Raw genomic sequence first — 72,089 nt, forward strand, 5'->3', positions numbered from 1 at the left:
AGATATATGACGATTTCAAGCTTTGGAACTCTAAGTTTCCTAGGAGTTGAATGAGCATATCTTCAAGAGAGAATACACTAGCTGCTTCCAAATGAAATATGTATGATGGTGAGTGGTTCCATATCATATATCCCAAAGGTAGCCATGTGCTCCTTTAGGAGCTTTAGATATAGGCCTTATAAAAACTTTAACTGTTCCCGCATTCAGAAACAAAGTTTTTCAGAGTGCGCATTTTTTGAAAGTCAACACTCAAATTTCATCCAAAAGCAAAAGGTTTGATGGTGGGCCAATACTCTATCAGGAGTATGCCCATTTGCCAGAAACCGCATTCAGAGCTTGTGAAATAGATATATGACGATTTCAAGCTTTGGAACTCTATGTTTCTTAGGAGTTGAATATGAGCATATCTTCAACAGAGAATACACTAGCTGCTTCCAAATGAAATATGTATGATGGTGAGTGGTTCCATATCATATATCCCAAAGGTAGCCATGTGCTCCTTTAGGAGCTTTAGATATAGGCCTTATAAAAACTTTAACTTTTCCCGCATTCAGAAACAACGTTTTTCAGAGTGCGCATTTTTTGAAAGTCAACACTCAAATTTCATCCAAAAGGAAAAGGTTTGATGGTGGGCCAATACTCTATCAGGAGTATGCCCATTTGCCAGAAACCGCATTCAGAGCTTGTGAAGTAAAAATATGACGATTTCAAGCTTTGGAACTCTAAGTTTCTTAGGAGTTGAATATGAGCATATCTTCAAGAGAGAATACACTAGCTGCTTCCAAATGAAATATGTATGATGGTGAGTGGTTCCATATCACATATCCCAAAGGTAGCCATGTGCTCCTTTAGGAGCTTTAGATATAGGCTTTATGAAACCTTTACCTATTCCCGCATTCAGAAACAAAGTTTTTCAGAGTGCGCATTTTTTGAAAGTCAACACTCAAATTTCATCCAAAAGGAAAAGGTTTGATGGTGGGCCAATACTCTATCAGGAGTATGCCCATTTGCCAGAAACCGCATTCAGAGCTTGTGAAGTAAATATATGACGATTTCAAGCTTTGGAACTCTAGTTTCTTAGGAGTTGAATATGAGCATATCTTCAAGACAGAATACACTAGCTGCTTCCAAATGAAATATGTATGATGGTGAGTGGTTCCATATCATATATCCCAAAGGTAGCCATCTGCTCCTTTAGGAGCTTTAGATATAGGCTTTATGAAACCTTTATCTTTTCCCGCATTCAGAAACAAAGTTTTTCAAACTGTGCGTTTCTTGAAAGTCAACACTCAAATTTCATCCAAAAGGAAAAGGTTTGATGGTGGGTCAATACTCTATCAGGAGTATGCCCATTTGCCAGAAACCGCATTCAGAGCTTGTGAAGTAAAAATATGACGATTTCAAGCTTTGGAACTCTAAGTTTCTTAGGAGTTGAATATGAGCATATCTTCAAGAGAGAATACACTAGCTGCTTCCAAATGAAATATGTATGATGGTGAGTGGTTCCATATCACATATCCCAAAGGTAGCCATGTGCTCCTTTAGGAGCTTTAGATATAGGCTTTATGAAACCTTTACCTATTCCCGCATTCAGAAACAAAGTTTTTCAGAGTGCGCATTTTTTGAAAGTCAACACTCAAATTTCATCCAAAAGGAAAAGGTTTGATGGTGGGCCAATACTCTATCAGGAGTATGCCCATTTGCCAGAAACCGCATTCAGAGCTTGTGAAGTAAATATATGACAATTTCAAGCTTTGGAACTCTAGTTTCTTAGGAGTTGAATATGAGCATATCTTCAAGACAGAATACACTAGCTGCTTCCAAATGAAATATGTATGATGGTGAGTGGTTCCATATCATATATCCCAAAGGTAGCCATCTGCTCCTTTAGGAGCTTTAGATATAGGCTTTATGAAACCTTTACCTTTTCCCCCATTCAGAAACAAAGTTTTTCAGAGTGCGCATTTTTTGAAAGTCAACACTCAAATTTCATCCAAAAGCAAAAGGTTTGATGGTGGGCCGATACTCTATCAGGGGTATGCCCATATACCAGAAACCGCATTCAGAGCTTGTGAAATAGATATATGACGATTTCAAGCTTTGGAACTCTAAGTTTCTTAGGAGTTGAATATGAGCATATCTTCAAGAGAGAATACACTAGCTGCTTCCAAATGAAATATGTATGATGGTGAGTGGTTCCATATCATATATCCCAAAGGTAGCCATCTGCTCCTTTAGGAGCTTTAGATATAGGCTTTATGAAACCTTTATCTTTTCCCGCATTCAGAAACAAAGTTTTTCAAACTGTGCGTTTCTTGAAAGTCAACACTCAAATTTCATCCAAAAGGAAAAGGTTTGATGGTGGGTCAATACTCTATCAGGAGTATGCCCATTTGCCAGAAACCGCATTCAGAGCTTGTGAAATAGATATATGACGATTTCAAGCTTTGGAACTCTAAGTTTCTTAGGAGTTGAATATGAGCATATCTTCAAGAGAGAATACACTAGCTGCTTCCAAATGAAATATGTATGATGGTGAGTGGTTCCATATCATATATCCCAAAGGTAGCCATGTGCTCCTTTAGGAGCTTTAGATATAGGCCTTATAAAAACTTTAACTTTTCCCGCATTCAGAAACAAAGTTTTTCAGAGTGCGCATTTTTTGAAAGTCAACACTCAAATTTCATCCAAAAGCAAAAGGTTTGATGGTGGGCCAATACTCTATCAGGAGTATGCCCATTTGCCAGAAACCGCATTCAGAGCTTGTGAAATAGATATATGACGATTTCAAGCTTTGGAACTCTATGTTTCTTAGGAGTTGAATATGAGCATATCTTCAACAGAGAATACACTAGCTGCTTCCAAATGAAATATGTATGATGGTGAGTGGTTCCATATCATATATCCCAAAGGTAGCCATGTGCTCTTTTAGGAGCTTTAGATATAGGCCTTATAAAAACTTTAACTTTTCCCGCATTCAGAAACAACGTTTTTCAGAGTGCGCATTTTTTGAAAGTCAACACTCAAATTTCATCCAAAAGGAAAAGGTTTGATGGTGGGCCAATACTCTATCAGGAGTATGCCCATTTGCCAGAAACCGCATTCAGAGCTTGTGAAGTAAATATATGACGATTTCAAGCTTTGGAACTCTAAGTTTCTTAGGAGTTGAATATGAGCATATCTTCAAGAGAGAATACACTAGCTGCTTCCAAATGAAATATGTATGATGGTGAGTGGTTCCATATCATATATCCCAAAGGTAGCCATCTGCTCCTTTAGGAGCTCTAGATATAGGCTTTATGAAACCTTTATCTTTTCCCGCATTCAGAAACAAAGTTTTTCAAACTGTGCGTTTCTTGAAAATCAACACTCAAATTTCATCCAAAAGGAAAAGGTTTGATGGTGGGCCGATACTCTATCAGGGGTATGCCCATATACCAGAAACCGCATTCAGAGCTTGTGAAATAGATATATGACGATTTCAAGTTTTGGAACTCTAAGTTTCTTTGGAGTTGAATATGAGCATATCTTCAAGACAGAATACACTAGCTGCTTCCAAATGAAATATGTATGATGGTGAGTGGTTCCATATCATATATCCCAAAGGTAGCCATCTGCTCCTTTAGGAGCTTTAGATATAGGCTTTATGAAACCTTTATCTTTTCCCGCATTCAGAAACAAAGTTTTTCAAACTGTGCGTTTCTTGAAAGTCAACACTCAAATTTCATCCAAAAGGAAAAGGTTTGATGGTGGGCCGATACTCTATCAGGGGTATGCCCATATACCAGAAACCGCATTCAGAGCTTGTGAAATAGATATATGACGATTTCAAGCTTTGGAACTCTAAGTTTCTTAGGAGTTGAATATGAGCATATCTTCAAGAGAGAATACACTAGCTGCTTCCAAATGAAATATGTATGATGGTGAGTGGTTCCATATCATATATCCCAAAGGTAGCCATCTGCTCCTTTAGGAGCTTTAGATATAGGCTTTATGAAACCTTTATCTTTTCCCGCATTCAGAAACAAAGTTTTTCAAACTGTGCGTTTCTTGAAAATCAACACTCAAATTTCATCCAAAAGGAATAGGTTTGATGGTGGGCCGATACTTTATCAGGGGTATGCCCATATACCAGAAACCGCATTCAGAGCTTGTGAAATAGATCTATGACGATTTCAAGCTTTGGAACTCTAAGTTTCTTTGGAGTTGAATATGAGCATATCTTCAAGACAGAATACACTAGCTGTTTCCAAATGAAATATGTATGATGGTGAGTGGTTCCATATCATATATCCCAAAGGTAGCCATCTGCTCCTTTAGGAGCTTTAGATATAGGCTTTATGAAACCTTTATCTTTTCCCGCATTCAGAAACAAAGTTTTTCAAACTGTGCGTTTCTTGAAAGTCAACACTCAAATTTCATCCAAAAGGAAAAGGTTTGATGGTGGGCCGATACTCTATCAGGGGTATGCCCATATACCAGAAACCGCATTCAGAGCTTGTGAAATAGATATATGACGATTTCAAGTTTTGGAACTCTAAGTTTCTTAGGAGTTGAATATGAGCATATCTTCAAGAGAGAATACACTAGCTGCTCCCAAATGAAATATGTATGATGGTGAGTGGTTCCATATCATATATCCCAAAGGTAGCCATGTGCTCCTTTAGGAGCTTTAGATATAGGCCTTATAAAAACTTTAACTTTTCCCGCATTCAGAAACAAAGTTTTTCAGAGTGCGCATTTTTTGAAAGTCAACACTCAAATTTCATCCAAAAGCAAAAGGTTTGATGGTGGGCCAATACTCTATCAGGAGTATGCCCATTTGCCAGAAACCGCATTCAGAGCTTGTGAAATAGATATATGACGATTTCAAGCTTTGGAACTCTAAGTTTCTTAGGAGTTGAATATGAGCATATCTTCAAGGGAGAATACACTAGCTGCTTCCAAATGAAATATGTATGATGGTGAGTGGTTCCATATCATATATCCCAAAGGTAGCCATGTGCTCCTTTAGGAGCTTTAGATATAGGCCTTATAAAAACTTTAACTTTTCCCGCATTCAGAAACAAAGTTTTTCAGAGTGCGCATTTTTTGAAAGTCAACACTCAAATTTCATCCAAAAGGAAAAGGTTTGATGGTGGGCCAATACTCTATCAGGAGTATGCCCATTTGCCAGAAACCGCATTCAGAGCTTGTGAAATAGATATATGACGATTTCAAGCTTTGGAACTCTAAGTTTCTTAGGAGTTGAATATGAGCATATCTTCAAGAGAGAATACACTAGCTGCTTCCAAATGAAATATGTATGATGGTGAGTGGTTCCATATCATATATCCCAAAGGTAGCCATCTGCTCCTTTAGGAGCTTTAGATATAGGCTTTATGAAACCTTTATCTTTTCCCGCATTCAGAAACAAAGTTTTTCAAACTGTGCGTTTCTTGAAAGTCAACACTCAAATTTCATCCAAAAGGAAAAGGTTTGATGGTGGGCCGATACTCTATCAGGGGTATGCCCATATACCAGAAACCGCATTCAGAGCTTGTGAAATAGATATATGACGATTTCAAGCTTTGGAACTCTAAGTTTCTTAGGAGTTGAATATGAGCATATCTTCAAGAGAGAATACACTAGCTGCTCCCAAATGAAATATGTATGATGGTGAGTGGTTCCATATCATATATCCCAAAGGTAGCCATGTGCTCCTTTAGGAGCTTTAGATATAGGCCTTATAAAAACTTTAACTTTTCCCGCATTCAGAAACAAAGTTTTTCAGAGTGCGCATTTTTTGAAAGTCAACACTCAAATTTCATCCAAAAGCAAAAGGTTTGATGGTGGGCCAATACTCTATCAGGAGTATGCCCATTTGCCAGAAACCGCATTCAGAGCTTGTGAAATAGATATATGACGATTTCAAGCTTTGGAACTCTAAGTTTCTTAGGAGTTGAATATGAGCATATCTTCAACAGAGAATACACTAGCTGCTTCCAAATGAAATATGTATGATGGTGAGTGGTTCCATATCATATATCCCAAAGGTAGCCATGTGCTCCTTTAGGAGCTTTAGATATAGGCCTTATAAAAACTTTAACTTTTCCCGCATTCAGAAACAACGTTTTTCAGAGTGCGCATTTTTTGAAAGTCAACACTCAAATTTCATCCAAAAGCAAAAGGTTTGATGGTGGGCCAATACTCTATCAGGAGTATGCCCATTTGCCAGAAACCGCATTCAGAGCTTGTGAAATAGATATATGACGATTTCAAGCTTTGGAACTCTAAGTTTCTTAGGAGTTGAATATGAGCATATCTTCAACAGAGAATACACTAGCTGCTTCCAAATGAAATATGTATGATGGTGAGTGGTTCCATATCATATATCCCAAAGGTAGCCATGTGCTCCTTTAGGAGCTTTAGATATAGGCCTTATAAAAACTTTAACTTTTCCCGCATTCAGAAACAACGTTTTTCAGAGTGCGCATTTTTTGAAAGTCAACACTCAAATTTCATCCAAAAGGAAAAGGTTTGATGGTGGGCCAATACTCTATCAGGAGTATGCCCATTTGCCAGAAACCGCATTCAGAGCTTGTGAAGTAAATATATGACGATTTCAAGCTTTGGAACTCTAAGTTTCTTAGGAGTTGAATATGAGCATATCTTCAAGAGAGAATACACTAGCTGCTTCCAAATGAAATATGTATGATGGTGAGTGGTTCCATATCATATATCCCAAAGGTAGCCATCTGCTCCTTTAGGAGCTCTAGATATAGGCTTTATGAAACCTTTATCTTTTCCCGCATTCAGAAACAAAGTTTTTCAAACTGTGCGTTTCTTGAAAATCAACACTCAAATTTCATCCAAAAGGAAAAGGTTTGATGGTGGGCCGATACTCTATCAGGAGTATGCCCATATACCAGAAACCGCATTCAGAGCTTGTGAAATAGATATATGACGATTTCAAGTTTTGGAACTCTAAGTTTCTTTGGAGTTGAATATGAGCATATCTTCAAGACAGAATACACTAGCTGCTTCCAAATGAAATATGTATGATGGTGAGTGGTTCCATATCATATATCCCAAAGGTAGCCATCTGCTCCTTTAGGAGCTTTAGATATAGGCTTTATGAAACCTTTATCTTTTCCCGCATTCAGAAACAAAGTTTTTCAAACTGTGCGTTTCTTGAAAGTCAACACTCAAATTTCATCCAAAAGGAAAAGGTTTGATGGTGGGCCGATACTCTATCAGGGGTATGCCCATATACCAGAAACCGCATTCAGAGCTTGTGAAATAGATATATGACGATTTCAAGCTTTGGAACTCTAAGTTTCTTAGGAGTTGAATATGAGCATATCTTCAAGAGAGAATACACTAGCTGCTTCCAAATGAAATATGTATGATGGTGAGTGGTTCCATATCATATATCCCAAAGGTAGCCATCTGCTCCTTTAGGAGCTTTAGATATAGGCTTTATGAAACCTTTATCTTTTCCCGCATTCAGAAACAAAGTTTTTCAAACTGTGCGTTTCTTGAAAATCAACACTCAAATTTCATCCAAAAGGAATAGGTTTGATGGTGGGCCGATTCTTTATCAGGGGTATGCCCATATACCAGAAACCGCATTCAGAGCTTGTGAAATAGATATATGACGATTTCAAGCTTTGGAACTCTAAGTTTCTTTGGAGTTGAATATGAGCATATCTTCAAGACAGAATACACTAGCTGTTTCCAAATGAAATATGTATGATGGTGAGTGGTTCCATATCATATATCCCAAAGGTAGCCATGTGCTCCTTTAGGAGCTTTAGATATAGGCTTTATGAAACCTTTATCTTTTCCCGCATTCAGAAACAAAGTTTTTCAAACTGTGCGTTTCTTGAAAGTCAACACTCAAATTTCATCCAAAAGGAAAAGGTTTGATGGTGGGCCGATACTCTATCAGGGGTATGCCCATATACCAGAAACCGCATTCAGAGCTTGTGAAATAGATATATGACGATTTCAAGCTTTGGAACTCTAAGTTTCTTAGGAGTTGAATATGAGCATATCTTCAAGAGAGAATACACTAGCTGCTCCCAAATGAAATATGTATGATGGTGAGTGGTTCCATATCATATATCCCAAAGGTAGCCATGTGCTCCTTTAGGAGCTTTAGATATAGGCCTTATAAAAACTTTAACTTTTCCCGCATTCAGAAACAAAGTTTTTCAGAGTGCGCATTTTTTGAAAGTCAACACTCAAATTTCATCCAAAAGCAAAAGGTTTGATGGTGGGCCAATACTCTATCAGGAGTATGCCCATTTGCCAGAAACCGCATTCAGAGCTTGTGAAATAGATATATGACGATTTCAAGCTTTGGAACTCTAAGTTTCTTAGGAGTTGAATATGAGCATATCTTCAACAGAGAATACACTAGCTGCTTCCAAATGAAATATGTATGATGGTGAGTGGTTCCATATCATATATCCCAAAGGTAGCCATGTGCTCCTTTAGGAGCTTTAGATATAGGCCTTATAAAAACTTTAACTTTTCCCGCATTCAGAAACAACGTTTTTGAGAGTGCGCATTTTTTGAAAGTCAACACTCAAATTTCATCCAAAAGGAAAAGGTTTGATGGTGGGCCAATACTCTATCAGGAGTATGCCCATTTGCCAGAAACCGCATTCAGAGCTTGTGAAGTAAATATATGACGATTTCAAGCTTTGGAACTCTAAGTTTCTTAGGAGTTGAATATGAGCATATCTTCAAGACAGAATACACTAGCTGCTTCCAAATGAAATATGTATGATGGTGAGTGGTTCCATATCATATATCCCAAAGGTAGCCATCTGCTCCTTTAGGAGCTTTAGATATAGGCCTTATAAAAACTTTAACTTTTCCCGCATTCAGAAACAAAGTTTTTCAGAGTGCGCATTTTTTGAAAGTCAACACTCAAATTTCATCCAAAAGCAAAAGGTTTGATGGTGGGCCAATACTCTATCAGGAGTATGCCCATTTGCCAGAAACCGCATTCAGAGCTTGTGAAGTAAATATATGACGATTTCAAGCTTTGGAACTCTAAGTTTCTTAGGAGTTGAATATGAGCATATCTTCAAGAGAGAATACACTAGCTGCTCCAGAATGAAATATGTATGATGGTGAGTGGTTCCATATCATATATCCCAAAGGTAGCCATGTGCTCCTTTAGGAGCTTTAGATATAGGCCTTATAAAAACTTTAACTTTTCCCGCATTCAGAAACAAAGTTTTTCAGAGTGCGCATTTTTTGAAAGTCAACACTCAAATTTCATCCAAAAGCAAATGGTTTGATGGTGGGCCAATACTCTATCAGGAGTATGCCCATTTGCCAGAAACCGCATTCAGAGCTTGTGAAATAGATATATGACGATTTCAAGCTTTGGAACTCTAAGTTTCCTAGGAGTTGAATATGAGCATATCTTCAAGAGAGAATACACTAGCTGCTTCCAAATGAAATATGTATGATGGTGAGTGGTTCCATATCATATATCCCAAAGGTAGCCATGTGCTCCTTTAGGAGCTTTAGATATAGGCCTTATAAAAACTTTAACTTTTCCCGCATTCAGAAACAAAGTTTTTCAGAGTGCGCATTTTTTGAAAGTCAACACTCAAATTTCATCCAAAAGAAAAGGTTTGATGGTGGGCCAATACTCTATCAGGAGTATGCCCATTTGCCAGAAACCGCATTCAGAGCTTGTGAAGTAAAAATATGACGATTTCAAGCTTTGGAACTCTAAGTTTCTTAGGAGTTGAATATGAGCATATCTTCAAGACAGAATACACTAGCTGCTTCCAAATGAAATATGTATGATGGTGAGTGGTTCCATATCATATATCCCAAAGGTAGCCATCTGCTCCTTTAGGAGCTTTAGATATAGGCTTTATGAAACCTTTACCTTTTCCCCCATTCAGAAACAAAGTTTTTCAGAGTGCGCATTTTTTGAAAGTCAACACTCAAATTTCATCCAAAAGCAAAAGGTTTGATGGTGGGCCGATACTCTATCAGGGGTATGCCCATATACCAGAAACCGCATTCAGAGCTTGTGAAATAGATATATGACGATTTCAAGCTTTGGAACTCTAAGTTTCCTAGGAGTTGAATATGAGCATATCTTCAAGAGAGAATACACTAGCTGCTTCCAAATGAAATATGTATGATGGTGAGTGGTTCCATATCATATATCCCAAAGGTAGCCATGTGCTCCTTTAGGAGCTTTAGATATAGGCCTTATAAAAACTTTAACTTTTCCCGCATTCAGAAACAAAGTTTTTCAGAGTGCGCATTTTTTGAAAGTCAACACTCAAATTTCATCCAAAAGAAAAGGTTTGATGGTGGGCCAATACTCTATCAGGAGTATGCCCATTTGCCAGAAACCGCATTCAGAGCTTGTGAAGTAAAAATATGACGATTTCAAGCTTTGGAACTCTAAGTTTCTTAGGAGTTGAATATGAGCATATCTTCAAGAGAGAATACACTAGCTGCTTCCAAATGAAATATGTATGATGGTGAGTGGTTCCATATCACATATCCCAAAGGTAGCCATGTGCTCCTTTAGGAGCTTTAGATATAGGCTTTATGAAACCTTTACCTATTCCCGCATTCAGAAACAAAGTTTTTCAGAGTGCGCATTTTTTGAAAGTCAACACTCAAATTTCATCCAAAAGGAAAAGGTTTGATGGTGGGCCAATACTCTATCAGGAGTATGCCCATTTGCCAGAAACCGCATTCAGAGCTTGTGAAGTAAATATATGACGATTTCAAGCTTTGGAACTCTAGTTTCTTAGGAGTTGAATATGAGCATATCTTCAAGACAGAATACACTAGCTGCTTCCAAATGAAATATGTATGATGGTGAGTGGTTCCATATCATATATCCCAAAGGTAGCCATCTGCTCCTTTAGGAGCTTTAGATATAGGCTTTATGAAACCTTTACCTTTTCCCCCATTCAGAAACAAAGTTTTTCAGAGTGCGCATTTTTTGAAAGTCAACACTCAAATTTCATCCAAAAGCAAAAGGTTTGATGGTGGGCCGATACTCTATCAGGGGTATGCCCATATACCAGAAACCGCATTCAGAGCTTGTGAAATAGATATATGACGATTTCAAGCTTTGGAACTCTAAGTTTCTTAGGAGTTGAATATGAGCATATCTTCAAGAGAGAATACACTAGCTGCTTCCAAATGAAATATGTATGATGGTGAGTGGTTCCATATCATATATCCCAAAGGTAGCCATCTGCTCCTTTAGGAGCTTTAGATATAGGCTTTATGAAACCTTTATCTTTTCCCGCATTCAGAAACAAAGTTTTTCAAACTGTGCGTTTCTTGAAAGTCAACACTCAAATTTCATCCAAAAGGAAAAGGTTTGATGGTGGGTCAATACTCTATCAGGAGTATGCCCATTTGCCAGAAACCGCATTCAGAGCTTGTGAAATAGATATATGACGATTTCAAGCTTTGGAACTCTAAGTTTCTTAGGAGTTGAATATGAGCATATCTTCAAGAGAGAATACACTAGCTGCTTCCAAATGAAATATGTATGATGGTGAGTGGTTCCATATCATATATCCCAAAGGTAGCCATGTGCTCCTTTAGGAGCTTTAGATATAGGCCTTATAAAAACTTTAACTTTTCCCGCATTCAGAAACAAAGTTTTTCAGAGTGCGCATTTTTTGAAAGTCAACACTCAAATTTCATCCAAAAGCAAAAGGTTTGATGGTGGGCCAATACTCTATCAGGAGTATGCCCATTTGCCAGAAACCGCATTCAGAGCTTGTGAAATAGATATATGACGATTTCAAGCTTTGGAACTCTATGTTTCTTAGGAGTTGAATATGAGCATATCTTCAACAGAGAATACACTAGCTGCTTCCAAATGAAATATGTATGATGGTGAGTGGTTCCATATCATATATCCCAAAGGTAGCCATGTGCTCCTTTAGGAGCTTTAGATATAGGCCTTATAAAAACTTTAACTTTTCCCGCATTCAGAAACAACGTTTTTCAGAGTGCGCATTTTTTGAAAGTCAACACTCAAATTTCATCCAAAAGGAAAAGGTTTGATGGTGGGCCAATACTCTATCAGGAGTATGCCCATTTGCCAGAAACCGCATTCAGAGCTTGTGAAGTAAATATATGACGATTTCAAGCTTTGGAACTCTAAGTTTCTTAGGAGTTGAATATGAGCATATCTTCAAGAGAGAATACACTAGCTGCTTCCAAATGAAATATGTATGATGGTGAGTGGTTCCATATCATATATCCCAAAGGTAGCCATCTGCTCCTTTAGGAGCTCTAGATATAGGCTTTATGAAACCTTTATCTTTTCCCGCATTCAGAAACAAAGTTTTTCAAACTGTGCGTTTCTTGAAAATCAACACTCAAATTTCATCCAAAAGGAAAAGGTTTGATGGTGGGCCGATACTCTATCAGGGGTATGCCCATATACCAGAAACCGCATTCAGAGCTTGTGAAAGATATATGACGATTTCAAGTTTTGGAACTCTAAGTTTCTTTGGAGTTGAATATGAGCATATCTTCAAGACAGAATACACTAGCTGCTTCCAAATGAAATATGTATGATGGTGAGTGGTTCCATATCATATATCCCAAAGGTAGCCATCTGCTCCTTTAGGAGCTTTAGATATAGGCTTTATGAAACCTTTATCTTTTCCCGCATTCAGAAACAAAGTTTTTCAAACTGTGCGTTTCTTGAAAGTCAACACTCAAATTTCATCCAAAAGGAAAAGGTTTGATGGTGGGCCGATACTCTATCAGGGGTATGCCCATATACCAGAAACCGCATTCAGAGCTTGTGAAATAGATATATGACGATTTCAAGCTTTGGAACTCTAAGTTTCTTAGGAGTTGAATATGAGCATATCTTCAAGAGAGAATACACTAGCTGCTTCCAAATGAAATATGTATGATGGTGAGTGGTTCCATATCATATATCCCAAAGGTAGCCATCTGCTCCTTTAGGAGCTTTAGATATAGGCTTTATGAAACCTTTATCTTTTCCCGCATTCAGAAACAAAGTTTTTCAAACTGTGCGTTTCTTGAAAATCAACACTCAAATTTCATCCAAAAGGAATAGGTTTGATGGTGGGCCGATACTTTATCAGGGGTATGCCCATATACCAGAAACCGCATTCAGAGCTTGTGAAATAGATATATGACGATTTCAAGCTTTGGAACTCTAAGTTTCTTTGGAGTTGAATATGAGCATATCTTCAAGACAGAATACACTAGCTGTTTCCAAATGAAATATGTATGATGGTGAGTGGTTCCATATCATATATCCCAAAGGTAGCCATCTGCTCCTTTAGGAGCTTTAGATATAGGCTTTATGAAACCTTTATCTTTTCCCGCATTCAGAAACAAAGTTTTTCAAACTGTGCGTTTCTTGAAAGTCAACACTCAAATTTCATCCAAAAGGAAAAGGTTTGATGGTGGGCCGATACTCTATCAGGGGTATGCCCATATACCAGAAACCGCATTCAGAGCTTGTGAAATAGATATATGACGATTTCAAGTTTTGGAACTCTAAGTTTCTTAGGAGTTGAATATGAGCATATCTTCAAGAGAGAATACACTAGCTGCTCCCAAATGAAATATGTATGATGGTGAGTGGTTCCATATCATATATCCCAAAGGTAGCCATGTGCTCCTTTAGGAGCTTTAGATATAGGCCTTATAAAAACTTTAACTTTTCCCGCATTCAGAAACAAAGTTTTTCAGAGTGCGCATTTTTTGAAAGTCAACACTCAAATTTCATCCAAAAGCAAAAGGTTTGATGGTGGGCCAATACTCTATCAGGAGTATGCCCATTTGCCAGAAACCGCATTCAGAGCTTGTGAAATAGATATATGACGATTTCAAGCTTTGGAACTCTAAGTTTCTTAGGAGTTGAATATGAGCATATCTTCAACAGAGAATACACTAGCTGCTTCCAAATGAAATATGTATGATGGTGAGTGGTTCCATATCATATATCCCAAAGGTAGCCATGTGCTCCTTTAGGAGCTTTAGATATAGGCCTTATAAAAACTTTAACTTTTCCCGCATTCAGAAACAACGTTTTTCAGAGTGCGCATTTTTTGAAAGTCAACACTCAAATTTCATCCAAAAGGAAAAGGTTTGATGGTGGGCCAATACTCTATCAGGAGTATGCCCATTTGCCAGAAACCGCATTCAGAGCTTGTGAAATAGATATATGACGATTTCAAGCTTTGGAACTCTAAGTTTCTTAGGAGTTGAATATGAGCATATCTTCAAGAGAGAATACACTAGCTGCTTCCAAATGAAATATGTATGATGGTGAGTGGTTCCATATCATATATCCCAAAGGTAGCCATCTGCTCCTTTAGGAGCTTTAGATATAGGCTTTATGAAACCTTTATCTTTTCCCGCATTCAGAAACAAAGTTTTTCAAACTGTGCGTTTCTTGAAAGTCAACACTCAAATTTCATCCAAAAGGAAAAGGTTTGATGGTGGGCCGATACTCTATCAGGGGTATGCCCATATACCAGAAACCGCATTCAGAGCTTGTGAAATAGATATATGACGATTTCAAGCTTTGGAACTCTAAGTTTCTTAGGAGTTGAATATGAGCATATCTTCAAGAGAGAATACACTAGCTGCTCCCAAATGAAATATGTATGATGGTGAGTGGTTCCATATCATATATCCCAAAGGTAGCCATGTGCTCCTTTAGGAGCTTTAGATATAGGCCTTATAAAAACTTTAACTTTTCCCGCATTCAGAAACAAAGTTTTTCAGAGTGCGCATTTTTTGAAAGTCAACACTCAAATTTCATCCAAAAGCAAAAGGTTTGATGGTGGGCCAATACTCTATCAGGAGTATGCCCATTTGCCAGAAACCGCATTCAGAGCTTGTGAAATAGATATATGACGATTTCAAGCTTTGGAACTCTAAGTTTCTTAGGAGTTGAATATGAGCATATCTTCAACAGAGAATACACTAGCTGCTTCCAAATGAAATATGTATGATGGTGAGTGGTTCCATATCATATATCCCAAAGGTAGCCATGTGCTCCTTTAGGAGCTTTAGATATAGGCCTTATAAAAACTTTAACTTTTCCCGCATTCAGAAACAACGTTTTTCAGAGTGCGCATTTTTTGAAAGTCAACACTCAAATTTCATCCAAAAGCAAAAGGTTTGATGGTGGGCCAATACTCTATCAGGAGTATGCCCATTTGCCAGAAACCGCATTCAGAGCTTGTGAAATAGATATATGACGATTTCAAGCTTTGGAACTCTAAGTTTCTTAGGAGTTGAATATGAGCATATCTTCAACAGAGAATACACTAGCTGCTTCCAAATGAAATATGTATGATGGTGAGTGGTTCCATATCATATATCCCAAAGGTAGCCATGTGCTCCTTTAGGAGCTTTAGATATAGGCCTTATAAAAACTTTAACTTTTCCCGCATTCAGAAACAACGTTTTTCAGAGTGCGCATTTTTTGAAAGTCAACACTCAAATTTCATCCAAAAGGAAAAGGTTTGATGGTGGGCCAATACTCTATCAGGAGTATGCCCATTTGCCAGAAACCGCATTCAGAGCTTGTGAAGTAAATATATGACGATTTCAAGCTTTGGAACTCTAAGTTTCTTAGGAGTTGAATATGAGCATATCTTCAAGAGAGAATACACTAGCTGCTTCCAAATGAAATATGTATGATGGTGAGTGGTTCCATATCATATATCCCAAAGGTAGCCATCTGCTCCTTTAGGAGCTCTAGATATAGGCTTTATGAAACCTTTATCTTTTCCCGCATTCAGAAACAAAGTTTTTCAAACTGTGCGTTTCTTGAAAATCAACACTCAAATTTCATCCAAAAGGAAAAGGTTTGATGGTGGGCCGATACTCTATCAGGAGTATGCCCATATACCAGAAACCGCATTCAGAGCTTGTGAAATAGATATATGACGATTTCAAGTTTTGGAACTCTAAGTTTCTTTGGAGTTGAATATGAGCATATCTTCAAGACAGAATACACTAGCTGCTTCCAAATGAAATATGTATGATGGTGAGTGGTTCCATATCATATATCCCAAAGGTAGCCATCTGCTCCTTTAGGAGCTTTAGATATAGGCTTTATGAAACCTTTATCTTTTCCCGCATTCAGAAACAAAGTTTTTCAAACTGTGCGTTTCTTGAAAGTCAACACTCAAATTTCATCCAAAAGGAAAAGGTTTGATGGTGGGCCGATACTCTATCAGGGGTATGCCCATATACCAGAAACCGCATTCAGAGCTTGTGAAATAGATATATGACGATTTCAAGCTTTGGAACTCTAAGTTTCTTAGGAGTTGAATATGAGCATATCTTCAAGAGAGAATACACTAGCTGCTTCCAAATGAAATATGTATGATGGTGAGTGGTTCCATATCATATATCCCAAAGGTAGCCATCTGCTCCTTTAGGAGCTTTAGATATAGGCTTTATGAAACCTTTATCTTTTCCCGCATTCAGAAACAAAGTTTTTCAAACTGTGCGTTTCTTGAAAATCAACACTCAAATTTCATCCAAAAGGAATAGGTTTGATGGTGGGCCGATACTTTATCAGGGGTATGCCCATATACCAGAAACCGCATTCAGAGCTTGTGAAATAGATATATGACGATTTCAAGCTTTGGAACTCTAAGTTTCTTTGGAGTTGAATATGAGCATATCTTCAAGACAGAATACACTAGCTGTTTCCAAATGAAATATGTATGATGGTGAGTGGTTCCATATCATATATCCCAAAGGTAGCCATGTGCTCCTTTAGGAGCTTTAGATATAGGCTTTATGAAACCTTTATCTTTTCCCGCATTCAGAAACAAAGTTTTTCAAACTGTGCGTTTCTTGAAAGTCAACACTCAAATTTCATCCAAAAGGAAAAGGTTTGATGGTGGGCCGATACTCTATCAGGGGTATGCCCATATACCAGAAACCGCATTCAGAGCTTGTGAAATAGATATATGACGATTTCAAGCTTTGGAACTCTAAGTTTCTTAGGAGTTGAATATGAGCATATCTTCAAGAGAGAATACACTAGCTGCTCCCAAATGAAATATGTATGATGGTGAGTGGTTCCATATCATATATCCCAAAGGTAGCCATGTGCTCCTTTAGGAGCTTTAGATATAGGCCTTATAAAAACTTTAACTTTTCCCGCATTCAGAAACAAAGTTTTTCAGAGTGCGCATTTTTTGAAAGTCAACACTCAAATTTCATCCAAAAGCAAAAGGTTTGATGGTGGGCCAATACTCTATCAGGAGTATGCCCATTTGCCAGAAACCGCATTCAGAGCTTGTGAAATAGATATATGACGATTTCAAGCTTTGGAACTCTAAGTTTCTTAGGAGTTGAATATGAGCATATCTTCAACAGAGAATACACTAGCTGCTTCCAAATGAAATATGTATGATGGTGAGTGGTTCCATATCATATATCCCAAAGGTAGCCATGTGCTCCTTTAGGAGCTTTAGATATAGGCCTTATAAAAACTTTAACTTTTCCCGCATTCAGAAACAACGTTTTTGAGAGTGCGCATTTTTTGAAAGTCAACACTCAAATTTCATCCAAAAGGAAAAGGTTTGATGGTGGGCCGATACTCTATCAGGGGTATGCCCATATACCAGAAACCGCATTCAGAGCTTGTGAAATAGATATATGACGATTTCAAGCTTTGGAACTCTAAGTTTCTTAGGAGTTGAATATGAGCATATCTTCAAGACAGAATACACTAGCTGCTTCCAAATGAAATATGTATGATGGTGAGTGGTTCCATATCATATATCCCAAAGGTAGCCATCTGCTCCTTTAGGAGCTTTAGATATAGGCCTTATAAAAACTTTAACTTTTCCCGCATTCAGAAACAAAGTTTTTCAGAGTGCGCATTTTTTGAAAGTCAACACTCAAATTTCATCCAAAAGCAAAAGGTTTGATGGTGGGCCAATACTCTATCAGGAGTATGCCCATTTGCCAGAAACCGCATTCAGAGCTTGTGAAGTAAATATATGACGATTTCAAGCTTTGGAACTCTAAGTTTCTTAGGAGTTGAATATGAGCATATCTTCAAGAGAGAATACACTAGCTGCTCCAGAATGAAATATGTATGATGGTGAGTGGTTCCATATCATATATCCCAAAGGTAGCCATGTGCTCCTTTAGGAGCTTTAGATATAGGCCTTATAAAAACTTTAACTTTTCCCGCATTCAGAAACAGTTTTTCAGAGTGCGCATTTTTTGAAAGTCAACACTCAAATTTCATCCAAAAGCAAATGGTTTGATGGTGGGCCAATACTCTATCAGGAGTATGCCCATTTGCCAGAAACCGCATTCAGAGCTTGTGAAATAGATATATGACGATTTCAAGCTTTGGAACTCTAAGTTTCCTAGGAGTTGAATATGAGCATATCTTCAAGAGAGAATACACTAGCTGCTTCCAAATGAAATATGTATGATGGTGAGTGGTTCCATATCATATATCCCAAAGGTAGCCATGTGCTCCTTTAGGAGCTTTAGATATAGGCCTTATAAAAACTTTAACTTTTCCCGCATTCAGAAACAAAGTTTTTCAGAGTGCGCATTTTTTGAAAGTCAACACTCAAATTTCATCCAAAAGAAAAGGTTTGATGGTGGGCCAATACTCTATCAGGAGTATGCCCATTTGCCAGAAACCGCATTCAGAGCTTGTGAAGTAAAAATATGACGATTTCAAGCTTTGGAACTCTAAGTTTCTTAGGAGTTGAATATGAGCATATCTTCAAGACAGAATACACTAGCTGCTTCCAAATGAAATATGTATGATGGTGAGTGGTTCCATATCATATATCCCAAAGGTAGCCATCTGCTCCTTTAGGAGCTTTAGATATAGGCTTTATGAAACCTTTACCTTTTCCCCCATTCAGAAACAAAGTTTTTCAGAGTGCGCATTTTTTGAAAGTCAACACTCAAATTTCATCCAAAAGGAAAAGGTTTGATGGTGGGCCGATACTCTATCAGGGGTATGCCCATATACCAGAAACCGCATTCAGAGCTTGTGAAATAGATATATGACGATTTCAAGCTTTGGAACTCTAAGTTTCTTAGGAGTTGAATATGAGCATATCTTCAAGAGAGAATACACTAGCTGCTTCCAAATGAAATATGTATGATGGTGAGTGGTTCCATATCATATATCCCAAAGGTAGCCATCTGCTCCTATAGGAGCTTTAGATATAGGCTTTATGAAACCTTTATCTTTTCCCGCATTCAGAAACAAAGTTTTTCAAACTGTGCGTTTCTTGAAAGTCAACACTCAAATTTCATCCAAAAGGAAAAGGTTTGATGGTGGGCCGATACTCTATCAGGGGTATGCCCATATACCAGAAACCGCATTCAGAGCTTGTGAAATAGATATATGACGATTTCAAGCTTTGGAACTCTAAGTTTCTTAGGAGTTGAATATGAGCATATCTTCAAGAGAGAATACACTAGCTGCTCCCAAATGAAATATGTATGATGGTGAGTGGTTCCATATCATATATCCCAAAGGTAGCCATGTGCTCCTTTAGGAGCTTTAGATATAGGCCTTATAAAAACTTTAACTTTTCCCGCATTCAGAAACAAAGTTTTTCAGAGTGCGCATTTTTTGAAAGTCAACACTCAAATTTCATCCAAAAGCAAAAGGTTTGATGGTGGGCCAATACTCTATCAGGAGTATGCCCATTTGCCAGAAACCGCATTCAGAGCTTGTGAAATAGATATATGACGATTTCAAGCTTTGGAACTCTAAGTTTCTTAGGAGTTGAATATGAGCATATCTTCAACAGAGAATACACTAGCTGCTTCCAAATGAAATATGTATGATGGTGAGTGGTTCCATATCATATATCCCAAAGGTAGCCATGTGCTCCTTTAGGAGCTTTAGATATAGGCCTTATAAAAACTTTAACTTTTCCCGCATTCAGAAACAACGTTTTTCAGAGTGCGCATTTTTTGAAAGTCAACACTCAAATTTCATCCAAAAGGAAAAGGTTTGATGGTGGGCCAATACTCTATCAGGAGTATGCCCATTTGCCAGAAACCGCATTCAGAGCTTGTGAAGTAAATATATGACGATTTCAAGCTTTGGAACTCTAAGTTTCTTAGGAGTTGAATATGAGCATATCTTCAAGAGAGAATACACTAGCTGCTTCCAAATGAAATATGTATGATGGTGAGTGGTTCCATATCATATATCCCAAAGGTAGCCATCTGCTCCTTTAGGAGCTCTAGATATAGGCTTTATGAAACCTTTATCTTTTCCCGCATTCAGAAACAAAGTTTTTCAAACTGTGCGTTTCTTGAAAATCAACACTCAAATTTCATCCAAAAGGAAAAGGTTTGATGGTGGGCCGATACTCTATCAGGAGTATGCCCATATACCAGAAACCGCATTCAGAGCTTGTGAAATAGATATATGACGATTTCAAGTTTTGGAACTCTAAGTTTCTTTGGAGTTGAATATGAGCATATCTTCAAGACAGAATACACTAGCTGCTTCCAAATGAAATATGTATGATGGTGAGTGGTTCCATATCATATATCCCAAAGGTAGCCATCTGCTCCTTTAGGAGCTTTAGATATAGGCTTTATGAAACCTTTATCTTTTCCCGCATTCAGAAACAAAGTTTTTCAAACTGTGCGTTTCTTGAAAGTCAACACTCAAATTTCATCCAAAAGGAAAAGGTTTGATGGTGGGCCGATACTCTATCAGGGGTATGCCCATATACCAGAAACCGCATTCAGAGCTTGTGAAATAGATATATGACGATTTCAAGCTTTGGAACTCTAAGTTTCTTAGGAGTTGAATATGAGCATATCTTCAAGAGAGAATACACTAGCTGCTTCCAAATGAAATATGTATGATGGTGAGTGGTTCCATATCATATATCCCAAAGGTAGCCATCTGCTCCTTTAGGAGCTTTAGATATAGGCTTTATGAAACCTTTATCTTTTCCCGCATTCAGAAACAAAGTTTTTCAAACTGTGCGTTTCTTGAAAATCAACACTCAAATTTCATCCAAAAGGAATAGGTTTGATGGTGGGCCGATACTTTATCAGGGGTATGCCCATATACCAGAAACCGCATTCAGAGCTTGTGAAATAGATATATGACGATTTCAAGCTTTGGAACTCTAAGTTTCTTTGGAGTTGAATATGAGCATATCTTCAAGACAGAATACACTAGCTGTTTCCAAATGAAATATGTATGATGGTGAGTGGTTCCATATCATATATCCCAAAGGTAGCCATGTGCTCCTTTAGGAGCTTTAGATATAGGCTTTATGAAACCTTTATCTTTTCCCGCATTCAGAAACAAAGTTTTTCAAACTGTGCGTTTCTTGAAAGTCAACACTCAAATTTCATCCAAAAGGAAAAGGTTTGATGGTGGGCCGATACTCTATCAGGGGTATGCCCATATACCAGAAACCGCATTCAGAGCTTGTGAAATAGATATATGACGATTTCAAGCTTTGGAACTCTAAGTTTCTTAGGAGTTGAATATGAGCATATCTTCAAGAGAGAATACACTAGCTGCTCCCAAATGAAATATGTATGATGGTGAGTGGTTCCATATCATATATCCCAAAGGTAGCCATGTGCTCCTTTAGGAGCTTTAGATATAGGCCTTATAAAAACTTTAACTTTTCCCGCATTCAGAAACAACGTTTTTGAGAGTGCGCATTTTTTGAAAGTCAACACTCAAATTTCATCCAAAAGGAAAAGGTTTGATGGTGGGCCAATACTCTATCAGGAGTATGCCCATTTGCCAGAAACCGCATTCAGAGCTTGTGAAGTAAATATATGACGATTTCAAGCTTTGGAACTCTAAGTTTCTTAGGAGTTGAATATGAGCATATCTTCAAGACAGAATACACTAGCTGCTTCCAAATGAAATATGTATGATGGTGAGTGGTTCCATATCATATATCCCAAAGGTAGCCATCTGCTCCTTTAGGAGCTTTAGATATAGGCCTTATAAAAACTTTAACTTTTCCCGCATTCAGAAACAAAGTTTTTCAGAGTGCGCATTTTTTGAAAGTCAACACTCAAATTTCATCCAAAAGCAAAAGGTTTGATGGTGGGCCAATACTCTATCAGGAGTATGCCCATTTGCCAGAAACCGCATTCAGAGCTTGTGAAGTAAATATATGACGATTTCAAGCTTTGGAACTCTAAGTTTCTTAGGAGTTGAATATGAGCATATCTTCAAGAGAGAATACACTAGCTGCTCCAGAATGAAATATGTATGATGGTGAGTGGTTCCATATCATATATCCCAAAGGTAGCCATGTGCTCCTTTAGGAGCTTTAGATATAGGCCTTATAAAAACTTTAACTTTTCCCGCATTCAGAAACAGTTTTTCAGAGTGCGCATTTTTTGAAAGTCAACACTCAAATTTCATCCAAAAGCAAATGGTTTGATGGTGGGCCAATACTCTATCAGGAGTATGCCCATTTGCCAGAAACCGCATTCAGAGCTTGTGAAATAGATATATGACGATTTCAAGCTTTGGAACTCTAAGTTTCCTAGGAGTTGAATATGAGCATATCTTCAAGAGAGAATACACTAGCTGCTTCCAAATGAAATATGTATGATGGTGAGTGGTTCCATATCATATATCCCAAAGGTAGCCATGTGCTCCTTTAGGAGCTTTAGATATAGGCCTTATAAAAACTTTAACTTTTCCCGCATTCAGAAACAAAGTTTTTCAGAGTGCGCATTTTTTGAAAGTCAACACTCAAATTTCATCCAAAAGAAAAGGTTTGATGGTGGGCCAATACTCTATCAGGAGTATGCCCATTTGCCAGAAACCGCATTCAGAGCTTGTGAAGTAAAAATATGACGATTTCAAGCTTTGGAACTCTAAGTTTCTTAGGAGTTGAATATGAGCATATCTTCAAGACAGAATACACTAGCTGCTTCCAAATGAAATATGTATGATGGTGAGTGGTTCCATATCATATATCCCAAAGGTAGCCATCTGCTCCTTTAGGAGCTTTAGATATAGGCTTTATGAAACCTTTACCTTTTCCCCCATTCAGAAACAAAGTTTTTCAGAGTGCGCATTTTTTGAAAGTCAACACTCAAATTTCATCCAAAAGGAAAAGGTTTGATGGTGGGCCGATACTCTATCAGGGGTATGCCCATATACCAGAAACCGCATTCAGAGCTTGTGAAATAGATATATGACGATTTCAAGCTTTGGAACTCTAAGTTTCTTAGGAGTTGAATATGAGCATATCTTCAAGAGAGAATACACTAGCTGCTTCCAAATGAAATATGTATGATGGTGAGTGGTTCCATATCATATATCCCAAAGGTAGCCATCTGCTCCTATAGGAGCTTTAGATATAGGCTTTATGAAACCTTTATCTTTTCCCGCATTCAGAAACAAAGTTTTTCAAACTGTGCGTTTCTTGAAAGTCAACACTCAAATTTCATCCAAAAGGAAAAGGTTTGATGGTGGGCCGATACTCTATCAGGGGTATGCCCATATACCAGAAACCGCATTCAGAGCTTGTGAAATAGATATATGACGATTTCAAGCTTTGGAACTCTAAGTTTCTTAGGAGTTGAATATGAGCATATCTTCAAGAGAGAATACACTAGCTGCTCCCAAATGAAATATGTATGATGGTGAGTGGTTCCATATCATATATCCCAAAGGTAGCCATGTGCTCCTTTAGGAGCTTTAGATATAGGCCTTATAAAAACTTTAACTTTTCCCGCATTCAGAAACAAAGTTTTTCAGAGTGCGCATTTTTTGAAAGTCAACACTCAAATTTCATCCAAAAGCAAAAGGTTTGATGGTGGGTCAATACTCTATCAGGAGTATGCCCATTTGCCAGAAACCGCATTCAGAGCTTGTGAAATAGATATATGACGATTTCAAGCTTTGGAACTCTAAGTTTCTTAGGAGTTGAATATGAGCATATCTTCAAGAGAGAATACACTAGCTGCTTCCAAATGAAATATGTATGATGGTGAGTGGTTCCATATCATATATCCCAAAGGTAGCCATGTGCTCCTTTAGGAGCTTTAGATATAGGCCTTATAAAAACTTTAACTTTTCCCGCATTCAGAAACAAAGTTTTTCAGAGTGCGCATTTTTTGAAAGTCAACACTCAAATTTCATCCAAAAGCAAAAGGTTTGATGGTGGGCCAATACTCTATCAGGAGTATGCCCATTTGCCAGAAACCGCATTCAGAGCTTGTGAAATAGATATATGACGATTTCAAGCTTTGGAACTCTAAGTTTCTTAGGAGTTGAATATGAGCATATCTTCAACAGAGAATACACTAGCTGCTTCCAAATGAAATATGTATGATGGTGAGTGGTTCCATATCATATATCCCAAAGGTAGCCATGTGCTCCTTTAGGAGCTTTAGATATAGGCCTTATAAAAACTTTAACTTTTCCCGCATTCAGAAACAACGTTTTTCAGAGTGCGCATTTTTTGAAAGTCAACACTCAAATTTCATCCAAAAGGAAAAGGTTTGATGGTGGGCCAATACTCTATCAGGAGTATGCCCATTTGCCAGAAACCGCATTCAGAGCTTGTGAAGTAAATATATGACGATTTCAAGCTTTGGAACTCTAAGTTTCTTAGGAGTTGAATATGAGCATATCTTCAAGAGAGAATACACTAGCTGCTTCCAAATGAAATATGTATGATGGTGAGTGGTTCCATATCATATATCCCAAAGGTAGCCATCTGCTCCTTTAGGAGCTCTAGATATAGGCTTTATGAAACCTTTATCTTTTCCCGCATTCAGAAACAAAGTTTTTCATACTGTGCGTTTCTTGAAAATCAACACTCAAATTTCATCCAAAAGGAAAAGGTTTGATGGTGGGCCGATACTCTATCAGGGGTATGCCCATATACCAGAAACCGCATTTAGAGCTTGTGAAATAGATATATGACGATTCCAAGCTTTGGAACTCTAAGTTTCTTAGGAGTTGAATATGAGCATATCTTCAAGAGAGAATACACTAGCTGCTTCCAAATGAAATATGTATGATGGTGAGTGGTTCCATATCATATATCCCAAAGGTAGCCATGTGCTCCTTTAGGAGCTTTAGATATAGGCCTTATAAAAACTTTAACTTTTCCCGCATTCAGAAACAAAGTTTTTCAGAGTGCGCATTTTTTGAAAGTCAACACTCAAATTTCATCCAAAAGCAAAAGGTTTGATGGTGGGCCAATACTCTATCAGGAGTATGCCCATTTGCCAGAAACCGCATTCAGAGCTTGTGAAATAGATATATGACGATTTCAAGCTTTGGAACTCTAAGTTTCTTAGGAGTTGAATATGAGCATATCTTCAACAGAGAATACACTAGCTGCTTCCAAATGAAATATGTATGATGGTGAGTGGTTCCATATCATATATCCCAAAGGTAGCCATGTGCTCCTTTAGGAGCTTTAGATATAGGCCTTATAAAAACTTTAACTTTTCCCGCATTCAGAAACAACGTTTTTGAGAGTGCGCATTTTTTGAAAGTCAACACTCAAATTTCATCCAAAAGGAAAAGGTTTGATGGTGGGCCAATACTCTATCAGGAGTATGCCCATTTGCCAGAAACCGCATTCAGAGCTTGTGAAGTAAATATATGACGATTTCAAGCTTTGGAACTCTAAGTTTCTTAGGAGTTGAATATGAGCATATCTTCAAGACAGAATACACTAGCTGCTTCCAAATGAAATATGTATGATGGTGAGTGGTTCCATATCATATATCCCAAAGGTAGCCATCTGCTCCTTTAGGAGCTTTAGATATAGGCCTTATAAAAACTTTAACTTTTCCCGCATTCAGAAACAAAGTTTTTCAGAGTGCGCATTTTTTGAAAGTCAACACTCAAATTTCATCCAAAAGCAAAAGGTTTGATGGTGGGCCAATACTCTATCAGGAGTATGCCCATTTGCCAGAAACCGCATTCAGAGCTTGTGAAGTAAATATATGACGATTTCAAGCTTTGGAACTCTAAGTTTCTTAGGAGTTGAATATGAGCATATCTTCAAGAGAGAATACACTAGCTGCTCCAGAATGAAATATGTATGATGGTGAGTGGTTCCATATCATATATCCCAAAGGTAGCCATGTGCTCCTTTAGGAGCTTTAGATATAGGCCTTATAAAAACTTTAACTTTTCCCGCATTCAGAAACAGTTTTTCAGAGTGCGCATTTTTTGAAAGTCAACACTCAAATTTCATCCAAAAGCAAATGGTTTGATGGTGGGCCAATACTCTATCAGGAGTATGCCCATTTGCCAGAAACCGCATTCAGAGCTTGTGAAATAGATATATGACGATTTCAAGCTTTGGAACTCTAAGTTTCCTAGGAGTTGAATATGAGCATATCTTCAAGAGAGAATACACTAGCTGCTTCCAAATGAAATATGTATGATGGTGAGTGGTTCCATATCATATATCCCAAAGGTAGCCATGTGCTCCTTTAGGAGCTTTAGATATAGGCCTTATAAAAACTTTAACTTTTCCCGCATTCAGAAACAAAGTTTTTCAGAGTGCGCATTTTTTGAAAGTCAACACTCAAATTTCATCCAAAAGAAAAGGTTTGATGGTGGGCCAATACTCTATCAGGAGTATGCCCATTTGCCAGAAACCGCATTCAGAGCTTGTGAAGTAAAAATATGACGATTTCAAGCTTTGGAACTCTAAGTTTCTTAGGAGTTGAATATGAGCATATCTTCAAGACAGAATACACTAGCTGCTTCCAAATGAAATATGTATGATGGTGAGTGGTTCCATATCATATATCCCAAAGGTAGCCATCTGCTCCTTTAGGAGCTTTAGATATAGGCTTTATGAAACCTTTACCTTTTCCCCCATTCAGAAACAAAGTTTTTCAGAGTGCGCATTTTTTGAAAGTCAACACTCAAATTTCATCCAAAAGGAAAAGGTTTGATGGTGGGCCGATACTCTATCAGGGGTATGCCCATATACCAGAAACCGCATTCAGAGCTTGTGAAATAGATATATGACGATTTCAAGCTTTGGAACTCTAAGTTTCTTAGGAGTTGAATATGAGCATATCTTCAAGAGAGAATACACTAGCTGCTTCCAAATGAAATATGTATGATGGTGAGTGGTTCCATATCATATATCCCAAAGGTAGCCATCTGCTCCTATAGGAGCTTTAGATATAGGCTTTATGAAACCTTTATCTTTTCCCGCATTCAGAAACAAAGTTTTTCAAACTGTGCGTTTCTTGAAAGTCAACACTCAAATTTCATCCAAAAGGAAAAGGTTTGATGGTGGGCCGATACTCTATCAGGGGTATGCCCATATACCAGAAACCGCATTCAGAGCTTGTGAAATAGATATATGACGATTTCAAGCTTTGGAACTCTAAGTTTCTTAGGAGTTGAATATGAGCATATCTTCAAGAGAGAATACACTAGCTGCTCCCAAATGAAATATGTATGATGGTGAGTGGTTCCATATCATATATCCCAAAGGTAGCCATGTGCTCCTTTAGGAGCTTTAGATATAGGCCTTATAAAAACTTTAACTTTTCCCGCATTCAGAAACAAAGTTTTTCAGAGTGCGCATTTTTTGAAAGTCAACACTCAAATTTCATCCAAAAGCAAAAGGTTTGATGGTGGGTCAATACTCTATCAGGAGTATGCCCATTTGCCAGAAACCGCATTCAGAGCTTGTGAAATAGATATATGACGATTTCAAGCTTTGGAACTCTAAGTTTCTTAGGAGTTGAATATGAGCATATCTTCAAGAGAGAATACACTAGCTGCTTCCAAATGAAATATGTATGATGGTGAGTGGTTCCATATCATATATCCCAAAGGTAGCCATGTGCTCCTTTAGGAGCTTTAGATATAGGCCTTATAAAAACTTTAACTTTTCCCGCATTCAGAAACAAAGTTTTTCAGAGTGCGCATTTTTTGAAAGTCAACACTCAAATTTCATCCAAAAGCAAAAGGTTTGATGGTGGGCCAATACTCTATCAGGAGTATGCCCATTTGCCAGAAACCGCATTCAGAGCTTGTGAAATAGATATATGACGATTTCAAGCTTTGGAACTCTAAGTTTCTTAGGAGTTGAATATGAGCATATCTTCAACAGAGAATACACTAGCTGCTTCCAAATGAAATATGTATGATGGTGAGTGGTTCCATATCATATATCCCAAAGGTAGCCATGTGCTCCTTTAGGAGCTTTAGATATAGGCCTTATAAAAACTTTAACTTTTCCCGCATTCAGAAACAACGTTTTTCAGAGTGCGCATTTTTTGAAAGTCAACACTCAAATTTCATCCAAAAGGAAAAGGTTTGATGGTGGGCCAATACTCTATCAGGAGTATGCCCATTTGCCAGAAACCGCATTCAGAGCTTGTGAAGTAAATATATGACGATTTCAAGCTTTGGAACTCTAAGTTTCTTAGGAGTTGAATATGAGCATATCTTCAAGAGAGAATACACTAGCTGCTTCCAAATGAAATATGTATGATGGTGAGTGGTTCCATATCATATATCCCAAAGGTAGCCATCTGCTCCTTTAGGAGCTCTAGATATAGGCTTTATGAAACCTTTATCTTTTCCCGCATTCAGAAACAAAGTTTTTCATACTGTGCGTTTCTTGAAAATCAACACTCAAATTTCATCCAAAAGGAAAAGGTTTGATGGTGGGCCGATACTCTATCAGGGGTATGCCCATATACCAGAAACCGCATTCAGAGCTTGTGAAATAGATATATGACGATTCCAAGCTTTGGAACTCTAAGTTTCTTAGGAGTTGAATATGAGCATATCTTCAAGAGAGAATACACTAGCTGCTTCCAAATGAAATATGTATGATGGTGAGTGGTTCCATATCATATATCCCAAAGGTAGCCATCTGCTCCTTTAGGAGCTTTAGATATAGGCTTTATGAAACCTTTATCTTTTCCCGCATTCAGAAACAAAGTTTTTCAAACTGTGCGTTTCTTGAAAGTCAACACTCAAATTTCATCCAAAAGGAAAAGGTTTGATGGTGGGCCGATACTCTATCAGGGGTATGCCCATATACCAGAAACCGCATTCAGAGCTTGTGAAATAGATATATGACGATTTCAAGCTTTGGAACTCTAAGTTTCTTAGGAGTTGAATATGAGCATATCTTCAAGAGAGAATACACTAGCTGCTCCCAAATGAAATATGTATGATGGTGAGTGGTTCCATATCATATATCCCAAAGGTAGCCATGTGCTCCTTTAGGAGCTTTAGATATAGGCTTTATGAAACCTTTATCTTTTCCCGCATTCAGAAACAAAGTTTTTCAAACTGTGCGTTTCTTGAAAGTCAACACTCAAATTTCATCCAAAAGGAAAAGGTTTGATGGTGGGCCGATACTCTATCAGGGGTATGCCCATATACCAGAAACCGCATTCAGAGCTTGTGAAATAGATATATGACGATTTCAAGCTTTGGAACTCTAAGTTTCTTAGGAGTTGAATATGAGCATATCTTCAAGAGAGAATACACTAGCTGCTCCCAAATGAAATATGTATGATGGTGAGTGGTTCCATATCATATATCCCAAAGGTAGCCATGTGCTCCTTTAGGAGCTTTAGATATAGGTCTTATAAAAACTTTAACTTTTCCCGCATTCAGAAACAAAGTTTTTCAGAGTGCGCATTTTTTGAAAGTCAACACTCAAATTTCATCCAAAAGCAAAAGGTTTGATGGTGGGTCAATACTCTATCAGGAGTATGCCCATTTGCCAGAAACCGCATTCAGAGCTTGTGAAATAGATATATGACGATTTCAAGCTTTGGAACTCTAAGTTTCTTAGGAGTTGAATATGAGCATATCTTCAAGAGAGAATACACTAGCTGCTTCCAAATGAAATATGTATGATGGTGAGTGGTTCCATATCATATATCCCAAAGGTAGCCATGTGCTCCTTTAGGAGCTTTAGATATAGGCCTTATAAAAACTTTAACTTTTCCCGCATTCAGAAACAAAGTTTTTCAGAGTGCGCATTTTTTGAAAGTCAACACTCAAATTTCATCCAAAAGCAAAAGGTTTGATGGTGGGCCAATACTCTATCAGGAGTATGCCCATTTGCCAGAAACCGCATTCAGAGCTTGTGAAATAGATATATGACGATTTCAAGCTTTGGAACTCTAAGTTTCTTAGGAGTTGAATATGAGCATATCTTCAAGAGAGAATACACTAGCTGCTTCCAAATGAAATATGTATGATGGTGAGTGGTTCCATATCATATATCCCAAAGGTAGCCATGTGCTCCTTTAGGAGCTTTAGATATAGGCCTTATAAAAACTTTAACTTTTCCCGCATTCAGAAACAACGTTTTTCAGAGTGCGCATTTTTTGAAAGTCAACACTCAAATTTCATCCAAAAGGAAAAGGTTTGATGGTGGGCCAATACTCTATCAGGAGTATGCCCATTTGCCAGAAACCGCATTCAGAGCTTGTGAAGTAAATATATGACGATTTCAAGCTTTGGAACTCTAAGTTTCTTAGGAGTTGAATATGAGCATATCTTCAAGAGAGAATACACTAGCTGCTCCCAAATGAAATATGTATGATGGTGAGTGGTTCCATATCATATATCCCAAAGGTAGCCATGTGCTCCTTTAGGAGCTTTAGATATAGGCCTTATAAAAACTTTAACTTTTCCCGCATTCAGAAACAAAGTTTTTCAGAGTGCGCATTTTTTGAAAGTCAACACTCAAATTTCATCCAAAAGCAAAAGGTTTGATGGTGGGTCAATACTCTATCAGGAGTATGCCCATTTGCCAGAAACCGCATTCAGAGCTTGTGAAATAGATATATGACGATTTCAAGCTTTGGAACTCTAAGTTTCTTAGGAGTTGAATATGAGCATATCTTCAAGAGAGAATACACTAGCTGCTTCCAAATGAAATATGTATGATGGTGAGTGGTTCCATATCATATATCCCAAAGGTAGCCATCTGCTCCTTTAGGAGCTCTAGATATAGGCTTTATGAAACCTTTATCTTTTCCCGCATTCAGAAACAAAGTTTTTCATACTGTGCGTTTCTTGAAAATCAACACTCAAATTTCATCCAAAAGGAAAAGGTTTGATGGTGGGCCGATACTCTATCAGGGGTATGCCCATATACCAGAAACCGCATTCAGAGCTTGTGAAATAGATATATGACGATTTCAAGCTTTGGAACTCTAAGTTTCTTAGGAGTTGAATATGAGCATATCTTCAAGAGAGAATACACTAGCTGCTTCCAAATGAAATATGTATGATGGTGAGTGGTTCCATATCATATATCCCAAAGGTAGCCATCTGCTCCTTTAGGAGCTTTAGATATAGGCTTTATGAAACCTTTATCTTTTCCCGCATTCAGAAACAAAGTTTTTCAAACTGTGCGTTTCTTGAAAGTCAACACTCAAATTTCATCCAAAAGGAAAAGGTTTGATGGTGGGCCGATACTCTATCAGGGGTATGCCCATATACCAGAAACCGCATTCAGAGCTTGTGAAATAGATATATGACGATTTCAAGCTTTGGAACTCTAAGTTTCTTAGGAGTTGAATATGAGCATATCTTCAAGAGAGAATACACTAGCTGCTCCCAAATGAAATATGTATGATGGTGAGTGGTTCCATATCATATATCCCAAAGGTAGCCATGTGCTCCTTTAGGAGCTTTAGATATAGGCTTTATGAAACCTTTATCTTTTCCCGCATTCAGAAACAAAGTTTTTCAAACTGTGCGTTTCTTGAAAGTCAACACTCAAATTTCATCCAAAAGGAAAAGGTTTGATGGTGGGCCGATACTCTATCAGGGGTATGCCCATATACCAGAAACCGCATTCAGAGCTTGTGAAATAGATATATGACGATTTCAAGCTTTGGAACTCTAAGTTTCTTAGGAGTTGAATATGAGCATATCTTCAAGAGAGAATACACTAGCTGCTCCCAAATGAAATATGTATGATGGTGAGTGGTTCCATATCATATATCCCAAAGGTAGCCATGTGCTCCTTTAGGAGCTTTAGATATAGGCCTTATAAAAACTTTAACTTTTCCCGCATTCAGAAACAAAGTTTTTCAGAGTGCGCATTTTTTGAAAGTCAACACTCAAATTTCATCCAAAAGCAAAAGGTTTGATGGTGGGTCAATACTCTATCAGGAGTATGCCCATTTGCCAGAAACCGCATTCAGAGCTTGTGAAATAGATATATGACGATTTCAAGCTTTGGAACTCTAAGTTTCTTAGGAGTTGAATATGAGCATATCTTCAAGAGAGAATACACTAGCTGCTTCCAAATGAAATATGTATGATGGTGAGTGGTTCCATATCATATATCCCAAAGGTAGCCATGTGCTCCTTTAGGAGCTTTAGATATAGGCCTTATAAAAACTTTAACTTTTCCCGCATTCAGAAACAAAGTTTTTCAGAGTGCGCATTTTTTGAAAGTCAACACTCAAATTTCATCCAAAAGCAAAAGGTTTGATGGTGGGCCAATACTCTATCAGGAGTATGCCCATTTGCCAGAAACCGCATTCAGAGCTTGTGAAATAGATATATGACGATTTCAAGCTTTGGAACTCTAAGTTTCTTAGGAGTTGAATATGAGCATATCTTCAAGAGAGAATACACTAGCTGCTTCCAAATGAAATATGTATGATGGTGAGTGGTTCCATATCATATATCCCAAAGGTAGCCATGTGCTCCTTTAGGAGCTTTAGATATAGGCCTTATAAAAACTTTAACTTTTCCCGCATTCAGAAACAACGTTTTTCAGAGTGCGCATTTTTTGAAAGTCAACACTCAAATTTCATCCAAAAGGAAAAGGTTTGATGGTGGGCCAATACTCTATCAGGAGTATGCCCATTTGCCAGAAACCGCATTCAGAGCTTGTGAAGTAAATATATGACGATTTCAAGCTTTGGAACTCTAAGTTTCTTAGGAGTTGAATATGAGCATATCTTCAACAGAGAATACACTAGCTGCTCCCAAATGAAATATGTATGATGGTGAGTGGTTCCATATCATATATCCCAAAGGTAGCCATGTGCTCCTTTAGGAGCTTTAGATATAGGCCTTATAAAAACTTTAACTTTTCCCGCATTCAGAAACAAAGTTTTTCAGAGTGCGCATTTTTTGAAAGTCAACACTCAAATTTCATCCAAAAGCAAAAGGTTTGATGGTGGGTCAATACTCTATCAGGAGTATGCCCATTTGCCAGAAACCGCATTCAGAGCTTGTGAAATAGATATATGACGATTTCAAGCTTTGGAACTCTAAGTTTCTTAGGAGTTGAATATGAGCATATCTTCAAGAGAGAATACACTAGCTGCTTCCAAATGAAATATGTATGATGGTGAGTGGTTCCATATCATATATCCCAAAGGTAGCCATCTGCTCCTTTAGGAGCTCTAGATATAGGCTTTATGAAACCTTTATCTTTTCCCGCATTCAGAAACAAAGTTTTTCATACTGTGCGTTTCTTGAAAATCAACACTCAAATTTCATCCAAAAGGAAAAGGTTTGATGGTGGGCCGATACTCTATCAGGGGTATGCCCATATACCAGAAACCGCATTCAGAGCTTGTGAAATAGATATATGACGATTTCAAGCTTTGGAACTCTAAGTTTCTTAGGAGTTGAATATGAGCATATCTTCAAGAGAGAATACACTAGCTGCTTCCAAATGAAATATGTATGATGGTGAGTGGTTCCATATCATATATCCCAAAGGTAGCCATCTGCTCCTTTAGGAGCTTTAGATATAGGCTTTATGAAACCTTTATCTTTTCCCGCATTCAGAAACAAAGTTTTTCAAACTGTGCGTTTCTTGAAAGTCAACACTCAAATTTCATCCAAAAGGAAAAGGTTTGATGGTGGGCCGATACTCTATCAGGGGTATGCCCATATACCAGAAACCGCATTCAGAGCTTGTGAAATAGATATATGACGATTTCAAGCTTTGGAACTCTAAGTTTCTTAGGAGTTGAATATGAGCATATCTTCAAGAGAGAATACACTAGCTGCTCCCAAATGAAATATGTATGATGGTGAGTGGTTCCATATCATATATCCCAAAGGTAGCCATGTGCTCCTTTAGGAGCTTTAGATATAGGCCTTATAAAAACTTTAACTTTTCCCGCATTCAGAAACAAAGTTTTTCAGAGTGCGCATTTTTTGAAAGTCAACACTCAAATTTCATCCAAAAGCAAAAGGTTTGATGGTGGGCCAATACTCTATCAGGAGTATGCCCATTTGCCAGAAACCGCATTCAGAGCTTGTGAAATAGATATATGACGATTTCAAGCTTTGGAACTCTAAGTTTCTTAGGAGTTGAATATGAGCATATCTTCAAGAGAGAATACACTAGCTGCTTCCAAATGAAATATGTATGATGGTGAGTGGTTCCATATCATATATCCCAAAGGTAGCCATGTGCTCCTTTAGGAGCTTTAGATATAGGCCTTATAAAAACTTTAACTTTTCCCGCATTCAGAAACAAAGTTTTTCAGAGTGCGCATTTTTTGAAAGTCAACACTCAAATTTCATCCAAAAGCAAAAGGTTTGATGGTGGGCCAATACTCTATCAGGAGTATGCCCATTTGCCAGAAACCGCATTCAGAGCTTGTGAAATAGATATATGACGATTTCAAGCTTTGGAACTCTAAGTTTCTTAGGAGTTGAATATGAGCATATCTTCAACAGAGAATACACTAGCTGCTTCCAAATGAAATATGTATGATGGTGAGTGGTTCCATATCATATATCCCAAAGGTAGCCATGTGCTCCTTTAGGAGCTCTAGATATAGGCTTTATGAAACCTTTATCTTTTCCCGCATTCAGAAACAAAGTTTTTCATACTGTGCGTTTCTTGAAAATCAACACTCAAATTTCATCCAAAAGGAAAAGGTTTGATGGTGGGCCGATACTCTATCAGGGGTATGCCCATATACCAGAAACCGCATTCAGAGCTTGTGAAATAGATATATGACGATTTCAAGTTTTGGAACTCTAAGTTTCTTTGGAGTTGAATATGAGCATATCTTCAAGACAGAATACACTAGCTGCTTCCAAATGAAATATGTATGATGGTGAGTGGTTCCATATCATATATCCCAAAGGTAGCCATCTGCTCCTTTAGGAGCTTTAGATATAGGCTTTATGAAACCTTTATCTTTTCCCGCATTCAGAAACAAAGTTTTTCAAACTGTGCGTTTCTTGAAAGTCAACACTCAAATTTCATCCAAAAGGAAAAGGTTTGATGGTGGGCCGATACTCTATCAGGGGTATGCCCATATACCAGAAACCGCATTCAGAGCTTGTGAAATAGATATATGACGATTTCAAGCTTTGGAACTCTAAGTTTCTTAGGAGTTGAATATGAGCATATCTTCAAGAGAGAATACACTAGCTGCTCCCAAATGAAATATGTATGATGGTGAGTGGTTCCATATCATATATCCCAAAGGTAGCCATGTGCTCCTTTAGGAGCTTTAGATATAGGCCTTATAAAAACTTTAACTTTTCCCGCATTCAGAAACAAAGTTTTTCAGAGTGCGCATTTTTTGAAAGTCAACACTCAAATTTCATCCAAAAGCAAAAGGTTTGATGGTGGGTCAATACTCTATCAGGAGTATGCCCATTTGCCAGAAACCGCATTCAGAGCTTGTGAAATAGATATATGACGATTTCAAGCTTTGGAACTCTAAGTTTCTTAGGAGTTGAATATGAGCATATCTTCAAGAGAGAATACACTAGCTGCTTCCAAATGAAATATGTATGATGGTGAGTGGTTCCATATCATATATCCCAAAGGTAGCCATGTGCTCCTTTAGGAGCTTTAGATATAGGCCTTATAAAAACTTTAACTTTTCCCGCATTCAGAAACAAAGTTTTTCAGAGTGCGCATTTTTTGAAAGTCAACACTCAAATTTCATCCAAAAGCAAAAGGTTTGATGGTGGGCCAATACTCTATCAGGAGTATGCCCATTTGCCAGAAACCGCATTCAGAGCTTGTGAAATAGATATATGACGATTTCAAGCTTTGGAACTCTAAGTTTCTTAGGAGTTGAATATGAGCATATCTTCAACAGAGAATACACTAGCTGCTTCCAAATGAAATATGTATGATGGTGAGTGGTTCCATATCATATATCCCAAAGGTAGCCATGTGCTCCTTTAGGAGCTTTAGATATAGGCCTTATAAAAACTTTAACTTTTCCCGCATTCAGAAACAACGTTTTTCAGAGTGCGCATTTTTTGAAAGTCAACACTCAAATTTCATCCAAAAGGAAAAGGTTTGATGGTGGGCCAATACTCTATCAGGAGAATGCCCATTTGCCAGAAACCGCATTCAGAGCTTGTGAAGTAAATATATGACGATTTCAAGCTTTGGAACTCTAAGTTTCTTAGGAGTTGAATATGAGCATATCTTCAAGAGAGAATACACTAGCTGCTTCCAAATGAAATATGTATGATGGTGAGTGGTTCCATATCATATATCCCAAAGGTAGCCATCTGCTCCTTTAGGAGCTCTAGATATAGGCTTTATGAAACCTTTATCTTTTCCCGCATTCAGAAACAAAGTTTTTCATACTGTGCGTTTCTTGAAAATCAACACTCAAATTTCATCCAAAAGGAAAAGGTTTGATGGTGGGCCGATACTCTATCAGGGGTATGCCCATATACCAGAAACCGCATTCAGAGCTTGTGAAATAGATATATGACGATTTCAAGTTTTGGAACTCTAAGTTTCTTTGGAGTTGAATATGAGCATATCTTCAAGACAGAATACACTAGCTGCTTCCAAATGAAATATGTATGATGGTGAGTGGTTCCATATCATATATCCCAAAGGTAGCCATCTGCTCCTTTAGGAGCTTTAGATATAGGCTTTATGAAACCTTTATCTTTTCCCGCATTCAGAAACAAAGTTTTTCAAACTGTGCGTTTCTTGAAAGTCAACACTCAAATTTCATCCAAAAGGAAAAGGTTTGATGGTGGGCCGATACTCTATCAGGGGTATGCCCATATACCAGAAACCGCATTCAGAGCTTGTGAAATAGATATATGACGATTTCAAGCTTTGGAACTCTAAGTTTCTTAGGAGTTGAATATGAGCATATCTTCAAGAGAGAATACACTAGCTGCTTCCAAATGAAATATGTATGATGGTGAGTGGTTCCATATCATATATCCCAAAGGTAGCCATCTGCTCCTTTAGGAGCTTTAGATATAGGCTTTATGAAACCTTTATCTTTTCCCGCATTCAGAAACAAAGTTTTTCAAACTGTGCGTTTCTTGAAAATCAACACTCAAATTTCATCCAAAAGGAATAGGTTTGATGGTGGGCCGATACTTTATCAGGGGTATGCCCATATACCAGAAACCGCATTCAGAGCTTGTGAAATAGATATATGACGATTTCAAGCTTTGGAACTCTAAGTTTCTTTGGAGTTGAATATGAGCATATCTTCAAGACAGAATACACTAGCTGTTTCCAAATGAAATATGTATGATGGTGAGTGGTTCCATATCATATATCCCAAAGGTAGCCATCTGCTCCTTTAGGAGCTTTAGATATAGGCTTTATGAAACCTTTATCTTTTCCCGCATTCAGAAACAAAGTTTTTCAAACTGTGCGTTTCTTGAAAGTCAACACTCAAATTTCATCCAAAAGGAAAAGGTTTGATGGTGGGCCGATACTCTATCAGGGGTATGCCCATATACCAGAAACCGCATTCAGAGCTTGTGAAGTAAATATATGACGATTTCAAGCTTTGGAACTCTAAGTTTCTTAGGAGTTGAATATGAGCATATCTTCAAGACAGAATACACTAGCTGCTTCCAAATGAAATATGTATGATGGTGAGTGGTTCCATATCATATATCCCAAAGGTAGCCATCTGCTCCTTTAGGAGCTTTAGATATAGGCCTTATAAAAACTTTAACTTTTCCCGCATTCAGAAACAAAGTTTTTCAGAGTGCGCATTTTTTGAAAGTCAACACTCAAATTTCATCCAAAAGCAAAAGGTTTGATGGTGGGCCAATACTCTATCAAGAGTATGCCCATTTGCCAGAAACCGCATTCAGAGCTTGTGAAGTAAATATATGACGATTTCAAGCTTTGGAACTCTAAGTTTCTTAGGAGTTGAATATGAGCATATCTTCAAGAGAGAATACACTAGCTGCTTCCAAATGAAATATGTATGATGGTGAGTGGTTCCATATCATATATCCCAAAGGTAGCCATGTGCTCCTTTAGGAGCTTTAGATATAGGCCTTATAAAAACTTTAACTTTTCCCGCATTCAGAAACAAAGTTTTTCAGAGTGCGCATTTTTTGAAAGTCAACACTCAAATTTCATCCAAAAGAAAAGGTTTGATGGTGGGCCAATACTCTATCAGGAGTATGCCCATTTGCCAGAAACCGCATTCAGAGCTTGTGAAGTAAAAATATGACGATTTCAAGCTTTGGAACTCTAAGTTTCTTAGGAGTTGAATATGAGCATATCTTCAAGACAGAATACACTAGCTGCTTCCAAATGAAATATGTATGATGGTGAGTGGTTCCATATCATATATCCCAAAGGTAGCCATCTGCTCCTTTAGGAGCTTTAGATATAGGCTTTATGAAACCTTTACCTTTTCCCCCATTCAGAAACAAAGTTTTTCAGAGTGCGCATTTTTTGAAAGTCAACACTCAAATTTCATCCAAAAGCAAAAGGTTTGATGGTGGGCCGATACTCTATCAGGGGTATGCCCATATACCAGAAACCGCATTCAGAGCTTGTGAAATAGATATATGACGATTTCAAGTTTTGGAACTCTAAGTTTCTTTGGAGTTGAATATGAGCATATCTTCAAGACAGAATACACTAGCTGCTTCCAAATGAAATATGTATGATGGTGAGTGGTTCCATATCATATATCCCAAAGGTAGCCATCTGCTCCTTTAGGAGCTTTAGATATAGGCTTTATGAAACCTTTATCTTTTCCCGCATTCAGAAACAAAGTTTTTCAAACTGTGCGTTTCTTGAAAGTCAACACTCAAATTTCATCCAAAAGGAAAAGGTTTGATGGTGGGCCGATACTCGATCAGGGGTATGCCCATATACCAGAAACCGCATTCAGAGCTTGTGAAATAGATATATGACGATTTCAAGCTTTGGAACTCTAAGTTTGTTAGGAGTTGAATATGAGCATATCTTCAAGAGAGAATACACTAGCTGCTTCCAAATGAAATATGTATGATGGTGAGTGGTTCCATATCATATATCCCAAAGGTAGCCATCTGCTCCTTTAGGAGCTTTAGATATAGGCTTTATGAAACCTTTATCTTTTCCCGCATTCAGAAACAAAGTTTTTCAAACTGTGCGTTTCTTGAAAATCAACACTCAAATTTCATCCAAAAGGAATAGGTTTGATGGTGGGCCGATACTTTATCAGGGGTATGCCCATATACCAGAAACCGCATTCAGAGCTTGTGAAATAGATATATGACGATTTCAAGCTTTGGAACTCTAAGTTTCTTTGGAGTTGAATATGAGCATATCTTCAAGACAGAATACACTAGCTGTTTCCAAATGAAATATGTATGATGGTGAGTGGTTCCATATCATATATCCCAAAGGTAGCCATCTGCTCCTTTAGGAGCTTTAGATATAGGCTTTATGAAACCTTTATCTTTTCCCGCATTCAGAAACAAAGTTTTTCAAACTGTGCGTTTCTTGAAAGTCAACACTCAAATTTCATCCAAAAGGAAAAGGTTTGATGGTGGGCCGATACTCTATCAGGGGTATGCCCATATACCAGAAACCGCATTCAGAGCTTGTGAAATAGATATATGACGATTTCAAGTTTTGGAACTCTAAGTTTCTTAGGAGTTGAATATGAGCATATCTTCAAGAGAGAATACACTAGCTGCTCCCAAATGAAATATGTATGATGGTGAGTGGTTCCATATCATATATCCCAAAGGTAGCCATGTGCTCCTTTAGGAGCTTTAGATATAGGCCTTATAAAAACTTTAACTTTTCCCGCATTCAGAAACAAAGTTTTTCAGAGTGCGCATTTTTTGAAAGTCAACACTCAAATTTCATCCAAAAGCAAAAGGTTTGATGGTGGGCCAATACTCTATCAGGAGTATGCCCATTTGCCAGAAACCGCATTCAGAGCTTGTGAAATAGATATATGACGATTTCAAGCTTTGGAACTCTAAGTTTCTTAGGAGTTGAATATGAGCATATCTTCAACAGAGAATACACTAGCTGCTTCCAAATGAAATATGTATGATGGTGAGTGGTTCCATATCATATATCCCAAAGGTAGCCATGTGCTCCTTTAGGAGCTTTAGATATAGGCCTTATAAAAACTTTAACTTTTCCCGCATTCAGAAACAACGTTTTTCAGAGTGCGCATTTTTTGAAAGTCAACACTCAAATTTCATCCAAAAGGAAAAGGTTTGATGGTGGGCCAATACTCTATCAGGAGTATGCCCATTTGCCAGAAACCGCATTCAGAGCTTGTGAAATAGATATATGACGATTTCAAGCTTTGGAACTCTAAGTTTCTTAGGAGTTGAATATGAGCATATCTTCAAGAGAGAATACACTAGCTGCTTCCAAATGAAATATGTATGATGGTGAGTGGTTCCATATCATATATCCCAAAGGTAGCCATCTGCTCCTTTAGGAGCTTTAGATATAGGCTTTATGAAACCTTTATCTTTTCCCGCATTCAGAAACAAAGTTTTTCAAACTGTGCGTTTCTTGAAAGTCAACACTCAAATTTCATCCAAAAGGAAAAGGTTTGATGGTGGGCCGATACTCTAACAGGGGTATGCCCATATACCAGAAACCGCATTCAGAGCTTGTGAAATAGATATATGACGATTTCAAGCTTTGGAACTCTAAGTTTCTTAGGAGTTGAATATGAGCATATCTTCAAGAGAGAATACACTAGCTGCTTCCAAATGAAATATGTATGATGGTGAGTGGTTCCATATCATATAACCCAAAGGTAGCCATCTGCTCCTTTAGGAGCTTTAGATATAGGCTTTATGAAACCTTTATCTTTTCCCGCATTCAGAAACAAAGTTTTTCAAACTGTGCTTTTCTTGAAAATCAACACTCAAATTTCATCCAAAAGGAATAGGTTTGATGGTGGGCCGATACTTTATCAGGGGTATGCCCATATACCAGAAACCGCATTCAGAGCTTGTGAAATAGATATATGACGATTTCAAGCTTTGGAACTCTAAGTTTCTTTGGAGTTGAATATGAGCATATCTTCAAGACAGAATACACTAGCTGTTTCCAAATGAAATATGTATGATGGTGAGTGGTTCCATATCATATATCCCAAAGGTAGCCATGTGCTCCTTTAGGAGCTTTAGATATAGGCTTTATGAAACCTTTATCTTTTCCCGCATTCAGAAACAAAGTTTTTCAAACTGTGCGTTTCTTGAAAGTCAACACTCAAATTTCATCCAAAAGGAAAAGGTTTGATGGTGGGCCGATACTCTATCAGGGGTATGCCCATATACCAGAAACCGCATTCAGAGCTTGTGAAATAGATATATGACGATTTCAAGCTTTGGAACTCTAAGTTTCTTAGGAGTTGAATATGAGCATATCTTCAAGAGAGAATACACTAGCTGCTCCCAAATGAAATATGTATGATGGTGAGTGGTTCCATATCATATATCCCAAAGGTAGCCATGTGCTCCTTTAGGAGCTTTAGATATAGGCCTTATAAAAACTTTAACTTTTCCCGCATTCAGAAACAACGTTTTTCAGAGTGCGCATTTTTTGAAAGTCAACACTCAAATTTCATCCAAAAGGAAAAGGTTTGATGGTGGGCCAATACTCTATCAGGAGAATGCCCATTTGCCAGAAACCGCATTCAGAGCTTGTGAAGTAAATATATGACGATTTCAAGCTTTGGAACTCTAAGTTTCTTAGGAGTTGAATATGAGCATATCTTCAAGAGAGAATACACTAGCTGCTTCCAAATGAAATATGTATGATGGTGAGTGGTTCCATATCATATATCCCAAAGGTAGCCATCTGCTCCTTTAGGAGCTCTAGATATAGGCTTTATGAAACCTTTATCTTTTCCCGCATTCAGAAACAAAGTTTTTCATACTGTGCGTTTCTTGAAAATCAACACTCAAATTTCATCCAAAAGGAAAAGGTTTGATGGTGGGCCGATACTCTATCAGGGGTATGCCCATATACCAGAAACCGCATTCAGAGCTTGTGAAATAGATATATGACGATTTCAAGTTTTGGAACTCTAAGTTTCTTTGGAGTTGAATATGAGCATATCTTCAAGACAGAATACACTAGCTGCTTCCAAATGAAATATGTATGATGGTGAGTGGTTCCATATCATATATCCCAAAGGTAGCCATCTGCTCCTTTAGGAGCTTTAGATATAGGCTTTATGAAACCTTTATCTTTTCCCGCATTCAGAAACAAAGTTTTTCAAACTGTGCGTTTCTTGAAAGTCAACACTCAAATTTCATCCAAAAGGAAAAGGTTTGATGGTGGGCCGATACTCTATCAGGGGTATGCCCATATACCAGAAACCGCATTCAGAGCTTGTGAAATAGATATATGACGATTTCAAGCTTTGGAACTCTAAGTTTCTTAGGAGTTGAATATGAGCATATCTTCAAGAGAGAATACACTAGCTGCTTCCAAATGAAATATGTATGATGGTGAGTGGTTCCATATCATATATCCCAAAGGTAGCCATCTGCTCCTTTAGGAGCTTTAGATATAGGCTTTATGAAACCTTTATCTTTTCCCGCATTCAGAAACAAAGTTTTTCAAACTGTGCGTTTCTTGAAAATCAACACTCAAATTTCATCCAAAAGGAATAGGTTTGATGGTGGGCCGATACTTTATCAGGGGTATGCCCATATACCAGAAACCGCATTCAGAGCTTGTGAAATAGATATATGACGATTTCAAGCTTTGGAACTCTAAGTTTCTTTGGAGTTGAATATGAGCATATCTTCAAGACAGAATACACTAGCTGTTTCCAAATGAAATATGTATGATGGTGAGTGGTTCCATATCATATATCCCAAAGGTAGCCATCTGCTCCTTTAGGAGCTTTAGATATAGGCTTTATGAAACCTTTATCTTTTCCCGCATTCAGAAACAAAGTTTTTCAAACTGTGCGTTTCTTGAAAGTCAACACTCAAATTTCATCCAAAAGGAAAAGGTTTGATGGTGGGCCGATACTCTATCAGGGGTATGCCCATATACCAGAAACCGCATTCAGAGCTTGTGAAGTAAATATATGACGATTTCAAGCTTTGGAACTCTAAGTTTCTTAGGAGTTGAATATGAGCATATCTTCAAGACAGAATACACTAGCTGCTTCCAAATGAAATATGTATGATGGTGAGTGGTTCCATATCATATATCCCAAAGGTAGCCATCTGCTCCTTTAGGAGCTTTAGATATAGGCCTTATAAAAACTTTAACTTTTCCCGCATTCAGAAACAAAGTTTTTCAGAGTGCGCATTTTTTGAAAGTCAACACTCAAATTTCATCCAAAAGCAAAAGGTTTGATGGTGGGCCAATACTCTATCAAGAGTATGCCCATTTGCCAGAAACCGCATTCAGAGCTTGTGAAGTAAATATATGACGATTTCAAGCTTTGGAACTCTAAGTTTCTTAGGAGTTGAATATGAGCATATCTTCAAGAGAGAATACACTAGCTGCTTCCAAATGAAATATGTATGATGGTGAGTGGTTCCATATCATATATCCCAAAGGTAGCCATGTGCTCCTTTAGGAGCTTTAGATATAGGCCTTATAAAAACTTTAACTTTTCCCGCATTCAGAAACAAAGTTTTTCAGAGTGCGCATTTTTTGAAAGTCAACACTCAAATTTCATCCAAAAGAAAAGGTTTGATGGTGGGCCAATACTCTATCAGGAGTATGCCCATTTGCCAGAAACCGCATTCAGAGCTTGTGAAGTAAAAATATGACGATTTCAAGCTTTGGAACTCTAAGTTTCTTAGGAGTTGAATATGAGCATATCTTCAAGACAGAATACACTAGCTGCTTCCAAATGAAATATGTATGATGGTGAGTGGTTCCATATCATATATCCCAAAGGTAGCCATCTGCTCCTTTAGGAGCTTTAGATATAGGCTTTATGAAACCTTTACCTTTTCCCCCATTCAGAAACAAAGTTTTTCAGAGTGCGCATTTTTTGAAAGTCAACACTCAAATTTCATCCAAAAGCAAAAGGTTTGATGGTGGGCCGATACTCTATCAGGGGTATGCCCATATACCAGAAACCGCATTCAGAGCTTGTGAAATAGATATATGACGATTTCAAGTTTTGGAACTCTAAGTTTCTTTGGAGTTGAATATGAGCATATCTTCAAGACAGAATACACTAGCTGCTTCCAAATGAAATATGTATGATGGTGAGTGGTTCCATATCATATATCCCAAAGGTAGCCATCTGCTCCTTTAGGAGCTTTAGATATAGGCTTTATGAAACCTTTATCTTTTCCCGCATTCAGAAACAAAGTTTTTCAAACTGTGCGTTTCTTGAAAGTCAACACTCAAATTTCATCCAAAAGGAAAAGGTTTGATGGTGGGCCGATACTCGATCAGGGGTATGCCCATATACCAGAAACCGCATTCAGAGCTTGTGAAATAGATATATGACGATTTCAAGCTTTGGAACTCTAAGTTTGTTAGGAGTTGAATATGAGCATATCTTCAAGAGAGAATACACTAGCTGCTTCCAAATGAAATATGTATGATGGTGAGTGGTTCCATATCATATATCCCAAAGGTAGCCATCTGCTCCTTTAGGAGCTTTAGATATAGGCTTTATGAAACCTTTATCTTTTCCCGCATTCAGAAACAAAGTTTTTCAAACTGTGCGTTTCTTGAAAATCAACACTCAAATTTCATCCAAAAGGAATAGGTTTGATGGTGGGCCGATACTTTATCAGGGGTATGCCCATATACCAGAAACCGCATTCAGAGCTTGTGAAATAGATATATGACGATTTCAAGCTTTGGAACTCTAAGTTTCTTTGGAGTTGAATATGAGCATATCTTCAAGACAGAATACACTAGCTGTTTCCAAATGAAATATGTATGATGGTGAGTGGTTCCATATCATATATCCCAAAGGTAGCCATCTGCTCCTTTAGGAGCTTTAGATATAGGCTTTATGAAACCTTTATCTTTTCCCGCATTCAGAAACAAAGTTTTTCAAACTGTGCGTTTCTTGAAAGTCAACACTCAAATTTCATCCAAAAGGAAAAGGTTTGATGGTGGGCCGATACTCTATCAGGGGTATGCCCATATACCAGAAACCGCATTCAGAGCTTGTGAAATAGATATATGACGATTTCAAGTTTTGGAACTCTAAGTTTCTTAGGAGTTGAATATGAGCATATCTTCAAGAGAGAATACACTAGCTGCTCCCAAATGAAATATGTATGATGGTGAGTGGTTCCATATCATATATCCCAAAGGTAGCCATGTGCTCCTTTAGGAGCTTTAGATATAGGCCTTATAAAAACTTTAACTTTTCCCGCATTCAGAAACAAAGTTTTTCAGAGTGCGCATTTTTTGAAAGTCAACACTCAAATTTCATCCAAAAGCAAAAGGTTTGATGGTGGGCCAATACTCTATCAGGAGTATGCCCATTTGCCAGAAACCGCATTCAGAGCTTGTGAAATAGATATATGACGATTTCAAGCTTTGGAACTCTAAGTTTCTTAGGAGTTGAATATGAGCATATCTTCAACAGAGAATACACTAGCTGCTTCCAAATGAAATATGTATGATGGTGAGTGGTTCCATATCATATATCCCAAAGGTAGCCATGTGCTCCTTTAGGAGCTTTAGATATAGGCCTTATAAAAACTTTAACTTTTCCCGCATTCAGAAACAACGTTTTTCAGAGTGCGCATTTTTTGAAAGTCAACACTCAAATTTCATCCAAAAGGAAAAGGTTTGATGGTGGGCCAATACTCTATCAGGAGTATGCCCATTTGCCAGAAACCGCATTCAGAGCTTGTGAAATAGATATATGACGATTTCAAGCTTTGGAACTCTAAGTTTCTTAGGAGTTGAATATGAGCATATCTTCAAGAGAGAATACACTAGCTGCTTCCAAATGAAATATGTATGATGGTGAGTGGTTCCATATCATATATCCCAAAGGTAGCCATCTGCTCCTTTAGGAGCTTTAGATATAGGCTTTATGAAACCTTTATCTTTTCCCGCATTCAGAAACAAAGTTTTTCAAACTGTGCGTTTCTTGAAAGTCAACACTCAAATTTCATCCAAAAGGAAAAGGTTTGATGGTGGGCCGATACTCTAACAGGGGTATGCCCATATACCAGAAACCGCATTCAGAGCTTGTGAAATAGATATATGACGATTTCAAGCTTTGGAACTCTAAGTTTCTTAGGAGTTGAATATGAGCATATCTTCAAGAGAGAATACACTAGCTGCTTCCAAATGAAATATGTATGATGGTGAGTGGTTCCATATCATATAACCCAAAGGTAGCCATCTGCTCCTTTAGGAGCTTTAGATATAGGCTTTATGAAACCTTTATCTTTTCCCGCATTCAGAAACAAAGTTTTTCAAACTGTGCTTTTCTTGAAAATCAACACTCAAATTTCATCCAAAAGGAATAGGTTTGATGGTGGGCCGATACTTTATCAGGGGTATGCCCATATACCAGAAACCGCATTCAGAGCTTGTGAAATAGATATATGACGATTTCAAGCTTTGGAACTCTAAGTTTCTTTGGAGTTGAATATGAGCATATCTTCAAGACAGAATACACTAGCTGTTTCCAAATGAAATATGTATGATGGTGAGTGGTTCCATATCATATATCCCAAAGGTAGCCATGTGCTCCTTTAGGAGCTTTAGATATAGGCTTTATGAAACCTTTATCTTTTCCCGCATTCAGAAACAAAGTTTTTCAAACTGTGCGTTTCTTGAAAGTCAACACTCAAATTTCATCCAAAAGGAAAAGGTTTGATGGTGGGCCGATACTCTATCAGGGGTATGCCCATATACCAGAAACCGCATTCAGAGCTTGTGAAATAGATATATGACGATTTCAAGCTTTGGAACTCTAAGTTTCTTAGGAGTTGAATATGAGCATATCTTCAAGAGAGAATACACTAGCTGCTCCCAAATGAAATATGTATGATGGTGAGTGGTTCCATATCATATATCCCAAAGGTAGCCATGTGCTCCTTTAGGAGCTTTAGATATAGGCCTTATAAAAACTTTAACTTTTCCCGCATTCAGAAACAAAGTTTTTCAGAGTGCGCATTTTTTGAAAGTCAACACTCAAATTTCATCCAAAAGCAAAAGGTTTGATGGTGGGCCAATACTCTATCAGGAGTATGCCCATTTGCCAGAAACCGCATTCAGAGCTTGTGAAGTAAATATATGACGATTTCAAGCTTTGGAACTCTAAGTTTCTTAGGAGTTGAATATGAGCATATCTTCAAGACAGAATACACTAGCTGCTTCCAAATGAAATATGTATGATGGTGAGTGGTTCCATATCATATATCCCAAAGGTAGCCATCTGCTCCTTTAGGAGCTTTAGATATAGGCCTTATAAAAACTTTAACTTTTCCCGCATTCAGAAACAAAGTTTTTCAGAGTGCGCATTTTTTGAAAGTCAACACTCAAATTTCATCCAAAAGCAAAAGGTTTGATGGTGGGCCAATACTCTATCAGGAGTATGCCCATTTGCCAGAAACCGCATTCAGAGCTTGTGAAGTAAATATATGACGATTTCAAGCTTTGGAACTCTAAGTTTCTTAGGAGTTGAATATGAGCATATCTTCAAGAGAGAATACACTAGCTGCTCCAGAATGAAATATGTATGATGGTGAGTGGTTCCATATCATATATCCCAAAGGTAGCCATGTGCTCCTTTAGGAGCTTTAGATATAGGCCTTATAAAAACTTTAACTTTTCCCGCATTCAGAAACAAAGTTTTTCAGAGTGCGCATTTTTTGAAAGTCAACACTCAAATTTCATCCAAAAGCAAATGGTTTGATGGTGGGCCAATACTCTATCAGGAGTATGCCCATTTGCCAGAAACCGCATTCAGAGCTTGTGAAATAGATATATGACGATTTCAAGCTTTGGAACTCTAAGTTTCCTAGGAGTTGAATATGAGCATATCTTCAAGAGAGAATACACTAGCTGCTTCCAAATGAAATATGTATGATGGTGAGTGGTTCCATATCATATATCCCAAAGGTAGCCATGTGCTCCTTTAGGAGCTTTAGATATAGGCTTTATGAAACCTTTATCTTTTCCCGCATTCAGAAACAAAGTTTTTCAAACTGTGCGTTTCTTGAAAGTCAACACTCAAATTTCATCCAAAAGGAAAAGGTTTGATGGTGGGCCGATACTCTATCAGGGGTATGCCCATATACCAGAAACCGCATTCAGAGCTTGTGAAGTAAATATATGACGATTTCAAGCTTTGGAACTCTAAGTTTCTTAGGAGTTGAATATGAGCATATCTTCAAGACAGAATACACTAGCTGCTTCCAAATGAAATATGTATGATGGTGAGTGGTTCCATATCATATATCCCAAAGGTAGCCATCTGCTCCTTTAGGAGCTTTAGATATAGGCCTTATAAAAACTTTAACTTTTCCCGCATTCAGAAACAAAGTTTTTCAGAGTGCGCATTTTTTGAAAGTCAACACTCAAATTTCATCCAAAAGCAAAAGGTTTGATGGTGGGCCAATACTCTATCAGGAGTATGCCCATTTGCCAGAAACCGCATTCAGAGCTTGTGAAGTAAATATATGACGATTTCAAGCTTTGGAACTATAAGTTTCTTAGGAGTTGAATATGAGCATATCTTCAAGAGAGAATACACTAGCTGCTCCAGAATGAAATATGTATGATGGTGAGTGGTTCCATATCATATATCCCAAAGGTAGCCATGTGCTCCTTTAGGAGCTTTAGATATAGGCCTTATAAAAACTTTAACTTTTCCCGCATTCAGAAACAAAGTTTTTCAGAGTGCGCATTTTTTGAAAGTCAACACTCAAATTTCATCCAAAAGCAAATGGTTTGATGGTGGGCCAATACTCTATCAGGAGTATGCCCATTTGCCAGAAACCGCATTCAGAGCTTGTGAAATAGATATATGACGATTTCAAGCTTTGGAACTCTAAGTTTCCTAGGAGTTGAATATGAGCATATCTTCAAGAGAGAATACACTAGCTGCTTCCAAATGAAATATGTATGATGGTGAGTGGTTCCATATCATATATCCCAAAGGTAGCCATGTGCTCCTTTAGGAGCTTTAGATATAGGCCTTATAAAAACTTTAACTTTTCCCGCATTCAGAAACAAAGTTTTTCAGAGTGCGCATTTTTTGAAAGTCAACACTCAAATTTCATCCAAAAGAAAAGGTTTGATGGTGGGCCAATACTCTATCAGGAGTATGCCCATTTGCCAGAAACCGCATTCAGAGCTTGTGAAGTAAAAATATGACGATTTCAAGCTTTGGAACTCTAAGTTTCTTAGGAGTTGAATATGAGCATATCTTCAAGACAGAATACACTAGCTGCTTCCAAATGAAATATGTATGATGGTGAGTGGTTCCATATCATATATCCCAAAGGTAGCCATCTGCTCCTTTAGGAGCTTTAGATATAGGCTTTATGAAACCTTTACCTTTTCCCCCATTCAGAAACAAAGTTTTTCAGAGTGCGCATTTTTTGAAAGTCAACACTCAAATTTCATCCAAAAGCAAAAGGTTTGATGGTGGGCCGATACTCTATCAGGGGTATGCCCATATACCAGAAACCGCATTCAGAGCTTGTGAAATAGATATATGACGATTTCAAGCTTTGGAACTCTAAGTTTCTTAGGAGTTGAATATGAGCATATCTTCAAGAGAGAATACACTAGCTGCTTCCAAATGAAATATGTATGATGGTGAGTGGTTCCATATCATATATCCCAAAGGTAGCCATCTGCTCCTATAGGAGCTTTAGATATAGGCTTTATGAAACCTTTATCTTTTCCCGCATTCAGAAACAAAGTTTTTCAAACTGTGCGTTTCTTGAAAGTCAACACTCAAATTTCATCCAAAAGGAAAAGGTTTGATGGTGGGCCGATACTCTATCAGGGGTATGCCCATATACCAGAAACCGCATTCAGAGCTTGTGAAATAGATATATGACGATTTCAAGCTTTGGAACTCTAAGTTTCTTAGGAGTTGAATATGAGCATATCTTCAAGAGAGAATACACTAGCTGCTCCCAAATGAAATATGTATGATGGTGAGTGGTTCCATATCATATATCCCAAAGGTAGCCATGTGCTCCTTTAGGAGCTTTAGATATAGGCCTTATAAAAACTTTAACTTTTCCCGCATTCAGAAACAAAGTTTTTCAGAGTGCGCATTTTTTGAAAGTCAACACTCAAATTTCATCCAAAAGCAAAAGGTTTGATGGTGGGTCAATACTCTATCAGGAGTATGCCCATTTGCCAGAAACCGCATTCAGAGCTTGTGAAATAGATATATGACGATTTCAAGCTTTGGAACTCTAAGTTTCTTAGGAGTTGAATATGAGCATATCTTCAAGAGAGAATACACTAGCTGCTTCCAAATGAAATATGTATGATGGTGAGTGGTTCCATATCATATATCCCAAAGGTAGCCATGTGCTCCTTTAGGAGCTTTAGATATAGGCCTTATAAAAACTTTAACTTTTCCCGCATTCAGAAACAAAGTTTTTCAGAGTGCGCATTTTTTGAAAGTCAACACTCAAATTTCATCCAAAAGCAAAAGGTTTGATGGTGGGCCAATACTCTATCAGGAGTATGCCCATTTGCCAGAAACCGCATTCAGAGCTTGTGAAATAGATATATGACGATTTCAAGCTTTGGAACTCTAAGTTTCTTAGGAGTTGAATATGAGCATATCTTCAACAGAGAATACACTAGCTGCTTCCAAATGAAATATGTATGATGGTGAGTGGTTCCATATCATATATCCCAAAGGTAGCCATGTGCTCCTTTAGGAGCTTTAGATATAGGCCTTATAAAAACTTTAACTTTTCCCGCATTCAGAAACAACGTTTTTCAGAGTGCGCATTTTTTGAAAGTCAACACTCAAATTTCATCCAAAAGGAAAAGGTTTGATGGTGGGCCAATACTCTATCAGGAGTATGCCCATTTGCCAGAAACCGCATTCAGAGCTTGTGAAGTAAATATATGACGATTTCAAGCTTTGGAACTCTAAGTTTCTTAGGAGTTGAATATGAGCATATCTTCAAGAGAGAATACACTAGCTGCTTCCAAATGAAATATGTATGATGGTGAGTGGTTCCATATCATATATCCCAAAGGTAGCCATCTGCTCCTTTAGGAGCTCTAGATATAGGCTTTATGAAACCTTTATCTTTTCCCGCATTCAGAAACAAAGTTTTTCATACTGTGCGTTTCTTGAAAATCAACACTCAAATTTCATCCAAAAGGAAAAGGTTTGATGGTGGGCCGATTCTCTATCAGGGGTATGCCCATATACCCGAAACCGCATTCAGAGCTTGTGAAATAGATATATGACGATTTCACGTTTTGGAACTCTAAGTTTCTTTGGAGTTGATTATGAGCATATCTTCAAGACAGAATACACTAGCTGCTTCCAAATGAAATATGTATGATGGTGAGTGGTTCCATATCATATATCCCAAAGGTAGCCATCTGCTCCTTTAGGAGCTTTAGATATAGGCTTTATGAAACCTTTATCTTTTCCCGCATTCAGAAACAAAGTTTTTCAAACTGTGCGTTTCTTGAAAGTCAACACTCAAATTTCATCCAAAAGGAAAAGGTTTGATGGTGGGCCGATACTCTATCAGGGGTATGCCCATATACCAGAAACCGCATTCAGAGCTTGTGAAATAGATATATGACGATTTCAAGCTTTGGAACTCTAAGTTTCTTAGGAGTTGAATATGAGCATATCTTCAAGAGAGAATACACTAGCTGCTTCCAAATGAAATATGTATGATGGTGAGTGGTTCCATATCATATATCCCAAAGGTAGCCATCTGCTCCTTTAGGAGCTTTAGATATAGGCTTTATGAAACCTTTATCTTTTCCCGCATTCAGAAACAAAGTTTTTCAAACTGTGCGTTTCTTGAAAGTCAACACTCAAATTTCATCCAAAAGGAAAAGGTTTGATGGTGGGCCGATACTCTATCAGGGGTATGCCCATATACCAGAAACCGCATTCAGAGCTTGTGAAATAGATATATGACGATTTCAAGCTTTGGAACTCTAAGTTTCTTAGGAGTTGAATATGAGCATATCTTCAAGAGAGAATACACTAGCTGCTCCCAAATGAAATATGTATGATGGTGAGTGGTTCCATATCATATATCCCAAAGGTAGCCATGTGCTCCTTTAGGAGCTTTAGATATAGGCTTTATGAAACCTTTATCTTTTCCCGCATTCAGAAACAAAGTTTTTCAAACTGTGCGTTTCTTGAAAGTCAACACTCAAATTTCATCCAAAAGGAAAAGGTTTGATGGTGGGCCGATACTCTATCAGGGGTATGCCCATATACCAGAAACCGCATTCAGAGCTTGTGAAATAGATATATGACGATTTCAAGCTTTGGAACTCTAAGTTTCTTAGGAGTTGAATATGAGCATATCTTCAAGAGAGAATACACTAGCTGCTCCCAAATGAAATATGTATGATGGTGAGTGGTTCCATATCATATATCCCAAAGGTAGCCATGTGCTCCTTTAGGAGCTTTAGATATAGGCCTTATAAAAACTTTAACTTTTCCCGCATTCAGAAACAAAGTTTTTCAGAGTGCGCATTTTTTGAAAGTCAACACTCAAATTTCATCCAAAAGCAAAAGGTTTGATGGTGGGTCAATACTCTATCAGGAGTATGCCCATTTGCCAGAAACCGCATTCAGAGCTTGTGAAATAGATATATGACGATTTCAAGCTTTGGAACTCTAAGTTTCTTAGGAGTTGAATATGAGCATATCTTCAAGAGAGAATACACTAGCTGCTTCCAAATGAAATATGTATGATGGTGAGTGGTTCCATATCATATATCCCAAAGGTAGCCATGTGCTCCTTTAGGAGCTTTAGATATAGGCCTTATAAAAACTTTAACTTTTCCCGCATTCAGAAACAAAGTTTTTCAGAGTGCGCATTTTTTGAAAGTCAACACTCAAATTTCATCCAAAAGCAAAAGGTTTGATGGTTGGCCAATACTCTATCAGGAGTATGCCCATTTGCCAGAAACCGCATTCAGAGCTTGTGAAATAGATATATGACGATTTCAAGCTTTGGAACTCTAAGTTTCTTAGGAGTTGAATATGAGCATATCTTCAACAGAGAATACACTAGCTGCTTCCAAATGAAATATGTATGATGGTGAGTGGTTCCATATCATATATCCCAAAGGTAGCCATGTGCTCCTTTAGGAGCTTTAGATATAGGCCTTATAAAAACTTTAACTTTTCCCGCATTCAGAAACAACGTTTTTCAGAGTGCGCATTTTTTGAAAGTCAACACTCAAATTTCATCCAAAAGGAAAAGGTTTGATGGTGGGCCAATACTCTATCAGGAGTATGCCCATTTGCCAGAAACCGCATTCAGAGCTTGTGAAGTAAATATATGACGATTTCAAGCTTTGGAACTCTAAGTTTCTTAGGAGTTGAATATGAGCATATCTTCAAGAGAGAATACACTAGCTGCTCCCAAATGAAATATGTATGATGGTGAGTGGTTCCATATCATATATCCCAAAGGTAGCCATGTGCTCCTTTAGGAGCTTTAGATATAGGCCTTATAAAAACTTTAACTTTTCCCGCATTCAGAAACAAAGTTTTTCAGAGTGCGCATTTTTTGAAAGTCAACACTCAAATTTCATCCAAAAGCAAAAGGTTTGATGGTGGGTCAATACTCTATCAGGAGTATGCCCATTTGCCAGAAACCGCATTCAGAGCTTGTGAAATAGATATATGACGATTTCAAGCTTTGGAACTCTAAGTTTCTTAGGAGTTGAATATGAGCATATCTTCAAGAGAGAATACACTAGCTGCTTCCAAATGAAATATGTATGATGGTGAGTGGTTCCATATCATATATCCCAAAGGTAGCCATCTGCTCCTTTAGGAGCTCTAGATATAGGCTTTATGAAACCTTTATCTTTTCCCGCATTCAGAAACAAAGTTTTTCATACTGTGCGTTTCTTGAAAATCAACACTCAAATTTCATCCAAAAGGAAAAGGTTTGATGGTGGGCCGATACTCTATCAGGGGTATGCCCATATACCAGAAACCGCATTCAGAGCTTGTGAAATAGATATATGACGATTTCAAGTTTTGGAACTCTAAGTTTCTTTGGAGTTGATTATGAGCATATCTTCAAGACAGAATACACTAGCTGCTTCCAAATGAAATATGTATGATGGTGAGTGGTTCCATATCATATATCCCAAAGGTAGCCATCTGCTCCTTTAGGAGCTTTAGATATAGGCTTTATGAAACCTTTATCTTTTCCCGCATTCAGAAACAAAGTTTTTCAAACTGTGCGTTTCTTGAAAGTCAACACTCAAATTTCATCCAAAAGGAAAAGGTTTGATGGTGGGCCGATACTCTATCAGGGGTATGCCCATATACCAGAAACCGCATTCAGAGCTTGTGAAATAGATATATGACGATTTCAAGCTTTGGAACTCTAAGTTTCTTAGGAGTTGAATATGAGCATATCTTCAAGAGAGAATACACTAGCTGCTTCCAAATGAAATATGTATGATGGTGAGTGGTTCCATATCATATATCCCAAAGGTAGCCATCTGCTCCTTTAGGAGCTTTAGATATAGGCTTTATGAAACCTTTATCTTTTCCCGCATTCAGAAACAAAGTTTTTCAAACTGTGCGTTTCTTGAAAGTCAACACTCAAATTTCATCCAAAAGGAAAAGGTTTGATGGTGGGCCGATACTCTATCAGGGGTATGCCCATATACCAGAAACCGCATTCAGAGCTTGTGAAATAGATATATGACGATTTCAAGTTTTGGAACTCTAAGTTTCTTTGGAGTTGATTATGAGCATATCTTCAAGACAGAATACACTAGCTGCTTCCAAATGAAATATGTATGATGGTGAGTGGTTCCATATCATATATCCCAAAGGTAGCCATCTGCTCCTTTAGGAGCTTTAGATATAGGCTTTATGAAACCTTTATCTTTTCCCGCATTCAGAAACAAAGTTTTTCAAACTGTGCGTTTCTTGAAAGTCAACACTCAAATTTCATCCAAAAGGAAAAGGTTTGATGGTGGGCCGATACTCTATCAGGGGTATGCCCATATACCAGAAACCGCATTCAGAGCTTGTGAAATAGATATATGACGATTTCAAGCTTTGGAACTCTAAGTTTCTTAGGAGTTGAATATGAGCATATCTTCAAGAGAGAATACACTAGCTGCTCCCAAATGAAATATGTATGATGGTGAGTGGTTCCATATCATATATCCCAAAGGTAGCCATCTGCTCCTTTAGGAGCTTTAGATATAGGCTTTATGAAACCTTTATCTTTTCCCGCATTCAGAAACAAAGTTTTTCAAACTGTGCGTTTCTTGAAAGTCAACACTCAAATTTCATCCAAAAGGAAAAGGTTTGATGGTGGGCCGATACTCTATCAGGGGTATGCCCATATACCAGAAACCGCATTCAGAGCTTGTGAAATAGATATATGACGATTTCAAGCTTTGGAACTCTAAGTTTCTTAGGAGTTGAATATGAGCATATCTTCAAGAGAGAATACACTAGCTGCTCCCAAATGAAATATGTATGATGGTGAGTGGTTCCATATCATATATCCCAAAGGTAGCCATGTGCTCCTTTAGGAGCTTTAGATATAGGCCTTATAAAAACTTTAACTTTTCCCGCATTCAGAAACAAAGTTTTTCAGAGTGCGCATTTTTTGAAAGTCAACACTCAAATTTCATCCAAAAGCAAAAGGTTTGATGGTGGGTCAATACTCTATCAGGAGTATGCCCATTTGCCAGAAACCGCATTCAGAGCTTGTGAAATAGATATATGACGATTTCAAGCTTTGGAACACTAAGTTTCTTAGGAGTTGAATATGAGCATATCTTCAAGAGAGAATACACTAGCTGCTTCCAAATGAAATATGTATGATGGTGAGTGGTTCCATATCATATATCCCAAAGGTAGCCATGTGCTCCTTTAGGAGCTTTAGATATAGGCCTTATAAAAACTTTAACTTTTCCCGCATTCAGAAACAAAGTTTTTCAGAGTGCGCATTTTTTGAAAGTCAACACTCAAATTTCATCCAAAAGCAAAAGGTTTGATGGTGGGTCAATACTCTATCAGGAGTATGCCCATTTGCCAGAAACCGCATTCAGAGCTTGTGAAATAGATATATGACGATTTCAAGCTTTGGAACTCTAAGTTTCTTAGGAGTTGAATATGAGCATATCTTCAAGAGAGAATACACTAGCTGCTTCCAAATGAAATATGTATGATGGTGAGTGGTTCCATATCATATATCCCAAAGGTAGCCATCTGCTCCTTTCGGAGCTCTAGATATAGGCTTTATGAAACCTTTATCTTTTCCCGCATTCAGAAACAAAGTTTTTCATACTGTGCGTTTCTTGAAAATCAACACTCAAATTTCATCCAAAAGGAAAAGGTTTGATGGTGGGCCGATACTCTATCAGGGGTATGCCCATATACCAGAAACCGCATTCAGAGCTTGTGAAATAGATATATGACGATTTCAAGTTTTGGAACTCTAAGTTTCTTTGGAGTTGATTATGAGCATATCTTCAAGACAGAATACACTAGCTGCTTCCAAATGAAATATGTATGATGGTGAGTGGTTCCATATCATATATCCCAAAGGTAGCCATCTGCTCCTTTAGGAGCTTTAGATATAGGCTTTATGAAACCTTTATCTTTTCCCGCATTCAGAAACAAAGTTTTTCAAACTGTGCGTTTCTTGAAAGTCAACACTCAAATTTCATCCAAAAGGAAAAGGTTTGATGGTGGGCCGATACTCTATCAGGGGTATGCCCATATACCAGAAACCGCATTCAGAGCTTGTGAAATAGATATATGACGATTTCAAGCTTTGGAACTCTAAGTTTCTTAGGAGTTGAATATGAGCATATCTTCAAGAGAGAATACACTAGCTGCTTCCAAATGAAATATGTATGATGGTGAGTGGTTCCATATCATATATCCCAAAGGTAGCCATCTGCTCCTTTAGGAGCTTTAGATATAGGCTTTATGAAACCTTTATCTTTTCCCGCATTCAGAAACAAAGTTTTTCAAACTGTGCGTTTCTTGAAAGTCAACACTCAAATTTCATCCAAAAGGAAAAGGTTTGATGGTGGGCCGATACTCTATCAGGGGTATGCCCATATACCAGAAACCGCATTCAGAGCTTGTGAAATAGATATATGACGATTTCAAGTTTTGGAACTCTAAGTTTCTTTGGAGTTGATTATGAGCATATCTTCAAGACAGAATACACTAGCTGCTTCCAAATGAAATATGTATGATGGTGAGTGGTTCCATATCATATATCCCAAAGGTAGCCATCTGCTCCTTTAGGAGCTTTAGATATAGGCTTTATGAAACCTTTATCTTTTCCCGCATTCAGAAACAAAGTTTTTCAAACTGTGCGTTTCTTGAAAGTCAACACTCAAATTTCATCCAAAAGGAAAAGGTTTGATGGTGGGCCGATACTCTATCAGGGGTATGCCCATATACCAGAAACCGCATTCAGAGCTTGTGAAATAGATATATGACGATTTCAAGCTTTGGAACTCTAAGTTTCTTAGGAGTTGAATATGAGCATATCTTCAAGAGAGAATACACTAGCTGCTCCCAAATGAAATATGTATGATGGTGAGTGGTTCCATATCATATATCCCAAAGGTAGCCATCTGCTCCTTTAGGAGCTTTAGATATAGGCTTTATGAAACCTTTATCTTTTCCCGCATTCAGAAACAAAGTTTTTCAAACTGTGCGTTTCTTGAAAGTCAACACTCAAATTTCATCCAAAAGGAAAAGGTTTGATGGTGGGCCGATACTCTATCAGGGGTATGCCCATATACCAGAAACCGCATTCAGAGCTTGTGAAATAGATATATGACGATTTCAAGCTTTGGAACTCTAAGTTTCTTAGGAGTTGAATATGAGCATATCTTCAAGAGAGAATACACTAGCTGCTCCCAAATGAAATATGTATGATGGTGAGTGGTTCCATATCATATATCCCAAAGGTAGCCATGTGCTCCTTTAGGAGCTTTAGATATAGGCCTTATAAAAACTTTAACTTTTCCCGCATTCAGAAACAAAGTTTTTCAGAGTGCGCATTTTTTGAAAGTCAACACTCAAATTTCATCCAAAAGCAAAAGGTTTGATGGTGGGTCAATACTCTATCAGGAGTATGCCCATTTGCCAGAAACCGCATTCAGAGCTTGTGAAATAGATATATGACGATTTCAAGCTTTGGAACTCTAAGTTTCTTAGGAGTTGAATATGAGCATATCTTCAAGAGAGAATACACTAGCTGCTTCCAAATGAAATATGTATGATGGTGAGTGGTTCCATATCATATATCCCAAAGGTAGCCATGTGCTCCTTTAGGAGCTTTAGATATAGGCCTTATAAAAACTTTAACTTTTCCCGCATTCAGAAACAAAGTTTTTCAGAGTGCGCATTTTTTGAAAGTCAACACTCAAATTTCATCCAAAAGCAAAAGGTTTGATGGTGGGCCAATACTCTATCAGGAGTATGCCCATTTGCCAGAAACCGCATTCAGAGCTTGTGAAATAGATATATGACGATTTCAAGCTTTGGAACTCTAAGTTTCTTAGGAGTTGAATATGAGCATATCTTCAACAGAGAATACACTAGCTGCTTCCAAATGAAATATGTATGATGGTGAGTGGTTCCATATCATATATCCCAAAGGTAGCCATGTGCTCCTTTAGGAGCTTTAGATATAGGCCTTATAAAAACTTTAACTTTTCCCGCATTCAGAAACAACGTTTTTCAGAGTGCGCATTTTTTGAAAGTCAACACTCAAATTTCATCCAAAAGGAAAAGGTTTGATGGTGGGCCAATACTCTATCAGGAGTATGCCCATTTGCCAGAAACCGCATTCAGAGCTTGTGAAGTAAATATATGACGATTTCAAGCTTTGGAACTCTAAGTTTCTTAGGAGTTGAATATGAGCATATCTTCAAGAGAGAATACACTAGCTGCTTCCAAATGAAATATGTATGATGGTGAGTGGTTCCATATCATATATCCCAAAGGTAGCCATCTGCTCCTTTAGGAGCTCTAGATATAGGCTTTATGAAACCTTTATCTTTTCCCGCATTCAGAAACAAAGTTTTTCATACTGTGCGTTTCTTGAAAATCAACACTCAAATTTCATCCAAAAGGAAAAGGTTTGATGGTGGGCCGATACTCTATCAGGGGTATGCCCATATACCAGAAACCGCATTCAGAGCTTGTGAAATAGATATATGACGATTTCATGTTTTGGAACTCTAAGTTTCTTTGGAGTTGATTATGAGCATATCTTCAAGACAGAATACACTAGCTGCTTCCAAATGAAATATGTATGATGGTGAGTGGTTCCATATCATATATCCCAAAGGTAGCCATCTGCTCCTTTAGGAGCTTTAGATATAGGCTTTATGAAACCTTTATCTTTTCCCGCATTCAGAAACAAAGTTTTTCAAACTGTGCGTTTCTTGAAAGTCAACACTCAAATTTCATCCAAAAGGAAAAGGTTTGATGGTGGGCCGATACTCTATCAGGGGTATGCCCATATACCAGAAACCGCATTCAGAGCTTGTGAAATAGATATATGACGATTTCAAGCTTTGGAACTCTAAGTTTCTTAGGAGTTGAATATGAGCATATCTTCAAGAGAGAATACACTAGCTGCTCCCAAATGAAATATGTATGATGGTGAGTGGTTCCATATCATATATCCCAAAGGTAGCCATGTGCTCCTTTAGGAGCTTTAGATATAGGCCTTATAAAAACTTTAACTTTTCCCGCATTCAGAAACAAAGTTTTTCAGAGTGCGCATTTTTTGAAAGTCAACACTCAAATTTCATCCAAAAGCAAAAGGTTTGATGGTGGGTCAATACTCTATCAGGAGTATGCCCATTTGCCAGAAACCGCATTCAGAGCTTGTGAAATAGATATATGACGATTTCAAGCTTTGGAACTCTAAGTTTCTTAGGAGTTGAATATGAGCATATCTTCAAGAGAGAATACACTAGCTGCTTCCAAATGAAATATGTATGATGGTGAGTGGTTCCATATCATATATCCCAAAGGTAGCCATGTGCTCCTTTAGGAGCTTTAGATATAGGCCTTATAAAAACTTTAACTTTTCCCGCATTCAGAAACAAAGTTTTTCAGAGTGCGCATTTTTTGAAAGTCAACACTCAAATTTCATCCAAAAGCAAAAGGTTTGATGGTGGGCCAATACTCTATCAGGAGTATGCCCATTTGCCAGAAACCGCATTCAGAGCTTGTGAAATAGATATATGACGATTTCAAGCTTTGGAACTCTAAGTTTCTTAGGAGTTGAATATGAGCATATCTTCAACAGAGAATACACTAGCTGCTTCCAAATGAAATATGTATGATGGTGAGTGGTTCCATATCATATATCCCAAAGGTAGCCATGTGCTCCTTTAGGAGCTTTAGATATAGGCCTTATAAAAACTTTAACTTTTCCCGCATTCAGAAACAACGTTTTTCAGAGTGCGCATTTTTTGAAAGTCAACACTCAAATTTCATCCAAAAGGAAAAGGTTTGATGGTGGGCCAATACTCTATCAGGAGTATGCCCATTTGCCAGAAACCGCATTCAGAGCTTGTGAAGTAAATATATGACGATTTCAAGCTTTGGAACTCTAAGTTTCTTAGGAGTTGAATATGAGCATATCTTCAAGAGAGAATACACTAGCTGCTTCCAAATGAAATATGTATGATGGTGAGTGGTTCCATATCATATATCCCAAAGGTAGCCATCTGCTCCTTTAGGAGCTCTAGATATAGGCTTTATGAAACCTTTATCTTTTCCCGCATTCAGAAACAAAGTTTTTCATACTGTGCGTTTCTTGAAAATCAACACTCAAATTTCATCCAAAAGGAAAAGGTTTGATGGTGGGCCGATACTCTATCAGGGGTATGCCCATATACCAGAAACCGCATTCAGAGCTTGTGAAATAGATATATGACGATTTCAAGTTTTGGAACTCTAAGTTTCTTTGGAGTTGAATATGAGCATATCTTCAAGACAGAATACACTAGCTGCTTCCAAATGAAATATGTATGATGGTGAGTGGTTCCATATCATATATCCCAAAGGTAGCCATCTGCTCCTTTAGGAGCTTCAGATATAGGCTTTATGAAACCTTTATCTTTTCCCGCATTCAGAAACAAAGTTTTTCAAACTGTGCGTTTCTTGAAAGTCAACACTCAAATTTCATCCAAAAGGAAAAGGTTTGATGGTGGGCCGATACTCTATCAGGGGTATGCCCATATACCAGAAACCGCATTCAGAGCTTGTGAAATAGATATATGACGATTTCAAGCTTTGGAACTCTAAGTTTCTTAGGAGTTGAATATGAGCATATCTTCAAGAGAGAATACACTAGCTGCTTCCAAATGAAATATGTATGATGGTGAGTGGTTCCATATCATATATCCCAAAGGTAGCCATCTGCTCCTTTAGGAGCTTTAGATATAGGCTTTATGAAACCTTTATCTTTTCCCGCATTCAGAAACAAAGTTTTTCAAACTGTGCGTTTCTTGAAAATCAACACTCAAATTTCATCCAAAAGGAATAGGTTTGATGGTGGGCCGATACTTTATCAGGGGTATGCCCATATACCAGAAACCGCATTCAGAGCTTGTGAAATAGATATATGACGATTTCAAGCTTTGGAACTCTAAGTTTCTTTGGAGTTGAATATGAGCATATCTTCAAGACAGAATACACTAGCTGTTTCCAAATGAAATATGTATGATGGTGAGTGGTTCCATATCATATATCCCAAAGGTAGCCATCTGCTCCTTTAGGAGCTTTAGATATAGGCTTTATGAAACCTTTATCTTTTCCCGCATTCAGAAACAAAGTTTTTCAAACTGTGCGTTTCTTGAAAGTCAACACTCAAATTTCATCCAAAAGGAAAAGGTTTGATGGTGGGCCGATACTCTATCAGGGGTATGCCCATATACCAGAAACCGCATTCAGAGCTTGTGAAATAGATATATGACGATTTCAAGCTTTGGAACTCTAAGTTTCTTAGGAGTTGAATATGAGCATATCTTCAAGAGAGAATACACTAGCTGCTCCCAAATGAAATATGTATGATGGTGAGTGGTTCCATATCATATATCCCAAAGGTAGCCATGTGCTCCTTTAGGAGCTTTAGATATAGGCCTTATAAAAACTTTAACTTTTCCCGCATTCAGAAACAAAGCTTTTCAGAGTGCGCATTTTTTGAAAGTCAACACTCAAATTTCATCCAAAAGCAAAAGGTTTGATGGTGGGCCAATACTCTATCAGGAGTATGCCCATTTGCCAGAAACCGCATTCAGAGCTTGTGAAATAGATATATGACGATTTCAAGCTTTGGAACTCTAAGTTTCTTAGGAGTTGAATATGAGCATATCTTCAACAGAGAATACACTAGCTGCTTCCAAATGAAATATGTATGATGGTGAGTGGTTCCATATCATATATCCCAAAGGTAGCCATGTGCTCCTTTAGGAGCTTTAGATATAGGCCTTATAAAAACTTTAACTTTTCCCGCATTCAGAAACAACGTTTTTCAGAGTGCGCATTTTTTGAAAGTCAACACTCAAATTTCATCCAAAAGGAAAAGGTTTGATGGTGGGCCAATACTCTATCAGGAGTATGCCCATTTGCCAGAAACCGCATTCAGAGCTTGTGAAGTAAATATATGACGATTTCAAGCTTTGGAACTCTAAGTTTCTTAGGAGTTGAATATGAGCATATCTTCAAGAGAGAATACACTAGCTGCTTCCAAATGAAATATGTATGATGGTGAGTGGTTCCATATCATATATCCCAAAGGTAGCCATCTGCTCCTTTAGGAGCTCTAGATATAGGCTTTATGAAACCTTTATCTTTTCCCGCATTCAGAAACAAAGTTTTTCAAACTGTGCGTTTCTTGAAAATCAACACTCAAATTTCATCCAAAAGGAAAAGGTTTGATGGTGGGCCGATACTCTATCAGGGGTATGCCCATATACCAGAAACCGCATTCAGAGCTTGTGAAATAGATATATGACGATTTCAAGTTTTGGAACTCTAAGTTTCTTTGGAGTTGAATATGAGCATATCTTCAAGACAGAATACACTAGCTGCTTCCAAATGAAATATGTATGATGGTGAGTGGTTCCATATCATATATCCCAAAGGTAGCCATCTGCTTCTTTAGGAGCTTTAGATATAGGCTTTATGAAACCTTTATCTTTTCCCGCATTCAGAAACAAAGTTTTTCAAACTGTGCGTTTCTTGAAAGTCAACACTCAAATTTCATCCAAAAGGAAAAGGTTTGATGGTGGGCCGATACTCTATCAGGGGTATGCCCATATACCAGAAACCGCATTCAGAGCTTGTGAAATAGATATATGACGATTTCAAGCTTTGGAACTCTAAGTTTCTTAGGAGTTGAATATGAGCATATCTTCAAGAGAGAATACACTAGCTGCTTCCAAATGAAATATGTATGATGGTGAGTGGTTCCATATCATATATCCCAAAGGTAGCCATCTGCTCCTTTAGGAGCTTTAGATATAGGCTTTATGAAACCTTTATCTTTTCCCGCATTCAGAAACAAAGTTTTTCAAACTGTGCGTTTCTTGAAAATCAACACTCAAATTTCATCCAAAAGGAAAAGGTTTGATGGTGGGCCGATACTCTATCAGGGGTATGCCCATATACCAGAAACCGCATTCAGAGCTTGTGAAATAGATATATGACGATTTCAAGTTTTGGAACTCTAAGTTTCTTTGGAGTTGAATATGAGCATATCTTCAAGACAGAATACACTAGCTGCTTCCAAATGAAATATGTATGATGGTGAGTGGTTCCATATCATATATCCCAAAGGTAGCCATCTGCTTCTTTAGGAGCTTTAGATATAGGCTTTATGAAACCTTTATCTTTTCCCGCATTCAGAAACAAAGTTTTTCAAACTGTGCGTTTCTTGAAAGTCAACACTCAAATTTCATCCAAAAGGAAAAGGTTTGATGGTGGGCCGATACTCTATCAGGGGTATGCCCATATACCAGAAACCGCATTCAGAGCTTGTGAAATAGATATATGACGATTTCAAGCTTTGGAACTCTAAGTTTCTTAGGAGTTGAATATGAGCATATCTTCAAGAGAGAATACACTAGCTGCTTCCAAATGAAATATGTATGATGGTGAGTGGTTCCATATCATATATCCCAAAGGTAGCCATCTGCTCCTTTAGGAGCTTTAGATATAGGCTTTATGAAACCTTTATCTTTTCCCGCATTCAGAAACAAAGTTTTTCAAACTGTGCGTTTCTTGAAAATCAACACTCAAATTTCATCCAAAAGGAAAAGGTTTGATGGTGGGCCGATACTTTATCAGGGGTATGCCCATATACCAGAAACCGCATTCAGAGCTTGTGAAATAGATATATGACGATTTCAAGCTTTGGAACTCTAAGTTTCTTTGGAGTTGAATATGAGCATATCTTCAAGACAGAATACACTAGCTGTTTCCAAATGAAATATGTATGATGGTGAGTGGTTCCATATCATATATCCCAAAGGTAGCCATCTGCTCCTTTAGGAGCTTTAGATATAGGCTTTATGAAACCTTTATCTTTTCCCGCATTCAGAAACAAAGTTTTTCAAACTGTGCGTTTCTTGAAAGTCAACACTCAAATTTCATCCAAAAGGAAAAGGTTTGATGGTGGGCCGATACTCTATCAGGGGTATGCCCATATACCAGAAACCGCATTCAGAGCTTGTGAAATAGATATATGACGATTTCAAGCTTTGGAACTCTAAGTTTCTTAGGAGTTGAATATGAGCATATCTTCAAGAGAGAATACACTAGCTGCTCCCAAATGAAATATGTATGATGGTGAGTGGTTCCATATCATATATCCCAAAGGTAGCCATGTGCTCCTTTAGGAGCTTTAGATATAGGCCTTATAAAAACTTTAACTTTTCCCGCATTCAGAAACAAAGTTTTTCAGAGTGCGCATTTTTTGAAAGTCAACACTCAAATTTCATCCAAAAGCAAAAGGTTTGATGGTGGGCCAATACTCTATCAGGAGTATGCCCATTTGCCAGAAACCGCATTCAGAGCTTGTGAAGTAAATATATGACGATTTCAAGCTTTGGAACTCTAAGTTTCTTAGGAGTTGAATATGAGCATATCTTCAAGAGAGAATACACTAGCTGCTTCCAAATGAAATATGTATGATGGTGAGTGGTTCCATATCATATATCCCAAAGGTAGCCATCTGCTCCTTTAGGAGCTCTAGATATAGGCTTTATGAAACCTTTATCTTTTCCCGCATTCAGAAACAAAGTTTTTCAAACTGTGCGTTTCTTGAAAATCAACACTCAAATTTCATCCAAAAGGAAAAGGTTTGATGGTGGGCCGATACTCTATCAGGGGTATGCCCATATACCAGAAACCGCATTCAGAGCTTGTGAAATAGATATATGACGATTTCAAGTTTTGGAACTCTAAGTTTCTTTGGAGTTGAATATGAGCATATCTTCAAGACAGAATACACTAGCTGCTTCCAAATGAAATATGTATGATGGTGAGTGGTTCCATATCATATATCCCAAAGGTAGCCATCTTCTTCTTTAGGAGCTTTAGATATAGGCTTTATGAAACCTTTATCTTTTCCCGCATTCAGAAACAAAGTTTTTCAAACTGTGCGTTTCTTGAAAGTCAACACTCAAATTTCATCCAAAAGGAAAAGGTTTGATGGTGGGCCGATACTCTATCAGGGGTATGCCCATATACCAGAAACCGCATTCAGAGCTTGTGAAATAGATATATGACGATTTCAAGCTTTGGAACTCTAAGTTTCTTAGGAGTTGAATATGAGCATATCTTCAAGAGAGAATACACTAGCTGCTTCCAAATGAAATATGTATGATGGTGAGTGGTTCCATATCATATATCCCAAAGGTAGCCATCTGCTCCTTTAGGAGCTTTAGATATAGGCTTTATGAAACCTTTATCTTTTCCCGCATTCAGAAACAAAGTTTTTCAAACTGTGCGTTTCTTGAAAATCAACACTCAAATTTCATCCAAAAGGAAAAGGTTTGATGGTGGGCCGATACTTTATCAGGGGTATGCCCATATACCAGAAACCGCATTCAGAGCTTGTGAAATAGATATATGACGATTTCAAGCTTTGGAACTCTAAGTTTCTTAGGAGTTGAATATGAGCATATCTTCAAGAGAGAATACACTAGCTGCTCCCAAATGAAATATGTATGATGGTGAGTGGTTCCATATCATATATCCCAAAGGTAGCCATGTGCTCCTTTAGGAGCTTTAGATATAGGCCTTATAAAAACTTTAACTTTTCCCGCATTCAGAAACAAAGTTTTTCAGAGTGCGCATTTTTTGAAAGTCAACACTCAAATTTCATCCAAAAGCAAAAGGTTTGATGGTGGGCCAATACTCTATCAGGAGTATGCCCATTTGCCAGAAACCGCATTCAGAGCTTGTGAAGTAAATATATGACGATTTCAAGCTTTGGAACTCTAAGTTTCTTAGGAGTTGAATATGAGCATATCTTCAAGAGAGAATACACTAGCTGCTTCCAAATGAAATATGTATGATGGTGAGTGGTTCCATATCATATATCCCAAAGGTAGCCATCTGCTCCTTTAGGAGCTTTAGATATAGGCTTTATGAAACCTTTATCTTTTCCCGCATTCAGAAACAAAGTTTTTCAAACTGTGCGTTTCTTGAAAATCAACACTCAAATTTCATCCAAAAGGAAAAGGTTTGATGGTGGGCCGATACTCTATCAGGGTTATGCCCATATACCAGAAACCGCATTCAGAGCTTGTGAAATAGATATATGACGATTTCAAGCTTTGGAACTCTAAGTTTCTTTGGAGTTGAATATGAGCATATCTTCAAGACAGAATACACTAGCTGCTTCCAAATGAAATATGTATGATGGTGAGTGGTTCCATATCATATATCCCAAAGGTAGCCATCTGCTCCTTTAGGAGCTTTAGATATAGGCTTTATGAAACCTTTATCTTTTCCCGCATTCAGAAACAAAGTTTTTCAAACTGTGCGTTTCTTGAAAGTCAACACTCAAATTTCATCCAAAAGGAAAAGGTTTGATGGTGGGCCGATACTCTATCAGGGGTATGCCCATATACCAGAAACCGCATTCAGAGCTTGTGAAATAGATATATGACGATTTCAAGCTTTGGAACTCTAAGTTTCTTAGGAGTTGAATATGAGCATATCTTCAAGAGAGAATACACTAGCTGCTCCCAAATGAAATATGTATGATGGTGAGTGGTTCCATATCATATATCCCAAAGGTAGCCATGTGCTCCTTTAGGAGCTTTAGATATAGGCCTTATAAAAACTTTAACTTTTCCCGCATTCAGAAACAAAGTTTTTCAGAGTGCGCATTTTTTGAAAGTCAACACTCAAATTTCATCCAAAAGCAAAAGGTTTGATGGTGGGCCAATACTCTATCAGGAGTATGCCCATTTGCCAGAAACCGCATTCAGAGCTTGTGAAGTAAATATATGACGATTTCAAGCTTTGGAACTCTAAGTTTCTTAGGAGTTGAATATGAGCATATCTTCAAGAGAGAATACACTAGCTGCTTCCAAATGAAATATGTATGATGGTGAGTGGTTCCATATCATATATCCCAAAGGTAGCCATCTGCTCCTTTAGGAGCTCTAGATATAGGCTTTATGAAACCTTTATCTTTTCCCGCATTCAGAAACAAAGTTTTTCAAACTGTGCGTTTCTTGAAAATCAACACTCAAATTTCATCCAAAAGGAAAAGGTTTGATGGTGGGCCGATACTCTATCAGGGGTATGCCCATATACCAGAAACCGCATTCAGAGCTTGTGAAATAGATATATGACGATTTCAAGTTTTGGAACTCTAAGTTTCTTTGGAGTTGAATATGAGCATATCTTCAAGACAGAATACACTAGCTGCTTCCAAATGAAATATGTATGATGGTGAGTGGTTCCATATCATATATCCCAAAGGTAGCCATCTGCTTCTTTAGGAGCTTTAGATATAGGCTTTATGAAACCTTTATCTTTTCCCGCATTCAGAAACAAAGTTTTTCAAACTGTGCGTTTCTTGAAAGTCAACACTCAAATTTCATCCAAAAGGAAAAGGTTTGATGGTGGGCCGATACTCTATCAGGGGTATGCCCATATACCAGAAACCGCATTCAGAGCTTGTGAAATAGATATATGACGATTTCAAGCTTTGGAACTCTAAGTTTCTTAGGAGTTGAATATGAGCATATCTTCAAGAGAGAATACACTAGCTGCTTCCAAATGAAATATGTATGATGGTGAGTGGTTCCATATCATATATCCCAAAGGTAGCCATCTGCTCCTTTAGGAGCTTTAGATATAGGCTTTATGAAACCTTTATCTTTTCCCGCATTCAGAAACAAAGTTTTTCAAACTGTGCGTTTCTTGAAAATCAACACTCAAATTTCATCCAAAAGGAAAAGGTTTGATGGTGGGCCGATACTTTATCAGGGGTATGCCCATATACCAGAAACCGCATTCAGAGCTTGTGAAATAGATATATGACGATTTCAAGCTTTGGAACTCTAAGTTTCTTAGGAGTTGAATATGAGCATATCTTCAAGAGAGAATACACTAGCTGCTCCCAAATGAAATATGTATGATGGTGAGTGGTTCCATATCATATATCCCAAAGGTAGCCATGTGCTCCTTTAGGAGCTTTAGATATAGGCCTTATAAAAACTTTAACTTTTCCCGCATTCAGAAACAAAGTTTTTCAGAGTGCGCATTTTTTGAAAGTCAACACTCAAATTTCATCCAAAAGCAAAAGGTTTGATGGTGGGCCAATACTCTATCAGGAGTATGCCCATTTGCCAGAAACCGCATTCAGAGCTTGTGAAGTAAATATATGACGATTTCAAGCTTTGGAACTCTAAGTTTCTTAGGAGTTGAATATGAGCATATCTTCAAGAGAGAATACACTAGCTGCTTCCAAATGAAATATGTATGATGGTGAGTGGTTCCATATCATATATCCCAAAGGTAGCCATCTGCTCCTTTAGGAGCTTTAGATATAGGCTTTATGAAACCTTTATCTTTTCCCGCATTCAGAAACAAAGTTTTTCAAACTGTGCGTTTCTTGAAAATCAACACTCAAATTTCATCCAAAAGGAAAAGGTTTGATGGTGGGCCGATACTCTATCAGGGTTATGCCCATATACCAGAAACCGCATTCAGAGCTTGTGAAATAGATATATGACGATTTCAAGCTTTGGAACTCTAAGTTTCTTTGGAGTTGAATATGAGCATATCTTCAAGACAGAATACACTAGCTGCTTCCAAATGAAATATGTATGATGGTGAGTGGTTCCATATCATATATCCCAAAGGTAGCCATCTGCTCCTTTAGGAGCTTTAGATATAGGCTTTATGAAACCTTTATCTTTTCCCGCATTCAGAAACAAAGTTTTTCAAACTGTGCGTTTCTTGAAAGTCAACACTCAAATTTCATCCAAAAGGAAAAGGTTTGATGGTGGGCCGATACTCTATCAGGGGTATGCCCATATACCAGAAACCGCATTCAGAGCTTGTGAAATAGATATATGACGATTTCAAGCTTTGGAACTCTAAGTTTCTTAGGAGTTGAATATGAGCATATCTTCAAGAGAGAATACACTAGCTGCTCCCAAATGAAATATGTATGATGGTGAGTGGTTCCATATCATATATCCCAAAGGTAGCCATGTGCTCCTTTAGGAGCTTTAGATATAGGCCTTATAAAAACTTTAACTTTTCCCGCATTCAGAAACAAAGTTTTTCAGAGTGCGCATTTTTTGAAAGTCAACACTCAAATTTCATCCAAAAGCAAAAGGTTTGATGGTGGGCCGATACTCTATCAGGGTTATGCCCATTTGCCAGAAACCGCATTCAGAGCTTGTGAAGTAAATATATGACGATTTCAAGCTTTGGAACTCTAAGTTTCTTAGGAGTTGAATATGAGCATATCTTCAAGAGAGAATACACTAGCTGCTCCCAAATGAAATATGTATGATGGTGAGTGGTTCCATATCATATATCCCAAAGGTAGCCATGTGCTCCTTTAGGAGCTTTAGATATAGGCCTTATGAAAACTTTAACTGTTCCCGCATTCAGAAACAAAGTTTTTCAGAGTGCGCATTTTTTGAAAGTCAACACTCAAATTTCATCCAAAAGCAAAAGGTTTGATGGTGGGCCAATACTCTATCAGGAGTATGCCCATTTGCCAGAAACCGCATTCAGAGCTTGTGAAGTAAATATATGACGATTTCAAGCTTTGGAACTCTAAGTTTCTTAGGAGTTGAATATGAGCATATCTTCAAGAGAGAATACACTAGCTGCTCCCAAATGAAATATGTATGATGGTGAGTGGTTCCATATCATATATCCCAAAGGTAGCCATGTGCTCCTTTAGGAGCTTTAGATATAGGCCTTATAAAAACTTTAACTTTTCCCGCATTCAGAAACAAAGTTTTTCAGAGTGCGCATTTTTTGAAAGTCAACACTCAAATTTCATCCAAAAGCAAAAGGTTTGATGGTGGGCCAATACTCTATCAGGAGTATGCCCATTTGCCAGAAACCGCATTCAGAGCTTGTGAAATAGATATATGACGATTTCAAGCTTTGGAACTCTAAGTTTCCTAGGAGTTGAATATGAGCATATCTTCAAGAGAGAATACACTAGCTGCTTCCAAATGAAATATGTATGATGGTGAGTGGTTCCATATCATATATCCCAAAGGTAGCCATGTGCTCCTTTAGGAGCTTTAGATATAGGCCTTATAAAAACTTTAACTTTTCCCGCATTCAGAAACAAAGTTTTTCAGAGTGCGCATTTTTTGAAAGTCAACACTCAAATTTCATCCAAAAGAAAAGGTTTGATGGTGGGCCAATACTCTATCAGGAGTATGCCCATTTGCCAGAAACCGCATTCAGAGCTTGTGAAGTAAAAATATGACGATTTCAAGCTTTGGAACTCTAAGTTTCTTAGGAGTTGAATATGAGCATATCTTCAAGAGAGAATACACTAGCTGCTTCCAAATGAAATATGTATGATGGTGAGTGGTTCCATATCACATATCCCAAAGGTAGCCATGTGCTCCTTTAGGAGCTTTAGATATAGGCTTTATGAAACCTTTACCTATTCCCGCATTCAGAAACAAAGTTTTTCAGAGTTCGCATTTTTTGAAAGTCAACACTCAAATTTCATCCAAAAGGAAAAGGTTTGATGGTGGGCCAATACTCTATCAGGAGTATGCCCATTTGCCAGAAACCGCATTCAGAGCTTGTGAAGTAAATATATGACGATTTCAAGCTTTGGAACTCTAAGTTTCTTAGGAGTTGAATATGAGCATATCTTCAAGACAGAATACACTAGCTGCTTCCAAATGAAATATGTATGATGGTGAGTGGTTCCATATCATATATCCCAAAGGTAGCCATCTGCTCCTTTAGGAGCTTTAGATATAGCCTTTATGAAACCTTTACCTTTTCCCCCATTCAGAAACAAAGTTTTTCAGAGTGCGCATTTTTTGAAAGTCAACACTCAAATTTCATCCAAAAGCAAAAGGTTTGAT

This window comes from Conger conger, chromosome 14 (assembly GCF_963514075.1).
Source record: "Conger conger chromosome 14, fConCon1.1, whole genome shotgun sequence".
In the NCBI taxonomy this organism is placed as follows: Eukaryota; Metazoa; Chordata; class Actinopteri; order Anguilliformes; family Congridae; genus Conger; species Conger conger.